The 72,089-nt window shown below is 36.9% G+C and overlaps 1 protein-coding gene across 2 annotated transcripts; it reads left to right on the top strand.

The window, feature by feature from the left end:
- Positions 1–19,162: 19,162 nt before the first annotated feature.
- Positions 19,163–55,281, top strand: NUP35 (nucleoporin 35). 2 transcript variants are annotated; one of them, XM_059927290.1, is made up of 10 exons: positions 19,447–19,787; positions 21,115–21,220; positions 22,667–22,837; positions 24,592–24,719; positions 27,267–27,327; positions 48,441–48,582; positions 51,183–51,252; positions 52,339–52,467; positions 53,530–53,694; positions 54,668–55,281. In XM_059927290.1, the coding sequence occupies exons 3-10, from the start codon at positions 22,678–22,680 to the stop codon at positions 54,743–54,745; spliced, it is 933 nt and encodes a 310-aa protein (XP_059783273.1). In that variant the 5' UTR covers positions 19,447–19,787; positions 21,115–21,220; positions 22,667–22,677; the 3' UTR covers positions 54,746–55,281. The 2 variants fall into 2 exon arrangements, with proteins under 2 accessions (XP_059783272.1, XP_059783273.1); XM_059927289.1 differs by lacking the exons at positions 19,447–19,787; positions 21,115–21,220 and adding an exon at positions 19,163–19,253.
- Positions 55,282–72,089: the final 16,808 nt, after the last annotated feature.

Raw genomic sequence — 72,089 nt, forward strand, 5'->3', positions numbered from 1 at the left:
GAAGCAGCATAAATGTAATCAACCTTCTGTGAGCTGTTTGAAGCCTAACAAGGCAGACAGAATCCTCTTAAATATGAGACTGGTGTATAATACTGTCTTTATGGTCAATATTGCTGAGGGTTTGCTGGGTGAACCTTTCCCTTCACATGAAAGCATTTATTTAAATACATTTTCCTTTGTTATTGCTATTTGGTTTTCAGCCATTAAATGTTGTAAATATGAAGCCTTAAATTGAACTTATCCCTTATGGATAGTTTATTATTTTTGTCTGTAGTTTGTGTAGTTTTTTCCTGTAGTGATCTGGTTACGGTGCAAACATGTATCTTCTGTATCATCTACAGAAGTGCTTTGAGCATCAATTTTGTTTTCTCTTAAATGATAATAGTTTGCTGTATGCAAAATAAATCAGTAAAGGTAATTCAGTCTTTTAAATTAGGGGTACTATGTAAGGCAATGATGGGTCATACATGGAGCATGTTTATTGGGCTTCTCATGGATATGTCACTGTGTCATGCCTAGTTATTTATAAAAAGGAACTTTATCATTATGATTCTCTGTCTCACATATTATAAACAGATCTCAAATATACATCTGTTTCAAGGGAGTGGAAAAAGTATTTCAAGGATTTTTGGCCTCTATTTTAAAACAGATTTTCCTATTTTAGGAAGTCCCCCTCAAAGGTAATTTCTCCAAAGATTCTGGGATGTAACAAGTATAAATCAGAGTATTGTCTTAAAACCTTACCCAGTGAATTAACTCAATGAATTAGCACCTTTATAAGCAAAACCACAATACATTAAAAAAACAAACAAACAAATGTAGCACAGTGAATTAACTGATTTTGCCAGGTGACTTTAACTAGTTGCTTTTTCTGCCCAAAGCATCCTGAACATATTTAGTCACCCTGTAGTTATTTAAGAATTTAAACCAGAAGATTTAGAAGTTTTATATTCTTGTGATACATACAATGGCATTTTATGATTAACACACTTATGGTTCATTTCCTTTGATATACTTTAAAAAAAAGCTTATAGTTAAGCTTTTCTACTTCAAGTGAAACTTTGACTTACCGTTTTGTATCCATATTTATAACGTGCCCCTTATTGTTTCTAGGTGTTGATATACTTTAATAAAAATAATAAATTTACTATTTCTCCCATTAATATCTTTAATTCTTTGAGGTTATTTGTTTTAAAAGACTTAACAATTATTTGCTGTCAAATCCTGGATTAAACAAATCTGTTGGCAAAACACAAAATTATACATTTTGGAACATAAATTAGTTTAAGGTCTGTGGAGATTTGATCCTCAGCCACCTCAAGAAGTGAAAAGCTAAAGTCAGATCGTGTAATTGGCATTACTGTGGATAAATTGGCAGTGAAAATTCAATAGAATATTCTAGTAGTTTAAGTCAAGAGATACTGAATTACTCTCAGATTAAACTGAGATTTACTATCTTAGTAAAGCCTTCCCTGACCACCTTATTTCAAATTGCTCCCATCCCTAACACTTATATCTACCTTTCCTGTTTTATTTACTGCATATCCCTAATTATCACCAAAATTATATATTTTATTTATTTTGTTGCTGTTCCCATCGAAACTTGGGCTCCCCATGAGGGCAGAGATTTTTACTATGTTGTTTATCTATACTAGTGTGTACCCCATAAGAGGCATTCAAAAATTGCTTGTTAGAAGGAAGGGAGGGAGGGGGGAAGGAAGGGAAAAACACTGATGCATGTTGTTGTGCCAGCTTAATGGTACCTACTGCAGATCACAGTTCATGCTTCAGCAAATGAACCACGACGTACATCTGTAGCCATGTCTGACAGTGCATGAGGGTGACAGCAGGGAATGTTAGGTCTGAAACAGGATCCACATAGGACCCTACGCAGCAGAAAACATGAGTACCATTTTTAATTTCTGAATAATTTTCTTCCTTCCTTCCTTCCTCCTTCCTTCCTTCCTTCCTTCCTTTCTTCTTTCTTTTTTTTTTTTTTTTTGCAACACCGCACAGCTTGCACAGCTCTTAGTTCCCCGACTAGGGATTGAACCTGTGCCCCTGGCAGTGGAAGCGTGGAGTCCTAACCACTGCACCACTAGGGAAGTCCCTCTGAATAATTTTCTACCAGAATTATTTCAAAATTAAAAAGCTGATCAAACAACCAGCAAGAGTATTCAGCATATGGTATTTTGCTTTCACTCAAGATATGAAAGAATAATGGCTTATGTGCCAATTATCCATTCATTGTCTCAGCTCCAAATCCACTCTTCATTGTGTCTATGAAAAGGAAGATGGGCCATTTAAATATCTTTCCTTCAACAGCCCTGTGATGTTGAGCTTTGTCAGTAGGAGGCGCTGTGTGTTGGAGAGCCCTTTCAGGAGGCAGGAGCATTTCCACCGGCTTGGTGTGCTCTCGAGGCAGGCTCCTGCAGTTCAGACAGCCTCCTACAGTGCTCACAGCTTCTCCCACCACCTAGTCCTGGGAGCCAGGCTTCTTCAGCACTTGGCTCCCATAGCACCCAGTGGGAGCAGCTTTCCTGGATAATGCCCTGGGGTGGTTTTATAGCAGAGTGCCTATGGTGAGACACCTCCCTGTCAACAGTTTTGCCTGGCATCCTAGAGGGTGGATTTCCAGCAAGTTCTTCCATATCTCTGCCATTCAGTGAGCCATAGCTTCACTCTGCAAGATCCAGATCTCATCCCTGGGAGTCTCCTTCCCTGAACACTCATCCCCAGGAGTGGTGTGCTCTTTATATCTGCTATTCCTATGTTGTTTACTTCTTCCTTTCTTACCAATCCCTCAGTACTCCAATCCTATTATGGTTAATAAACTTTTATATCAAGCTTTTCCGGCCCAAGTTATTGTGTGGTTTATCTCTCCTGATGGACCCAGACTGTCTAGCCTATAATTTACAGTCAGATTTTTAAATAATTATCCTTGTGGAGTGTTTCTGATAGCAGGTCAAGCTGTGTTACAACCATGTAGATTATGTAATAAAAGCTGAAATGGCAACTAATGTTGTAGGTATATTTTTTGAGAGTCTTAATTCTATCAATATAAACAGTGTTCAGTGTAAAGTATAAACACAATGACCTGATTTTGTTAGTGCTTCTTGTCTACAGAGTGATGAATTCTTCAAAGTTAAATAAAAAGCACACAAATAGTGCAATTTGCTATTGCTCTTACGTTTTCACCCACTCTTCCCATTTGTATATCATACCAGCAGGAGAGGAAATTGCTTTCATTGCTTGCAGGGAGTTCCCACTCCCCTCTTTCCACAGTTCAGTTATTCTACTAAATTTGTGAATCTACTTAATAATAGTTGTAATTACTGCTAATGCAATTTCATGAATTCTGGGGGGTAAATGAAGACAGCTAATGTCTCACCACTAGAGATTTGTTTATATATACCTTTTATAAAAGCAATGCAAGGTTTTTTAAGTGCTCACAAACAAAAAGTTCCCTATGTTTTCCCCAGGATTGGCATACAGCTTGCTGTGTATAATTGATAGCATTCTCCCTTTCCCCTTTAACAATTCTGGTATAATAATTGCTCATCTTCAGTTTTATGACACATAAGCGTATCTTAAATATGACTGATCTTGCTTTGGGGATATCATTAGCAGTTTTTCTCAGTATTTCTTCAACGCATAAAAAGAACTTTTTTTCACACTCAGGGGCTCCCCTGAAGACTCTACTTTTTATGCAACAACTATTTTTTTTTTAACATCTTTATTGGAGTATAACTACTTTACAATGGTGTGTTAGTTTCTGCTGTATGACAAAGTGAATCAGCTATACATATACATATATCCCCATATCTCCTCCCTCTTGCATCTCCCTCCCACCCTCCCTATCCCACCCCTCTAGGTGGTCACAAATATGCAACAACTATTTATTGATCATCTACTACATGTCAGACACTGTGCTAGGTGCTGGGGATATGATGATAAACAAAACAGTCAAAAATCCCTGCCCCCATGGATCTTGCATTCAAAGTAACACCACCGTGTAATAACCAGACATATCTGCATTGCTCTCTCAGTCTTCTGCTGGTTAGATTTTCCCCTGTTTTAAAATGTCTGAACCATGGAGGTCTTTCTTAGGAGAGGTGGGCAAATGACCAAGGGCAGGGTTTTCTAAGGATCTCCCAACACGACTGCTCCTGGTCCCACTGAAGTAAATAGCAGCTGTAAGAAGTACAAAAACTCCTCCTCACTAGCGTCTACCTACAATGATAACATTAATTAACAATAAATACCAAAGTTTAAAGAAAACAATTTCCTAGAAATCACTAGAAAAAAAGTTGTCTACAGATACCAATTGTGTATTCTTTTTGTTATAAGACAGAGCCCTAAAATCATATTTCAAAAACTTCCTTCCCCAACGTGCAGCCTATTTTTTTTTTTTTAGTTTTCATCAAGCTACACACACACACACACACACACACACACACATTCCTTTAGGCAGTGAATGTGTTTTATAAGTGATTTTCAAAAGACCTTTATTCTTTTTTTTTTCTTTTTGGCCGCGCCACGCGGCATGTGAGATCTTAGTTCCCCAACCAGGGATTGAACCTGTGCCCCCTGCATTGGAAGCACAGAGTCTTAACCACTGGACCACCAGGGAAGTCCCAAAAGACCTTTATACTTTAAAAATATTAATCAAGCTGATATTTAAGGAAATAATTGATACTCTTTTCTGTTCTGTCAAGGTATAGAGTCCTTGGATAACTGTATCTGTATGGGTAAACTGTTAACTGTCCTCACAAGAAAGTTGAAAGAATTAGCAATAGAATGTTTATAAACTTTTTTGTTTCTTTGAAAGTTGTTGCAATTATTATTACAATAGGATTAAGTTGCAAACATTGAAGAAGTTACAGTGATAGCACCTAGCTTAATAGTGGGCACTTGATTTAAATAAAAAATTGATGTACATTTCTAAATGATGAGTAGCTTAGGGATGAAATTTTCTCACTATATAGTCCATATCCTTGGAATAGGTTAAGCACTTATTTGTATTTCAAGAAGATTCTTTTTTTTTTTTCAGTAAGTACTAATATATTCTACAATTCTCATTAATTCCAGACAAAAGAAGCATTCATTGAAAATTTACTTAAGTAAATTTCCTTTTCAGTAGAGTTAAGAAATTGGGAAATCACTAGAATTCAATTCTGTGATCTCTTTCCATTCAGCAAGGATGGACAGCTGTGGACCTTGTTCACAAATAATACAACAAGCTGGCCAAATGCCACAAGTGTATGGCTCCTTGACATTGCAAATTCATGGTCAAGTTGAGTCTCAACTCCACTCAGACCAGTCAACGATTGGTCTTCCCATTGCAATACTTTGGTCAGAGGAACCTGGAGCAATTAAAATCATTCTCTTTTATTATCTGTTAACTTGATATCATGTCCCCTAATCAATGGCTCTACAACTGAATTGTATGAAAATGTGTTTTCTAAAACTGTAAAGTGCTATACTACTAATATTATTATTTTGTTATTCTAAATTGATCAGGAAAAACCTTTTAGTCATTCTGTACATACTTCAGAAACTTCTCTGCTTTTGTAAAATATATGTTGACAGCACAGGATATGTTAGTCCTCCCCTGTAACACAGAATGTACCAGCCTCTCCTGATTCTGTAGCAGAGTGTACTAGGTCTCTCCTAGCCCATAGCACAGGGTGTACCGGTCTTCCCTCAGTCTATAGCATGGAGTATTCTAATCCTCCCCCAGTCTATAGGATAGTCCCTTGAATTATCTTTACTTTAAATAATAAAGTGTTAAATTGTATAATATAATTCATAGTTAATGAACATGCAGATATTCCAAACCACAAAAAAGTTTTTTTTATTAGTGTTAGAATTTTATTGTAATTTATAGAACCTCACACAATGCAACCCAAAGTAGACTTAGAACTAATGCTCTTAACAAATGCTCTTAATAAATATTGGGCTTCTTAGGACTATTGGGTTATGCTTAGTACTACGTACATACTATTTGAATGGATCTCAAGTAGGATAAACTGAAAGAAATACACACCAGGACACATCATAATTAATCTTCTGAAAACTAAAGGCAAAGAAAAATCCTTGAAAGCAGACAGAGAAAACACCTTCGCTATAAAAGGAAAGCAATTTGAATGACAACAGATTTTTCTTCACAAGTCATGGAGGCCAGAAGGACATGGTATCATATTTTTCAAAAGCTGAAAGAGAAAAACTGTCAACGTCAAATCCCATACCCACCAAAAACATCCTCTAGGAATTAAGAGAAAATCAAGACATTCTCAGATGAAGGAAAACTAAGAATTTTTGGCCAACTGAACTACCCTAAAAGATTGGCTTAAAATAATTTCTCTGAACAGAAACAAAATGATAAAAGAAGAAACCTCAGGAAAAAAGAATATGATAAAAATATGAGTGAATACAATAAACTTTCCTTCTCCTCTTGAGTTTCTACATTATATTTCATGGTCTAAGACAAAATTATATCAAAATCTGATATGCTTCTAAATATATGTAGAGAAACAATTTAAAACAATTATATTATAAATGGGTGAGGGTAATATTAGCTACTTTTGCCTGATAAAATGGTGGACTTTACTGATTGATTTTCAAATGTTGAGCCAAGGCATAAATGTTTCTATAGTTCATTTGAAATGGTAAATTATGACAAAATTTAACACCCATTTAGCATACTCCCAGAAAAATAAGAAAAAGAGAAAACATTCTCAACTTGATAAAGAGCAGACATAAAAAAAAACCTATGTCTAACATTATACTTAATGGTGAAGGACTAAATGCTTTCCTGCTAAGATTGGTAACAAGGCAAGGATGTGCATTCTCACTATTTCTTCAACATATTGCTGCAATTTCTAGCCAGAGCAGTAAATCAAAAAAAAAGGAAATTAAAGGTACACAGATCAGAGAGGAAGAAATAAAAGTGTTCCTTTTGCAGACAGCACTATTGTCTACATAGAAAGTTCCTAGGAATCTACAAAAATCTATAATTAATAAGTGAGTTCAGGAAGGTTGCAGGATACCAGATACATATAGTAAAATCAATTATTTTTCTACATACTAGCAATGAACACTTGGTCACCAAAATTAAAAATACAATATTAGTTACAATCACTCCAGGGTGGAGAGAGAGAGAGAGAGAGAGAGAGGGAGAGAGAGAGAGAGGGAGGGAGATAGAGGAGAAATACTTAGTTGTAAATGTAACAAAACATATATAGGACTTATATGCCAAAAACTATAGAATGCTGATGAAAGAAATCAAAGATCTAAATAAATGGAGAAATATACTGTCTTCATGAATTGAAAACTCACCATAGTAAAGATGCCAATTTTCCCCAAGTTAATATACAGTTTAATGCAATTCCTATCAAAATTCCAGGAAGAATTTTTATAGATATAGGTAAGATTATTCTAAAATGTATATGGAAAGGCAAAGAACAAGAATAGCTACAACAATTTTGAAAAAGAAGAATAAAGTATACTTTATATAAAGTACTAGCTATAGTAGTATTTATGGCATAGCTAAGAGACATTATACAGCTACAGTGATCAAGACTGTGTAATGTTGGCAGAGAGATAGACACATTGATCAATGGAACAGAATAGAGAACCCAGTACTATACTCATGCAAACACTAATTTTTAACACAAGTTCAAAAGCAATTCAATGGAGGAAAGATAGCCTTTCAACAAATGCTGCTGGAGCAATTGGACATCTGGATTTCTGTAGGAAAAGAAAAAAAAGAACCTTGATGTAATCTCATACCTTCAACAAAAATTAACTCAAAATGGAGTATACACTTAAATGTAAAAGTATAAAACGTCTAGAAAAACATAGGAGGACATGTTTGGGCTCCAGGGCTAGGCAAAAAGTTCTTAGACTTGACACCAAACTCGTGATCCATAAAAGGAAAAATTGGACTTAATCAAAATTAAAAATTCTGCTCTATGAAAGCCCTTGTTAAGAGGATGAAAAGATAAGCTACAGAGTGGAAGAAAATATCTGCAAACCACATATCCAAAAAAAAAGACTAGTATATAGAACATATTAAAAACCTCTCAAAACTCAATAGTTAAAAATCCATCTAGGGGCTTCCCTGGTGGCGCAGTGGTTGAGAATCTGCCTGCTAATGCAGGGGACACGGGTTCGAGCCCTGGTCTGGGAAGATCCCACATGCCGCGGAGCGACTGGGCCAGTGAGCCACAACTGCTGAGCCTGCGCGTCTGGAGCCTGTGCTCCGCAACAAGAGAGGCCGCGATGGTGAGAGGCCCGCGCACCGCGATGAAGAGTGGCCCCCGCTTGCTGCAACTGGAGAAAGCCCTCGCACAGAAACGAAGACCCAACACAGCCAAAAATAAATAAATAAAAAATAAAGAATTTTTAAAAAATCCATCTAATTAGAAAACGGACAGAAGACATGAAGAGATATTTTATAGAAAAGGATACACATAAGGCAAATAAGCGCAGGATAAGATGTTCAACATCATTAGCCATCAGAGAAGTGCAAGTTAAAATCACAACCAGATATCACTACATACCTATCGGAATGGGTTTTTTTTGCTTGTTTTGTTTTGTTTCATTTTTAGAAAATTGTTTCCATAACTTATTTTGTTGTATTTTTTATTATTTTTTGGCTGTGTTGGGTCTTCATTGCTGCGCACGGCCTTTCTCTAGTTGGGGTGATCGGGGGCTTCTCTTGTTGTGGAGCATGGGCTCTAGGTGCGGGGCTTCCGTAGTTGCAACACGCGGGCTCAGTATTCACAGTGCACGGGCTCTAGGACACTTGGCCTTCAGTAGTTGTGGTGCACGGGCTCTAGAGCACAGGCTCAGTAGTTGTGGCGCACACACTCTGCGGCATCTGGGATCTTCCCAGACCAGGGATCAAACCCGTGTCCCGTTGATAGGCGGATTCTTAACCACTGCACCACTAGGGAAGTCCTTGGAATGGTTAAAATGAAAAATTGTGACCACACCAAATGTTGGTAAGGATGTGGAGAAACTGAATCACTTATATGTTGCTGGTGGGATTTTAAAATGGTACAGCCACCCTGGAAAACAGTTTGGCAGTTTCTTTAAAAAGTAACCATGCAACAACCATATGACCAAGTAACTGAAATCCTGGGCATTTTCCCCAGGAAACAGATGATGTATATTAATACAAAAACCTGTGAATCGATATTAATAGCAGTTTTATTTGTAGTATCCCAAACTGGAAACAACCCAGATGTTTTTCCATGGAGGTATGTTTAACCAAACTGTGGTGCATCCATACCATGGAATATTTATTACTCAGCAATAAAAAGGAATGAACTATTGATACCTGCAAAAGCCTGGATGAATCTCCAGAAAATTATGCTGAGTGAAAAAGCCAATCCCCAAATATTAACACTGTGTTATTCCATTAATACAGCATTCTGATATGTTGTATTACATATGTATCTACAAAATTATAGAAATGGAGAACAGATTAGTGGTTGTCAGGGGTTAAGAAGGTGGTTGCAACAGAGAGGAAGTGGGTGTGGTTATAAAAAGGCAACAGGAGAGATCCTTGTGAAAATAGAAATATCCTGTATCTTGATGTATCAATATTCAGTATCCTGGTTGTGACATTGTACTATATAGTTTGGCAAGATGGTACCATTTGGGGAAAGCCAGGTAAGGGGTATATAGCATCTCTCTGCATTATCTTTTACTTCTTGTGAATCTACAAATATCTCAAGATAACAAAGTTTAATTTAATAAAAACCTTAACAAAAACCTCCAAGTACCTGACTTCATGAAGTTTACAAGCAGGGGGGAATAGATAATAATTTAAAAATTACAGAAGTATATAATTCAAATCGTAACCTTGTCTAGTTATAAGGGAAAACTTTCCTGACTTTTGAGTGACGTTTGAGATCAGTGCTGAAAGATAAGTAGGAGTTAACTAAGCATGGGGGAATGGGTTGTTGAAGATCTTCCAGAACTGAGGGAAGAACACATGTAAAGACCCAGGGGTGGGAAAGAGCATGACACGTTGGAGTAATGGGAAGAAGGCTGAGAGGCTGGAGCAGTGAACAAGAGGATGTGAGGTGGTGTCAGATGAGACTGAGTGGTTAGTCCAGATCAAGCAAAGGCTTGTGGGCAGTTTCAGGATTTTGGTCTTTTAGAACAGTGGAAGAAATGGAAAGATTTTAAGCAGGAGAGCAATTTGCTCAGAATGTTATTTTTAAAGGATAACTCTAGCTATGCTTTGGGGCGTGGATTAGGGAGGGGGAGTAGGACTAACCAGGAAGCTAATTCCGGGTATCAGATGGTAAAGCTGGGATTTGGTTAAAGCAGTAAAGTGGAAAGAAGTGGATGCACTTGAAAGGTATTTAGGAGGTAGAATTCACAGGATTGGATTGCTGTTGAAAGAAGGTTTTAAAGACCATTTCAAGATTTCATTCTTTAAAAGCTAGATAGCTGGTGGTGCCATTCTCTGAGATAAATATTCAGGTTTTACATAAAAGACCACAAGTTTGGCTTTTTATATTTGATTTTGATGTGCCTTTGAGATATCCAAGTGGAGATGTCCCATAGACAATTGGATATATAAATTTGGACGTCAGAGAATGATTTGGGTTGGTGGTACGAATTGAGAGTCATTAGGGCAATGGATGTGAATGCCATCATATAGAGAAAGAGTTTAGAGTAAAACCAGATCATAAGACTGAGCCTTGGGAACAACATTTCTAGGCTAGGTAGGGGAGGATAAGCCAAGAAAAGAGACTTAGCCACATGGTCAGAGAGGTAGGAGGGAAACCGAGAGAATCAAAGAAATTAGGGAGAATTTCAAAGAGTGTTTACTGTGAACTAATGCTGAAAATCTTGGATTTAGCCTTATGGAGGTCTTTGGTGACCTTGGCAAGAGCTGTCTGGTGAATTAATTGGGGAAAAAGACAAGTCAGTTTGTTAAAAGCTATGTAGTAAGCTGAATGACATATAGGAGCATTAGGATAAGTTTCAGTTATTGAATATATATTATATATAATATATATCACTGGGTGAATAAGTCAATGCATTGTAGCTACTATTATTTCCACTATTCGGATTAAAAAACTAAGTCCTAGAGATGTTAATGTCATATAACTATTAAGTATTTAAAGTCAAGATTTGCACCTGTCCTCAGCAAAATGCTACTTCTGTAAATGAAGACATTATCAAGTAAGAAAAGATGAATTTTTTCATTGATTTTTCACTCTCCTTTTTTCACATAAGCTGGGACAGAATGTATGACCTTTGAATACCCTAGAATTTAGGCTTATTGATTTAAAAAAAGAATTTAATTATGGAAAATGTCAAAATACACAAAATTATAAAGAATACCATAATCAATTAGCCATCAACAATTATCAATTCATGGCTTTTCTTGTTTAAAGGATACCCTCAGCTATCATGCTCCTCCCCTGCTCCTGCCCTCCCTTATCCCAGTAGATTATTTCAAGGAAAAGAAGAAATAATCTTCTTTCTTTAGAAAAAGACAAAGCTTTTTCTAAAGTCAATCCTATTTATTTTTCAGTGTTGCCCATTTTTCCTGCTGAAACTTCCATGGGGCTTTCAAATATCCGATTAAGCCTATCTGATAGTTCAAATATAAAAGCAGAAAATAAAATTTTATATAACATATTTATACTTATAAAATATAATATAGAACACCTGAAAGTTATGTTTTTTAGAGCAGTTTTACATTCATAGCAAAATTGAACAATAGGTACAGAGATTTCCCATAAACCTCTGCCCCCACACGTGGTTAGCCTCCTCCTTTATCAACAAACAATGGTGCACTTGTTACAAGTGGTGAAACTGAAATATCATTATCACCCCAAATCCGTAGTTTACATTAGTTTGTATTCACTCTTGGTGTTCTACATTCTATGGGTTGGAACAAATTTATAATGACATGTATCCACCGTTATAGTATCATACAGAATAGTCTCACTTCCCTAAAAATCCTCCATATTCTGCCTATTCATCCTTCCATCCCAAAGTTATGCAAGTTGTGATGTTACCTTTTTACTTCCAACTGGTGATAAAAACCATTTAATTGATTAAAAGACAACAAGTGAGTCAGCTAAACTGAGTATCTTATGATGTTTCATACACCCTTTCTGCCAGCTGTTTATTGTAATGAAATGATCAGAAAAAACTCATAAGTTTCCAAATGTATTATTTATTTTAATTTATAAAGACACAGCTTTGGTCATCACTACTTATAGCGGTGAGATAATGCTAATAACAAACAATGGATTTGTATTTTTCTGGGTACAATCCCTACATCTTAAACACCACGAAGCTCTTTTGGAGATCACTTGTCCGTGGGCCCTAGGAAATCATGGTTCCTCTGTGTGCTTTGTGTGACATCACAGTCTATGTGATGGACAGCCCATGCTACACCAGCTGCCAAAGGCTGAAACGATCAGAACATGAGTGAGAAGATGTGGCTCTCCTCGCTCTCTTTACAAAGGTGACAAACTCTATTCTTTCTCTAAATTCTTACCAAAGGTGGATACCGTTTTTCTTCACTTCAATTAAAAAAATTCTTTGCTTTTATTTTTAAAATAGTCTAGGAGTGGGATTTAAGAATTTAGGTTTATATACAAATACTGCATATTAATAGACATTTATAAATAGGTTGATGAGTATTCAGTATGTATGATAGATATACAGCGGTTTGACTGAAAACATATCAAATATATTGAAAATAAATAAATTTTGAGATTTCACATATTTCTCACTTTTAAAAAATTTGTTTTGTGTTTAGAAGAAAGTTGAAATATATATAGCCCAGAGCTAATTTTCAGGTTGGACTCTCTATAGCCCTAGGTACTTTACCCAAGTGTTTCAGGGGTTACTTGGAGGCGACAGTCGACAGTTTGGAGGTAAGAACACTGAATTAGTGGGGCTTGCATTTTTCCTGTTTTTCCCCCCCCCAACCAGAGTGGTTCTATTGTATGTATTAAGTATCTGCGCAATACCTTGTTAAGTGAAAGCGTTCTCCATCTAAGCTTGAAAATCACTGGTCTACAAAAATAGCACTTTGATGGAATCATATGTCACTGGAAGGCAGCATTCAGAGAACCACAAATCAAGAATAGAAATAGGGAACAGGTGTGACACTTTATGTGACATTTTATTTACTATGTTCAGAAAAGAAAGTAGGAAAACAAGTATTGCAGTTAAGACAATAATATTCATGTACAGAAGACTATGATGAACGTGCAATATTTCTAAAGAGTGTAGTTTAACAAGAAACACAAAAAAGTAAAATGGTGCCATACAATGTTACTCAGTCAAGATAATCCAAGTTATAAAAATCTCATTTTACCAGAAAAAGGATAAACAGAACTACAAATAGGTCTTCATTTTATAATATATATAATAAGCCCTTCTAATAGAATTAATGTGCAAAATTGTTACTTTAAACATCTGAAAACATGCAACATTGCATCAAATATGTTATATCAGATAATTACATTTTATTCAATGTTTATTATTATTTATTTAGACCTTATCATTAGTTTGTTCATTTATTTACTTTTTCAACATAGATTTATTGTAAAGTGATAGAAATACAGAATAGAAAAAGTTATGATCCTGTCCTCAAGAAAATTCATCTAACGGGGCTGAAAAGAAAACTTACAAAACAAATATCTTGGAGCAAATGAGTTGCAGAAATGTGTTGTATATTTTGAAATGAAATGATGATTGAAGGCTGGCAGGGCTGGGGCAAGTTTCATGGTGGAAGAGAGCTGCTACTTGTGAGAAGGACAGGGATTTGCAAATTGTGGTGGAAAGCAAAGGGATGCTAGGCAGGGAGACTGCTGTGAGCAAGGAATACAATGTGAAGATCTTTCACAAGAGGCTGAAGGCTTGCAAGGGGGAATGATGGGAGAATTGATTGGAGCAGAAGGTTAGGGTGAGAGGGTGAAGAGACTATTTTCGAAGCCATGGTTCTCAACCTCCCTTGGTGAAGGCAGGGTGACAATGTATATTCCTTTTAGGGTGCCTATTGAAATCACTAAAAAAGATGCTCCTACCCTCCTGTCTCAGTTTGTTTGGGCTGTTATAACAGAATACCATAGACTGGGGGACTTATAAACAACAGAAATTTATTTCTTCACAGTTCTGGGAGCTGGGAAGTTCAAGATCGAGGCACCAGCAGATTTGGTGTCTGGTGAGAGCCTGCTTCCCGGCTTACAGACAGCATCTTCTTGCTATATCCTCACATGACCAAAGGGGATGGGGAGCTCTCTGGGAACTCCTTTTTTTAAAAAATGTATTTATTTATTTATTTTTGGCTGCATTGGGTCTTCGTTGCTGCACGCAGGCTTTCTCTAGTTGTGGTGAGCGGGGGCTACTCTTCGTTGTGGTGCACGGGCTTCTCATTGCGGTGGCTTCTCTTGTGGAGTATGGGCTCTAGGCGCGTGGGCTTCAGTAGTTGTGGCATGCGGGCTCAGTAGTGTTGCTCACGGGGTCTAGAGCACAAGCTCAGTAGCTGTGGCGAACGGGGTTAGTTGCTCCGCGGCATGTGGGATCTTCCCGGACCAGGGCTTGAACCCGTGTTCCCTCCATTGACAGGAGGATCCTTAACCACTGTGCCACCAGGGAAGCCCATGGGAACTCTTTTATAAGGGCACTAATATCATTCATGAGGACTCCACCCTCATGACCTAACCACTTCCCAAAGTCCCCACTCCCAAATAACATCATACTGGGGGGTTAGGATTTCCAACCTATGAACTTTGGGGGACACAAATATTCAGTCTATAGCACTTTCCACCCCAAGAGATTCTTTATTTTTAAAAAAAAATTTTTTTGGCTGCAGCCGGTCTTAGTTGTGGCACATGGGATCTTCGTTGAGGCATGGAGGATCTTTCATTGCAGCACGTGGGCTCTTGGTTGCAGCGCCCGGGCTTCTCTCTGGTTGTGGTGTGTGGGTTTTTCTTTCTCTATTTGTGGCGTGCGGGCTCCAGGGCGCCTGGGCTCTGTAGTTTGTGGCACTCAGGCTCTCTCATTGAGGCACGCGAGCTCAGTAGTTGTGGCGTGCCAGCTCAGTTGCCCCGCGCGTGGCATGTGGGATCTTAGTTCCCTGACCAGGGATCGAACCTGCATCCCCTGCGTTGGAAGGCAGATTCTTTATCACTGGACCACCGGGTAAGTCCTCCCATCCCCACCCCCAAGAGATTCTGATTTTCCTCTTCCATTGCTGCCTGGGTGAGAATGTATATAGTGTAATGGAGGACACTATTGGTTGGCATGTGCTGCACACGTGAAGTTTGTGGCATTGAAGAAAATGAGGCTGCTGTAGGGAATAGGAAGACAGTGAGGGTTTTGGACAGCTGACTAATGTGTACAAGGAAGGGAGCATTGGCTAGTGGTGTGTTAGATTTGGTGGGAGAGACTGAAGGCAGGGAGATGTTAAGAGTTGACTGCAATTGTCTAGGCATTGAGGAGAGAGAAAGAATAGGACTTGGTATTTGAATGTTTGATGGAAGGGAAGGTGGAAGCCAGGAAAAGCAAAGTGGACCAGGCACTGTACTAAGCATAACTACCTTTCAAAGTAGGTATTGTTTCTATTTTACACAAAATAAAATCTATAGAGATGTAATACAAATTGAAGTAATACAGGATTTAAGTGGGAAAGTCAGGCTTTGAATTCAGGTCCGTCTTACTTTAGATTCTGCTCTAACATACTGTGCTTTTAATTTTGGATTTCTGAGACTAATGGAAAAAGGGACAACTGGAATGGGGCTGATTTGAAGGATAAGATGAGTTTGTTTTTGAGGTTTGATGTGCTGGTAGATTGTTCATCAAGCATCTGGAAAAGTATCATTTGGTTTAGAGACAGCTGGGGCATACAATATTGGGGATTTTTTTCATAGATGTGACAATTGATGAGGACTCCAAGAGAGCCTATAAAGAATTGAAGAAGAGAGAGAGGACAAAGGCTTGACTACTAATAATTAATGTGTCCAGGTTAGAATGAAGTAGGATCAGGTATAGAAAAGCCAGAAAAAGAATAGAAAGTTATGAGGTGAAACAGGAAGTGTAGTACCACCAAAAACAAGGAAAACACTGTATAGAGGAAAAGACTGTCAAAGCTGTTGAATACTGCAGATGTCAAGGAGACAGGCTTAATCTAGCCATTAGGAGAAAAATAGTTGGGGTCAGTAGTTTCAGAAGAGGATTCACACAGGAGCCAGTGTGTAATGAATTCAACAATAAGATGGTGAAGTTAGGGAAATAGATCATCTACTAAAGTCTGTAGTCTCTTATTTTGAGATCTTGAGAAAAAAAGAGAAAATGTGAGAGGAATTAGTGTATGGTCGCTAGAAAAAAGAGCAGTGTCTAGGGAAGGTTTTTTGATAGGGAAAACTGGGCATCTTTATAACTTGGTAAAGAAAGAGACAATTGAAAGAGTAGAAGTTTGAAAGGCAAGTGAAGAGAGGAAAATGACTTTCTTAAAGGAAAAAAATGTTTTAATTTGAAGAATACTAAAAATAGTAACTCCTATAATCAACCACTAAAAATTATATAAGGTAAATTGAAGGCCCTTCTTAAGTCCTCTAATTTAAAAACCCCTCTCCAATTTTACCTTCCCTGTTAATAGTTTGGCAGAAATGTATTCTAGGTTTTTCCTTTAGCATCTCTCTTTCTCTTTGCATCTGTTCCCAAAAGTATACTTTTTGTTAAATTAAAATAGAATGATGCTGTATAATGTTTTCAAATTGCTTCTTTCATATCAATCATGGAAATTTTTCTAGGTCAACACACACAGTCACATATCAAATCCATCTTATTCTTTTTAACAGGTGCATAATATTCTTTTGTTTGGCTAGACCATAATTTATATCAAAATCCCTTCATTGATGAACATTTTTTGGTACATTATTTCTAGAAAGCAGGTTGCTGGGTGTGGTGGGCTGAATGGAGCCTCCAAAGATATCCACACTATAATCTCAGGAATCTATGAATGTTACTTTGCAGATGTGATTATTAACTTAATCACTGCAAATGGATATTGCAGTGGGGAGATTATCCTGGATTATTTGCATAGGCCCTAAATGTAATTACAAATGTCCTTATAAGAGGGAGGCAGAGGGAGATTTTACTATAGAAGAAAAAGGCCATGTAATGAGAGAAGCAGAGAGAAGCAGTGTCAGAGAGATAGAAGATACTATGCCACTGGCTTTGAAGCAGGAGGAAAAGAACAAAAGCCAAGTAATATAGTTAGCTTTCGGAAGTTAGAAAAGGCAAGGAAACAGATTCTCCCCGGAGCCTCCCGAAGAAACCAGCCTTGCTGAAACCTTGATTTTAGTCCTATAATACTCATTTCAGATTTCTGGCCACCAGAGCTATAAAAGATAAATTTGTGTTGGTTTAAGCCACCAATTTTGTAGTAATTCAGTATGACTTCATGTGAACTTGATTACATCTGCAAAGACCCTATTTCCAAATAAGGTCATATTCATATGTATTGGAGGTTAGGACTTTAACATATATTTGGGGGGACACAGTTCAACCCATACACCTGTTAAAAAAAAGTCACTTCATCTGTAAGTGGTTTTACATTTTGATTTCTGGGAACTTGTCATTTAAAGCTGGAATTATTATTGCCTCACAGAAATTACAAAATTCTTGGCTGGATTTGGGATTTCAGGAAATCCCACAGGGAATAGGGAGGATGGGTGGGTATTTTGAGGATAATGAGTTTGGTATGGATCAGAGAGCGTCTCAGAATATATACATGTAGCACATCACTTTTATAAAATTAGTGAGCAAAACAAAACAACATATTTTTTCCTTTCATTTATTCTTGTTTGTTTTTAAATTTTTATTCTATATTGGAGTATAGTTGATTAACAATGTTGTGTTAGTTTCAGGTGTACAGCAAAGTGATTCAGTTATACATATACATGTATAAATTCTTTTTCAAATTCTTTTCCCATTTAGGTTATTACAGAGTACTGAGCAGAGTTCCCTGTGCTATACAGTAGGTCCTTGTTGGTTATCTATTTTGTTTTATTTTATTTTATTTTTGGCCTCCCCACACAGCTTGTGGGATCTTAATTGCCCGACCAGGGATTGAACCTGTGCCCTCCCCAGTGAAAGCGCAGAGTCCTAACCACTGGACGGCTCGGGAATTCCCTATCTATTTTAAATATAGCAGTGTGTACATGTCAATCCCAAATTCCCAGTCTATCCCTGCCCCCCACCCTTAACCCCCCGGTAACCATAAATTTGTTCTCTAAGCCTGTTTCTGTTTTTTAAATAAGTTCATTTTTATCATTTTTTTTTTGATTCCGCATATAAGTGATATCATATGATACTTGTCTTTCTCTGTCTGATTTACTTCGCTTAGTATGATAATCTTCAGGTCCATCCATGTTGCTGCAAATGGTGAAATAACATATTTTCACACACTCATATATAGAATATGTGTGTGATATTTGAATACGCTCTAAAGCAGCAAAATAGGGGGAGGAGGACAGCAGGGATGGCAGAGGGAGGAACACAGAGGATTCTGCAGTGTGGTGAGTTCACGGGTGTTTATTAGCCTTCATTATTTAATACCTTTTGCATGTATTAATATATAATAAAACAGCAAGTATGAGTTACGCTTTAATGTAAAATTGTGCCTATATAACACAAAATTTTAAAAAATGGCATAGAGATGGTAGAAAATATGTTTTGAGAATTGAGTTTCATGCAACTAAGGCCGGAAATCTACATTGGAAAGCGGCCCCCTCTGTTTCTCCAGGCCAACTTTTCCAGGTGGTACTTGGAAAAGCTGACGGATGAGTTACCCAGAGCACTGGGTAAACTCACGCTAATTATGAAATCGTGAGTAAAGTAACTTGTGCTTCTATAAAACTCAAGCACCAACAAATCTGGAGGCTCACGAGGTGAGCAGAAGAATTCGCAGAACCGCAGTTTCCACATTGTTTCATCACCCTACCAGTAAAAACCCTCTCGGAGACGTTGCGTCTCCGAAAAGACTGTTTTCCCATTCCAAAATGGCGGCTCCGGAGCCACAACTTAGGTATAGCGCATGTCCGGAAGTTACGCAATCCCATAAGGTAGCGCGCCCCTACCCGTGGGGAGAATTTCCGCCATTTTTGAAAATCGGGGAGGTGCGGGGCTAAGTGTCGCTGCTGCTGGGATGGCAGCCTTTGCCGTGGAATCCCAGGTGCCCACGTTAGGTGAGTAAAAAACTGCTTTTCCTCCCTAGCACTGCGATGCACACCGTAATCTTGGAAGCGGGCAAGCCTGAAAGGCAGTAGTCATAGGGCTCTCGTCTGCTAATTTCAGCCGCAGAGGGGCAGGCTCTGGCTCGTACCCAACTTCTTAGTCCGCCCCCTACTCAAGGAGTCTCCACCCAGCCGCTACCAAGGCGGCTCCGGGAAAATGCGGGCCCCGAGGAGGGCGAAGAAACGGCAGTCTTGTGGTGACTAAGCTGTTTTGTGCCCCCATACGCCGGAGCCAGACTTATCCATACCTGGGATTCCGCCAGCGCGGGAGACGCGATGCTAGGTTCAGGGATCCGGGGAAGCGTTGGTGGGAAGGAACTCACCTGTGAACACCTGGGTGGGCAGTGCCCTGGGGTGTGGTTACCTTTCACCTCTGTTTGGTCACCTAGGCTTTTAGTTCCTGTTTGATTCCTTCCTTCTCTCGGGCTTTGCAGAAGAAATCTGTTTTTGAAGGAAGCTTGAATCGTGCGACATTTAATTAACCAGGTGATGGCAGCCATTGAGATATTAGCCTTAATAGGAAGCCAGGAGTTCGCTCGATTTCCCCCGCCTTTATCTTGGGAAAATGACTAAGTATTGTAGGAGATCTTTTCCTCTAATCGGTCACGTCATGATTTTTTAAAAAAAATTCATTACCATTATTTAATGGGGAGGGGCATTGCTGAGATGTGTTGTCTTCAGAAAATCTTGCCAAGTTAGCAGGATGTCGATTTTGTGTGTGTGTGTCTGCTGAGTTTTGGGATTTGTGAGAACCGTCGAATATCTTAGAACAGAAAATAAATCGTCTACTGTCATAGAGATGTATTTGAAAGTTCGGTTACAACTTTGAGTTTGAAAGGAGAGCAAACAGGATATGTATCTGTAGAATGAGTTTTATTAGAGTTGAAGGATATATAATGCTTGCCATGTTTTGTGCAAAATAAGTTTCTTTTGAGACTAGAGTAACTTGTTTTAGCATTAGTTATAAAAAACTAAATGCGTAATATCAACAGAGATACTCAGCTACATTTAAAGTTGGTCTAGGTATTATGTCTTGTATTATTTTAGAGGTCAAAAACTTTTCATTCCAGTTCCAAAGTTTTCTACTCAACAAAAACATTTTGGAGTGTATGTTTTTTGGGGTTACAAATATGAATAAACCTCTGGTCAGAAATCTGACATTAGTTGTATTAATTGTTCAAGTCCACATATTGCAGATATTCCAGATGAGGAATAAACATTTTCCCAGCACCTAATGGTATAGTAAAACTAATGGTTACTTCAACAAACAATGCTAGCCGAGTAAGACACCGTACTTAACATGTTAGGAGTACAAGACTGAAATGGAATTTAAGACTTGCCAGATCCATTGGTATAGCTCTCTAAGTGAAAGGGTTGGGTGGTAAGTGACAGTTCAGTTAAGAGCCCTTTGTGCCCTTCTCACTCTGCTGCTTTCTACTGTATCACAATATACATTTGGATGTGTCAGAAATTTTCTTGACTTCATTATTACTATACTTGCCATATATGTATTTTTTCTTTTGGGGCTGGGAGAGTGAAGGTAGTTGGTGGTACCTAAAGCTTTGTAATACATTTATTACTATGGGTTTATAAATATATGTTCACAATATGCTTTTATTTAGACTTTTGGTTTGATTTTAGTGTTATGTTCTTTGGAAATATGTAATAGTACTGTGGTAACATCGTAACTAGCACTTTGAATTAATTACAATGTAATATAGCTCTTCACACCTTATTTCAGTATTTGCTTTATTCTTTTCCTGAATTTCTTTTCCTTTTTCCTTTTTTTATGTGTTTGCATTTTAATATCTAGGTCTACTATGATTAGAAATAAGAGGAAGAGTAAATAATTGAAAGCATTTGGATAGCAAGAAACACATTTTTGAGGCTGTTTAGAAGTTAAGGAATAGTTAATAAAGGTAATATAAATAACATACGAAATGTTTGACCTTTCTGAGTGCCATGAATCACATTCAGGCTTGTCAGATAGTTGAAAAATTAAATTTTCGTAAGCAGAAATTGCAAATTCTACATATACACATCAGTCCCTCAGTTTTGGCTGTTGTAAGATACTATTAGAATAATAATAATAACTAATATTTGGTGAATACTTACTGTATATTAGGCACTTGAGGTAAGTGCTTTACTTGCTGTTAAGTCTAATCAAAGCTCTGTGGGTGGGTGCTACAATTATGTCCATTTTGCTGAGACTGGAACTGAGGTCTCTTCACTCCAGAGCCCATGTTTTCCTTACTGGGCTATTTTGTCCTGAAATTAGAGGAAGTTACAGCTTCCTTATTTTCATAGTTGGAATAATAATAATACCTACCCTATAAATTGTGAAAAATAATTTTGAATTGATGATCCTGAAGTATCAGTTCTTAAATTGGTTTTTTGTTAGGGAGACTTTTATTGGTTATTCCTCACTTTAAAATGAATGGTTTTAAAAAATGACCCAAAAGATAACCTTTCCAAATCTTTTCAATATAATTCTTAGTTGGTATGCTAATCATCACATTATTTCATATGTGCTTTAATGTGTGCATGATTACCCTTTTATTACAAAAATGACTGACAGTTGTATATGGGGAAAGAAAAGTGGGACATACAGCACGCTAAACCTATTGTGTTTGATTTGCTTAGACTTTGTGTAACTAGTGCACCTTGTTCTTGTTTTCGGTTGTTACATAGTAGAAGCTGATCCAGAAATGGAAAGAAATTATTCTGTATGTATTAGGGATTTTTTTTTAAGATAATAAGCTAAAATGTAAAAATTTTTAAATAAATGTTGATTCTTAAATCTATGAAGTAATGTAAACAAAAACAGCTGTCAAATATTATTTGGTTAATACAAAATATTTCACATTTTTCTAGAAATAATTTTTATTGTTTTTTTTTTTTAAAGAAATTCACGTTCTTTTATTTATTTATTTATTTATTTATGACTGTGTTGGGTCTTCGTTTCTGTGCGAGGGCTTTCTCTAGTTGCGGCAAGTGGGGACCACTCTTCATCGCGGTGCGCGGGCCTCTCACCATCGCGGCCTCTCTTGTTGCGGAGCACAGGCTCCAGACGCGCAGGCTCAGTAATTGTGGCTCACAGGCCCAGTTGCTCCGTGGCATGTGGGATCTTCCCAGACCAGGGCTCGAACCCGTGTCCCCTGCATCGGCAGGCAGATTCCCAACCACCGCGCCACCAGAGAAGCCCTATTGTTTTTTAAAATAATAAAATTAACAATGGTTCTGTAATACTTAACAGTTTTGATTAAATTCTCAAAATTGTTTATGCTGGATTCTTGCATCTTTTTGTTAGATATTGTTACATTAAAGTCCTTTCTTTGTATTATTTTATTTTCTGATTCATTTAGGATCTGAACCAATGATGCTGGGTTCACCCACGTCTCCAAAGCCAGGGGTTAATGCCCAGTTCCTACCTGGATTTTTAATGGGGGATTTGCCAGCTCCAGTGACTCCACAACCTCGATCAATTAGTGGCCCTTCAGTAGGAGTAATGGAAATGAGATCACCTTTACTTGCAGGTAGGTAAATTGCTTAAAATAGTTTTATAGTACTATCAATACATGTACTAGAATTTTAAAAAGGGTAGTGGTGCAGCATTCACCCTCAAACCACATTTATTTTAAAAAATTAAGCAGTATCTCTATTTTTATTTTAAGATTATTGGAATAGAGGTGTAAGCAATATAAGTTACTATAATTCCAAGAACCACTCACTAAAAATATGTATACTACATTTTATTCAATCTAAGAGGCCATTGATTGTAAAACTCACCATCATTTTAAGTACCACTAAGAAAGAAAAACACTAAATATGATAGAACACCATTTGCCAATTTTTGTAAATTATCCGTTTCAGAGATGTTAAAGTGTGTGTGGGTGGGGGGAGGGGAAATATGGTCGTTTAACTTCAGCTGAATTCAATTTAAGTAATTCATCTTAAATATAATAATAGCAAATAGTCAAAAGAAGTGTAATTTGAAAATCTGTAGATATGAATTCTACTTCTAGTCATAGTGAATTAAGAGTCTCACTTATGGTGTGTTTAGTGAAAGGACTTACTCCACAAACTATGATTTGCAGTTGCCAGCCCAAAATGTTATGTAAATGAAACGTATCTTTTACAGGACTCTTTTAGCAAACAAATATTGTAAAAGATAACTTGAAAGTTTTGACTGTGAATAGTGAGAGCTACAAAAATGGTTGAATTCCAAATGTGAGCTAATATCCTTTTAATAGATGTTTAAATGAAAATTCTTCTTACTTTAATTGTCCTTAAGGTATTATTTCGGTTAAAGTGGTTTATTATCTTTTTTTTTTTTTTTTAGGGTTGATCAGGGAGAATTATAAGTTATATTCTGGACAGATTTTTGTTTTTTACATATTTCAAGTGTATTATTTTATTACTGTAGCTACCACATATTGAGTGTTTATGAGCCAGGCAGTATGCTAAGCATTTTATATGTTATTTTCATTCTTTTATCAGTCCTAAAGGGTAGTTAGTAGTATCCTCCATAAGAGGAAACTGAGGCTAAATGCAGTATAGAACTTGCTGAAGCTCAACTGGTTAGTGACAGCAGGAGGTTAAAGCCCAGGTCAGTCTTGTTCTATAGCCTGTGCTCTAATCTAAATACCTTATGCCGTACTGTCTAGGCTCAGACATTAGTCTTACGGAGGGCCTGGACTGCTTCGCTACTTGGCATTGTTGATTCTCTGACTTAACGAAGATCCCTTTGTATCCCCCAAAGTTGGTCCTTTTCCTGTATGTTTATTATGTACTTAAATATATTTCTACTGTGAGAAACACGAATAGGAATTTGACAGTCAAATTCCACATTAGGAGATTATATTCAAGTGTATACAAACTGCAGCTGTTTAATACCTACTTTCAAGTGAGAAATAGGATCAAATTTTGTACGGAAATGTTAAGCATCTTGTAGAGAAAACAAAAGTTGCGTGTGTTTACTAAAAACTAAAATTTCTCTTTACTTATTCTGGAACCTTTTATTCAAAGTGCAGTCTATGGATCACCAACATTGGCATCACTGGGAGCTTGTTAGAAATTCATAGTCTCAGGCTCCATCTCACATGATCTGAGACATAACCTGAATTTTAACAAGATGCCTAGGTGATTCTTATGTGTATTAAGGTTTGAGAAGCGCTGGGAGACAGGAGTTGAAGTCATTATTTTAAAAATATTAATTTAAAAGGTCTTACCAGAAAGATGGAGGATTTCTTTATTTTCTCATCTGTCTATATTTTTTGTACATTGTTAGGTGGGTCACCACCACAGCCAGTTGTACCAGCTCATAAAGATAAAAGTGGAGCTCCACCAGTTAGAAGTATATATGATGACATTTCCAGCCCAGGACTTGGATCAACACCTTTAACTTCAAGAAGACAGGTCATATACATATCCTCATTCATGACTATACATATCCTCGTTCATGACCATACATATCCTTATTTCATGTTTTTATGCGGTTATACAGGGAGGGTCAGTAATTTGAAGTGTTTGCCTGAGGTCTGTTTTAGTGTAACTTTATTGCACAGAATAAGCATTAGGGACAGTTATCATAGAGTCTAATTAAATTGTGTTTATCATGAAATGTACTTAAAAATGTAATAGAACTTAGATAATTGTCTCGTATAGGTAATTCTGTGGCTTTTAAAGGTGTGCCTCTTCACCTGTCCATGCCCCCAACCTCATTAATAAACATGTAGAAATGATTATCATTTAAATTGTTCATTGTTTAAAAAGTTCAATATTTATACATAATTTTGTGAAAGAACAAATGAAGATTCAGGGTTTATCCAGATCTAAGGCACCTTGTAATGATTTGAGGTCTTTATTTTAGGGATAGTTTTATTAATATAAGACCAATATCCTTTTAGAGCTGTGTTCACTGTTTACTTATTTTACTAAAAACGCTTCCTCCTGCATGTTTATGAGCTGATGGTTTAGTGTGTTCCTGGTGTAGGTGTTCTGATGGTGATGTTAAGTTTTGGTTGGTGTAGATGTAGGTGTTCTGATGGTGTTATTTTCAGTCAGATTATACAAGTTAGGGATTCTCTGTTATAATGGTACTGATAGCACAAAAAAGTATGTAATACTTACGAAGTACCTACAGTGTACATGACCTAATCTTATAACTTCTCATGTATTGTCTCATTTAATCCTCACAATGAATCTGTGAGGTAGCCCTTAGGAGCTTTATTTTATCATTGAGGAAACTAGGACACCGAAAGCCTAAGTAATTTGACAAGGGTAAGTCAGCTAGTCTAGTAGAGCCAGATTTTAAACCTAGCAATCTTGAACCTAGAGCCAGTGTTTACAAGAGCAGTGTTCTGCTAATACATACTACTGTGATTACTCTTGATTGTCAGTTGAAAGGTAGTGTGGATTTTTCTTTTAAGTAGGAAGTTTAGTAGCTTTTATAGTCAAAAGTTTTCTCTCCTATTACTATTATGCCTAGAAGGATATATAAACAAAGTGTATCAGCTAAACTGGTAAGTTCTTTATATAACAACATTTCTGCTGTTTGATTTGGAGAAATATTTTATGGCCTTTCCCTAAATCAAATATAGCATGTTTGTTGGCAAGTTTAAGAAAAGTAGAAAAATCTTTCAGTAAACTTTGATTATAGGCTTGATATGCATGGCATACTAGGCCTGTTTGTCAAGCAAGGCAAAATTAATTCATTGTGTTAAACAGATTACTTTCTTTTTCCAACACTTCTACACGTGCCCTCCTGTCGAGTGTAGTAGCTACTAGCCAAGTGTGGCTGTTGACACTTGAAATGTGGCTAGTCCTATACTGAATTGAGATATACATGCGTACTAGAAAATTAACAACTACTTGTGTGGTTTGTGTTATATGTGGACAGTGGTGTTATAAACTTAACTATGTCCAGAATATTCTGGTCTGGAGTATTTTTCTAGAGGTTGATAGATAAATCTGATGTTTAGTTTGATATGAGGATCTCTGGCTTATAAGTTTATGCCAGTTTTCATTACTTCTCTCATAATACATGAAAAGAAAGGTAGTTTATAGTTATTGCTATGTTCAAAATGTTTAAAAATCTTGTGGGTCATAATTTGTAGAGAAAATTTTTGATTTGGAAGTTGGTAAGAATATTATTAAAGTCCAAATTAGTTTTGTCGCCTGACACTTCAGTCAACCTCTCTCTAATCAGGAAAGAAGTTATCATTAAGAATTGAACAATGCATTTTGTATCCCTCCTAACAATCTCTCAGCATTTGGTCTGGCTGCTGGATAATAGCCAGATTTTAGATTTTCTTAGTTTAGTCAGAATCTGTTAAAAAAATTTCTCTCTATATGTTTACTTCTAGAGAAAGAGTCTGTTTCTCATTCTGGAGTAGATATTTTTGTTTTTGTTTATAGAAGGACTTTTAACTACTTTAATCTCTAATTTTCTCACATTTAAAGGAATTAGTCTTTGTTACTTTCTACTAGTAAAGGCAGAGATATGCTGTCTTTTACTGTGTAGACTGATTTGAATCTATAGTATTTCATGGTTTGTAAATGTCAATTTAGAAATACAGTTTTGCCATCTTTCTGTTTTTCAATGTGAACTTGATGATTTGAGGAATCACCATTCTCTCTGTTATTTCAAATATTGTATCTTAGGAACTAAAAACAAATAGCAGTGTTACTGTTTACTAAAAATAATGTCTTTTTACCTAATGCAACTTTTCTTATATTAAACATATAATATGCTAACAAGTCTGGCATTTTAGATTAATACTGTTCAGCTTAAAAAAAACACAAAACTTAGAGAGTACTCTTCAATTGTGAGCTAATAGGCATTTCCAGTACCTGGTAGACATTCAGTTGTCTGTTGAATGTAGTTTTTCAACACTTATTGTGTTTGTGTTTTGGTTAGAACTTTGCATTTTTACTTTAACACTTTCTTCTGTTTTCATGTAGGCAAACATTTCAGTAATGCAGAGTCCTCTTGTCGGAGTTATGACAACTACTCCTGGAACAGGTAAGCAATGCCTTTTAACACCAATGACTATTCTTTACTCTTTGAATGAAGATAATATAAGACCTTTGTTGGTCATTGCCAAAATTTTGCCTTTTATATTTCAAACTTGGAGACTTTCTCAAATGTCAGTAACTTCCTTCAGCAAGGAAATATTTATTTGTATAGTATTCTTTTCTGAACTTATAGATAAGATGTGATATTTTACTGAAAAATAAAAATTACAAAAATTTAAAATTACAGTTAAAAACTGTAATTTAAAAAAAAGTGGTTGCAATTGAGAAGAAGAAGAATACAGAGACTGAATAATAAAGATGTTTTGAGAGATATTAGTGCATAGCTATAAATCTAAATGTCATTGACTACAAACAGCCACTGATTATATCTCATTTTTCTTTAAGATTAATGGTTTTTTTTATCATGGTTAGCATCATCATAAGCACAGCTCTTCTAACATATTTGTATATTTATAATCTATCAAATGTTCACTCAGTAAATACTTGAGCATGTAACCAAGTATCAGGCCTTGGGAAACTGAACAAAATAGATAATCTTTGCCTTTATGGAGCTTACATTTATTTATAGAATTCACATTTATAAATAAAATAGTTTGTTAGAAGGTAATATATTTTATGGATGAAAATTAAGCAGCAAAGGGAAGTAGGGAGTGAGGGCTTATATTAACTAAGGTAGTGTGTTAGTTTTCTTTTGCTGCATAACGTATTACCACAAACTTAAAAATGGTTTAAACAGTTCAGTGTACTGTTTTACAGTTCTGGAGGTGGGAAATCTGAAATGGGTCTCAATGGGCTAAAATCAGGGCATTGGTAGGCTGTATTAATTTATGGAGGCTCTAGGGGAGAATCTGTTTTCTGCCTTTTCCATCTTCTAGAGACTGCCCACATTTGTTTGTGGTCCCCTTCCTCCATCTTTAAAGCCAGCAACATTGTATCTCTGACCATTCTTCTGCAGTCAAGTCTCCCTCTCTCTCTTTTAAGGACTCTTGTGAATACTTGGAGCCCTTCTGGATAATCCAGGATAATCTCCCTATTTTAAGGTCAGCTGATTAGCAATCTTAACATCTGCAACGTTAATTCTCCTTTGCCATGTAATATAACACTCCCAGGTTCCAGGGATAAGGACATGGACATCTGGGGGTGAGGGGAAGCATTATTCTGCTTACTACAAATAGTTATAGGAAAAGTAACATTTGCTCAAAAACATTTAGGGCAAGTTTTCTAAACAGAGGAAATAGCAAGTACAAAGGCACGGAGGTGGGATTGTGTCTGGGGTGTTCAAACAAGTATAAAGAAGGTACTGTGAAATGGAGTGAGTGAGGGGGCGAATAATAGATGAGGTCAGAGAGATAATGTGGGCTGATGCAACAAGGCCTTGTAGGTCATCGTAACAGTCGGTCTTTACCCAGAAAAGGTGGAAAAAAATAGGATGAGACTGGTCCTGTGATGTGAATAGACTTTGAAATAAGGAACAGGGTGGAAGCAAGGAGACCATACAGTTGGCTACTGCATTAGTCCAGGTGAGAGATGGTGGTGGCTTAGACATAAAGGAAGGCAGGAAAGGAGGAACAACAGCAAAAACAGACGGAACAAAAGAAACAGTAGCAAGACAGTAGGGTTAAATGAACCAAATGGACAACTATATAAAACGAAATGTGCTAAACACTCCTGTTTAAAGGCAAGCTGGTAACAAAAGTAATATCCGATGACAAGTTAGATCTTTTTATCTTCCAAATCTTGATTTCTTCAAGCAGTCTGAGTCATCATGGCAGTGTTCTTAAAGTCTAGATTTCTACTACTGGTTTGTTCAAGGCTGTTTCTATTATGTTCCTCAAGTTTCTTCCAGCCTCCACCCACTGCCCTATTCGAAAGTCATTTCCACACTTTTAGGTATTTGTTACAGCAGCATCCCTTTTGGTACCAAAATCTGTATTAGTTTTAAATTGTTGCCATAACAAATTACCACAAACTTAGTGGCTTAAAGCAACACACATTTACTACATCATAGTTTCTAAAGGTCAGATGTCTGGGCACAGCTTGGTTCTTTGCTTTAGAGGTCAGGTGTTAGCAGGGCTCTGTTCTTTTCTGGAAGCTCTGTGAATGAATCTGCATCCAGGTCGTTGGCCAAATTCAGTTCCATGTCATTGTAGGAATGAGGTCTCTGTTTCTTTGCTGGCTGTCACCTGTAGGTTGTTTTCAGCTTCTAGAGGCTGCCCTCATTCCTTGGCTTATGGTTCCCCGTCTGTCTTCAAAGAGAGCAATGGCAGATCAAATCCTTTTCTATGATTTGAATCTCTCTGATCTCTCTCTTCTATTGTATCTCTGATTTGACTTTTCTGCCATCTGCTGCTGTTAAGAGCTCATTTGATTACTTTGGGCTCACTGGAATAATCCAGGGTAATTCTTTTAAGATCAGCTGATAAATAACCTAATTCTGTCTGTAAAGTCCCTTCACAGCAATACCTGGCTTAGAGTTTGATTGAATTACCAATCAGTCAAACCAGGGGACAGAAGATTTGGGGTGATGTCTTTAGATTTCTGTCTGCCACACATATATATAATGGTGAAAAATCTAGGATGTCACCTCTGTCTCAGTTACATACTTGAGGCGAAATATTCTAGGGGAATTAGTTCAGGTTTTAACAATCCTAATTTGATCAAATAGGCAGATGACAGTGCTTTGTTATGTGATAATGCTTTGCTACATGGCTATTTGTTATAATATTGACTATGCGGTTGAGTCAGTAAGTGATCCCAGAGACATTGAAGATGCAAAAGCACATAATGTTAAGTAATGTATTTTATGCTTTAAAGGATCTCTTAGTTGCCTGAAAAGCATGCATTGTAATATTCTGATTGCTGTCAAGTGGAAGAGTACAGGATTAAAGTTAATTAAACCTCCTTTTGTTAATTTATTTTTTCTAATACTGTAACTTCTTATGAGGTTCTTGTAATTTTAGAAATCATATGTGAAAATATAAGAACTATGATAGCAAAAGATAACTGTCATAAATTGGCCACTGGGAGCCACTGCTGCTTCTTATTTGAGTTTAAGGAATTCATGTAAAGTCTTAATGGGGCATAAGTGAAAAAGAATACTTTCTTTTTTTTAAGAATACTTTTGAAAAGATGTGATAGACAAGAGGACTGTCATGCATGGTCAATACTAAAGAAGACACGGAAGAAAGGAGTTGAGAAAATTGAGGTGGAAAATGAAGACTTTTCACTCACAGCTATTTTTTAAACTCTTATATTTAGTGTTAAATAAATGAAAATTTCTTGTATGATTTGTAAATTTTAACTTTCTGAGATTGGCACCTTTTATGAAGAGACGTCACAGGATTTAATGGCATGAATTGCTATTTTATGCTTAGGTCCTTGTATCCAAAGGTGACTTTGGTTAGTTTTTAATTCTGAAACTGAGGTTAAAAATCTCTTTTAGAATCTTATTTCTGGTGTAGAAAAACCTTGGTCATATAACAAAGTGGGAAATCTAGATTAAAGAATTTCAAAAACTTTTTTCAACCATTATGGCTTCTGATAAACAATACTGATTGTTTGCCCTCTCTGATAAACAATACTCAATGTTTGCCCTCTCTTTCCCCATCCTCACCCCTCAATTTTCTTCTGTTACTATTTAAATATTCCTCTACTTTTCATCCTATTTTTATTTTAAAAAATTTATGTTTATTTTTTCTTTAGGATTTTTTTTTTTTAAACATCTTTACTGGAGTATAATTGCTTTACAATGTTGTGTTAGTTTCTGCTGTATAACAAAGTGAATCAGCTATACGTATACATATATCCCCATATCCCTCCCTCTTGCATCTCCCTCCCATCCTCCCTATCCCACCCCTCTAGGTGGTCACAAAGCACCGAGCTGATCTCCCCGTGAGATGCAGCTGCTTCCCACTAGCTATCTGTTTGCCACTCTCTCACTTCATCCCAGCTTACCCTCCCCCACCCCCGTGTCCTCAAATCCATTCTCTGTGTCTGCATCTCTATTCCACTCCTGCCCCTAGGTTCATCAGAAACATTTTTTTTTCTTTTTAGATTCCATATATATGTGTTGGCATATGGTATTTGTTTTTCTCTTTCTGACTTACTTCACTCTGTATGACAGACTCTAGGTCCATCCACCTCATTACAAATAACTCAATTTTGTTTCTTTTTATGGCTGAGTAATAGTCCATCATATATGTGTGCCATATCTTCTTTATCCACTCATCTGTTGATGGACACTTAGGTTGCTTCCATGTCCTGGCTATTGTAAATAGTGCTTCAGTGAACATTTTGGTACATGTCTCTTTTTGAATTATGGTTTTCTCAGGGTATATGCCCAGTAGTGGGATTGCTGGGTCACATGGTAGTTCTAATTTTAGTTTTTTTTTTTTTTTTTAAACATCTTTATTGGAGTATAATTGCTTTACAATGGTGTGTTAGTTTCTGCTTTATAACAAAGTGAATCAGTTGTACATATACATATGTTCCCATATCTCTTCCCTCTTGCATCTCCCTCCCTCCCACCCTCCCTATCCCACCCCTCTAGGTGGTCACAAAGCACCGAGCTGATCTCCCTGTGCTATGCGGCTGCTTCCCACTAGCTATCTATTTTACATTTGGTAGTGTATATATGTCCATGACACTCTCTCACCCTGTCACATCTTACCCCTCCCCCTCCCCATATCCTCAAGTCCATTCTCTAGTAGGTCTGTGTCTTTATTCCCGTCTTGCCACTAGGTTCTTCATGACCTTTTTTCCCCCTTAGATTCCATATATATGTGTTAGCATACTGTATTTGTTTTTCTCTTTCTGACTTACTTCACTCTGTATGACAGACTCTAACTCCATCCACCTCACTACAAATACCTCCATTTCATTTCTTTTTATGGCTGAGTAATATTCCATTGTATATATGTGCCACGTCTTCTTTATCCATTCATCCGATGATGGACGCTTAGGTTGCTTCCATGTCCTAGCTATTGTAAATAGAGCTGCAATGAACATTTTGGTACATGACTCTTTTTGAATTATGGTTTTCTCAGGGTATATGCCCAGTAGTGGGATTGCTGGGTCGTATGGTAGTTCTATTTGTAGTTTTTAAAGGAACCTCCATACTGTTCTCCATAGTGGCAGTATCAATTTACATTCCCACCCACAGTGCAAGAGGGTTCCCTTTTCTCCACACCCTCTCCAGCATTTATTGTTTGCAGATTTTTTGATGATGGCCGTTCTGACAGGTGTGAGGTGATACCTCATTTTAGTTTTGATCTGCATTTCTCTAATGATTAGTGATGTTGAGCATCCTTTCATGTGTTTGTTGGCAGTCTGTATGTTTAATTTGGAGAAAAGTCTATTTAGATCTTCTGCCCATCTTTGGACTGGGTTGTTTGTTTTTTTGATATTGAGCTGCGTGAGCTGCTTGTATATTTTGGAGATTAATCCTTTGTCAGTTGCTTCATTTGCAGATATTTTCTCCCATTCTGAGGGTTGTCTTTTCGTCTTGTTTATGGTTTACTTTGCTCTGTAAAAGCTTTTAAGTTTCATTAAGTCCCATTTGTTTATTTTTGTTTTTATTTCCATTTCTCTAGGAGGTGGGTCAAAAAGGATCTTGCTGTGATTTATGTCAAAGAGTGTTCTTCCTATGTTTTCCTCTAAGGGTTTTATGTGTCTGACCTTACATTTAGGTCTTTAATCCATTTTGAGGTTTTTTTTGTGTATGGTGTTAGGAAGTGTTCTAATTTCATTCTTTTACATGTAGCTGTCCAGTTTTCCCAGCACCACTTATTGAAGAGGCTGTCTTTTCTCCATTGTATATTCTTGCCTCCTTTATCAAAGATAAGGTGACCATGTGTGTGTGGGTTTATCTCTGGGCTTTCTAGCCTGTTCCACTGATCTATATTTGTTTTTGTGCCAGTACCATATTGTCTTGATTATTGTAGCTTTGTAGTATAGTCTCAATAACAGAGCCTGATTCCTCCAGCTCCGTTTTTTCTTTCTCAAGATTGCTTTGGCTGTTGAGGGTCTTTTGTGTTTCCATACACATTGTGAAATTTTTTGTTCTAGTTCTGTGAAAAATGCCATTGGTAGTTTGATGGGGATTGCATTGAATATGTAGATTGCTTTGGGTAGTATAGTCATTTTCAAAATGTTGATTCTTCCAACCCAAGAACATGATATATCTCTCCATCTATTTGTATCATCTTTCATTTCTTTCATCAGTGTCTTATAGTTTTCTGCATACAGGTGTTTTGTCTCCTTAAGTAGGTTTATTCCTAGGTATTTTATTCTTTTTGTTACAGTGGTAAATGGGAGTGTTTCCTTAATTTCTCTTTCAGATTTTTCATCATTAGTGTATAGGAATGCAAGAGATTTCTGTGCATTGATTTTGTATCCTGCAACTTTATCAAATTCATTGATTAACTCTAGTAGTTTTCTAGTACCATCTTTAGGATTCTCTATGTATAGTATCATGTCACCTGCAAACAGTGACAGCTTTACTTCTTTTCTGATTTGGTCTCCTTTTATTTCTTTTTCTTCTCTGATTGCTGTGGCTAAAACTTCCAAAACTATGTTGAATAATAGTGGTGAGAGTGGGCATCCTTGTCTTGTTCCTGATTTTAGAGGAAATGGTTTCAGTTTTTCACCATTGAGAACCATGCTGTCTGTGGGTTTGTCATATATGGCCTTTATTATGTTGAGGTAATACCCTATGTGCCTAGTTTCTGAAGAGTTTTTATCATAAATGGGTGTTGAATTTTGTCAAAAGCTTTTTCTGCATCTATTGAGATTATCATATGGTTTTCATCTTTCAGTTTGTTAATATGGTGTATCACATTGATTTACGTATATTGAAGAATGCTTACATTCCTAGCATAAACTCCACTTGATCATGGTGTATGATCTTTTTAATGTGCTGTTGGATTCTGTTTGCTACTGTTTTGTTGAGGATTTTTGCATCTGTGTTCATCAGTGATATTGGTCTGTAGTGGTTTTGGTATCAGGGTGATGGTGGCCTCATAGAATGAGTTTGGGAGTGTTCCTCCTTCTGCTATGTTTTTTGAGAGTTTCAGAAGGATAAGTGTTAGCTCTTCTCTAAATGTATGATAGAATTTGCCTGTGAAGCCATCTGGTCCTGGCCTTTTGTTTGTGGGAAGATTTTTAATCAGTTTCCATTTCAGTGCTTGTGATTGGTCTGTTTACATTTTCTGTTTCTTCCAGGTTCAGCCTCGGAAGGTTGTGCTTTTCTAAGAATTTGTCCATTTCTTCCAGGTTGTCCATTTTATTGGCATAGAGTTGCTTGTAGTAATCTCTCATGATCCTTTGTATTTCTGCAGTGTCAGTTGTTACTTCTACTTTTTCATTTCTAATTCTGTTGAATCTATTTGAGTCTTCTCTTTTTTTTTTTTTCTTGATGAGTCTGGCTAGTGGTTTATCAATTTTGTGTATCTTCTCAAAGAACCAGCTTTTAGTTTTATTGATCTTTGCTATTGTTTCCTTCATTTCTTTTTCATTTATTTCTGATCTGATCTTTATGATTTCTTTCCTCCTGCTGACTTTGGGGTTTTTTTGTTCTTCTTTCTCTAATTGCTTTAAGTGTAAGGTTAGGTTATTTATTTGAGATGTTTCTTGTTTCTTGAGGTAGGATTGTATTGCTATAAACTTCCCTCTTAGAACTGCTTTTGCTGTATCCCATAGGTTTTGGGTCGTAGTGTTTTCATTGTCATCTGTTTTTAGGTATTTTTTGATTTCCTCTTTGATTTCTTCAGTGATCTCTTGGTTATTTAGTAGTGTATTGTTTAGTCTCCATGTGTTTGTATTTCTAATAGTTTTCTTCCTGTAATTGATATCTAGTCTCATAGCATTGTGGTCAGAAAAGATACTTGATACGATTTCAATTTTCTTGAATTTACCTAGGCTTGATTTGTGACCCAAGGTATGATCTATCCTGGAGAATGTTCCATGAGCACTTGAGAAGAAAGTGTGTTCTATTGTTTTTGGATGGAATGTCCTATAAATATCAATTAAGTCCATCTTGTTTAATGTGTCATTTAAAGCTTGTGTTTCCTTATTTATTTTCATTTTGTATTATCTGTCTATTGGTGAAAGTGGGGTGTTAAAGTTCCCTACTATGATTGTGTTACTGTCGATTTCCTCTTTATGGCTGTTAGCGTTTGCCTTATGTATTGTGGTGCTCCTATGTTGGGTGCATAAATATTTACAATTATAATATCTTCTTCTTGGATTGATCCTTTGGTCATTATGTAGTGCCATTCTTTGTCTCTTGTAATAGTCTTTATTTTAAAGTCTATTTTGTCTGATAAGAGAATTGCTACTCCAGCTTTCTTTTGATTTCCATTTGCATGGAATATCATTTTCCATTCCCTCACTTTCAGTCTGTATATGTCCCTAGGTCTGAAGTGGGTCTCTTGTAGACAGCATATATATGGGTCTTGTTTTTGTATCCATTCAGCCAGTCTGTGTCTTTTGGTTGGAGCACTTAATCCATTTACATTTAAGGTAATTATTGATATGTATGTTCCTATTACCATTTTCTTAATTGTTTTGGGTTTGTTATTGTAGGTCTTTTCCTTCTCTTGTGTTTCCTGCCTAGAGAAGTTTCTTTAGCATTTTTTGTAAAGCTGGTTTGGTGATGCTGGATTCTCTTAGCTTTTGCTTGTCTGTAAAGATTTTAATGTCTCCATCGAATCTGAATGAGATCCTTGCTGGGTAGAGTAATCTTGGTTGTAGGTTTTTCCCTTTTATCACTTTAAATATGTCCTGCCACTCCGTTCTGGCTTGCAGAGTTTCTGCTGAAAGATCAGCTGTTAACCTTATGGGGATTCCCTTGTATGTTATTTTTTGCTTTTCCCTTGCTGCTTTTAGTATCTTTTCTTTGTATTTAATTTTTGATAGTTTGATTAATATGTGTCTTGGCATGTTTTTCCTTGGATTTATCCTGTATGGAACTCTCTGCACTTCCTGGAGTTGATTGACTATTTCCTTTCCCATGTTAGGGAAGTTTTCAATTATAATCTCTTCAAATATTTTTTCAGTCCCTTTCTTTTTCTCTTCTTCTTCTGGGACCCCTATAATTCGAATGTTGGTGCATTTAATGTCCCAGAGATCTCTGAGACTGTCCTCAATTCTCTTCATTCTTTTTTCTTTATTCTGCTCTGCAGTAGTTATTGCCACTATTTTATCTTCCAGGTCACTTATGCGTTCTTCTGCCTCAGTTATTCTGCTATTGATTCCTTCTAAAGAATTTTAAGTTTCATTTATTGTGTTGTTCATCATTGTTTGTTTGCTCTTTAGTTCTCCTAGGTCATTGTTAAACGTTTCTTGTAATTTCTCTGTTCTGTTTCCAAGATTTTGGATCATCTTTTCTATCATTACTCTGAATTCTTTTCCAGGTAGACTGCCTATTTCCTGTTTATATGTTAGGTCTGGTGGGTTTTTACCTTGCTCCTTAATCTGCTGCATATTTCTCTGTCTTCCCATTTTGCTTAACTTTCTGTGCTTGGGGTCTCCTTTTTGCAGGCTGTAGGTTCATAGTTCCCGTTTCTGGTGTCTGCCCCCAGTGGGTAAGGTTGGGTCAGTGGGTTGTGTAGGCTTCCTGGTGGAGGGGACTGGTGCCTGTGTTCTGGTGGGTGGGGATGGATCTTGTCTTTCTGGTGGGCAGGACTGCATCAGGTGGTGTGTTTTGGGATGTCTGTGACCTTATTATGATTTTAGGCAGCCTCTCTGCTAATGGGTGGGGGGTTGTGTTCCTGTCTTGCTAGTTATTTGTCATGGGGTGTCCAGCACTGGAGCTTGCTGGCTGTTGGGTGGAGCTGGGTCTTAGTGTTGAGATGGAGAGCTCTGGGAGAGCTCTTGCCAATTGATATTACATGGGGCCGGGAGGTCTCTGGTGGTGCAGTATCCTGAACTTGGCTCTCCCACCGCAGAGGCTCAGGTCTGACACCAGGCCGGAGCACCAAGACCCTGTCAGCCACATGGCTCAGAAGAAAAGGGAGAATAAGAGAAAGAAAATAAATGAATAAATAAATATGTAAATAAAATAACGTAATTAAAGTAAACAATTTTTTTTAAAGTATTAAAATAAAAAAGTAATTAAAAAAAAGAAGAGAGCAACCAAAGCAATAAAGAAATCCACTAATGATAACAAGAAGTAAAAACTATACTAAGATAAACATAAAAATCAGAAACAAGTCAGTCGCAGACAGCAAACCCCAAGGGTACAGCTGCTCCCGAAGTCCACTGCCTCAATTTTGGGTTGATTCGTTGCACCTTCAGGTATTCCCCAGATACAGGGTACCTCAAGTTGATTGTGGGGATTTAATCTGCTGCTCCTGAGGCTGCTGGGAGAAATTTCCCTTTCTCTTCTTTGTTTGCACAGCTCCTGGGCTTTAGCTTTGGTTTTGGCCCCACCGCTGCGTGTAGGTTGCCCTCAGGCTTCTGTTCCTCCTCAGACAGGACAGGGTTAAAGCAGGGGCTGATTAGGGGGCTGTTGCTCATTCAGGCTGGGGTCGGGGGGTGTAGGCGTAAGGTAGTTAGTAACAGAGGCCGTAACATTACCACAGCCTGAGGCGCGCCATGTGTTCTCCCAGGGAAGTTGTCCCTGGCTCACGGGACCCTGGCAGTGGCGGGCTGCACAGGCTTCCGAGGGGGTGTGGGTAGTGACCTGTGCTTGCACACAGGCTTCTTGGTGGCTGCAGCAGCAGCATTAGCATTTCATGCCCGTCTCTGGTGTCTGCTCTGATAACTGTGGCTCATGCAGTCTCTGGAGCTCATTTAGGCGGTGCTCTGAATCCCCTCTCCTTGCAGGCTCCATAACAATGGTCGTTTGCCTCTTAGGCAGCTCCAGACTTTTCCCAGACTCCCTCCCGGCTAGCTGTGGCTCACTGGCCCCCTTCAGGCTGTGTTCACGCAGCCAACCGCAGTCCTCTCCCTGGGATCTGACCTCCCAAGCCCGAGCCTCAGCTCCCAGCCCCCACCCACCCTGGCTGGTGAGCAGACAAGCCTCTCGGGCTGGTCCGCACCGATCTTCTGTGTGGGAACCTCTCCACTTTGCCCTCTGCACCCCTGTTGCTGCGCTCTCCTCCGTGGCTCTGAAACTCCCCTCCACTGCAGTCTCCGCCAGTGAAGGGGCTTCCTAGTGTGTGGAAACCTTTCCTCCTTCACAGCTCCCTCCCCGAGGTGCAGGTCCCATCCCTATTCTTTTGTCTCTGTTTTTTCTTTTTTCTTTTGCCCTACCCAGGTACGTGGGGAGTTTCTTGCCTTTTGGGAGGTCTGAGGTCTTCTGCCAGCGTTCAGTAGGTGTTCTGTAGGAGTTGTTCCACATGTAGATATATTTTTGATATATTTGTGGGGAGGAAGGTGATCTCCACATCTTACTCCTCTGCCATCTTGAAGGTCCACCTTTCATCTTATTTTTAATTAAAATTTTTTTTTTCTTGAGAAGTTCTTTCATTTATCTATCAGCTCTCTTCTCAGGTGGCATACCACTTATATGTACTGAACTAGAATCCTTATTTGTGTTAGCATATTATTAATGGGGTAAGTGTGATATTTAGATTATAGCAGTTTTTGGCTGCTTTTGTTGATGCCAGGAACTCAGAATTCTGATAGTGTTCCCAGAAGGCAGATAAAGAACTAATTTATCTGTGAGGAACCTTTCCCTGACACTTCTTTTTCTCATCTGGGTTAGCTGTTCCTTGTATGTGCTCCTATAAAGCTCTCTCTGCTAGGTTCTTATCTTTCTCCATTACTGGGTTATGATCTAAAGGGCAGAGATTCCTTCTGTATATCTTAATTGTTTACCTGTGACAGAGCTGGGTATAAAGGGACCTCAGTAAATGTTGGTTGACTGAACAGATTGATGGATGTAAGTTGTGAGTTGAATGGTGGCCCCCAAAATGATATGTTCACATTCTAACTCCTGGAACCTTGAATATTGCTTATGTGGCCAAAACATGATTAAGTTAAGGATCTTGAGAAGGGTAGCTCTCAAGGACAGTTTAGTGAGTTAAGGAGAGAGGAAAAGAGGGGAAGATAATCCTGGTAATTACCTGGATGGGCCCTAAATCCAATCACAAGTGTTCTTAGAGGCACAGGGAAATTTGACACAAACAGGAAAGACACAGAAGAGAAGGTGATATGAAGTGAGGCAAACTTTGGTGTAGTAGCCATAAGCCAATGAACACTAAAACTTACCAGTGTCACCAGAAGCTACAGGGGCCAGCAATGAATTATTTCTTAGTGCCTTCAACAGGCGTTTGACTCTGCTGAAAACTTATTCTTGGACTTCTGGCCTCCAGAACTGTGGGAGAATAAATTTCTGTTGTTTTAAGCCACCCAGTTTGTGGTAGTTTGTCACAACAGACAGAGGAAACTCATGTATGTATATTGTGTTTTGAGGCAATGACATCCCAAAACCAAATGACGATTGGAATATTTGTGTCCAACTTGGCATGGCGTAGTTTTTCTTTGATAATACTGAGTCACCACTAGCCTTAATCTAGATTATATTGGTTTCTTATTGCTGCTGAAACAAATTATCACAGATTATAGTGGCTTAAAACAACTCAAATTTATTATCTTAAAATTCTGGAAGCTAGAAGTCTGGAATGGGTCTCAGTGGGCTAAAATCAAGGTATTAGTAGGCTTCATTCTTTTCTGGAGGCTCTATGGGAGAATCTTGGGTTTTTTTCCTCTTTTCCAGCTTCTAGAAGCTGCCCATATTTCTTGGCTCCTGGCTCCCTACCATCTTCAATGCCTGCGATGGCTAATTGAGTCTTTATTTCACATCATTCTTTTCCCTCCCCATTTATGGATCCTTGTGATTGTGTTGGGTTCACTCTGTGAATCCAGCATAATCTTCTTGTTTAAGATGAGATGATTAGCAATCTTAATTCCATAGCATCCTTAATTCTTCTTTACCATGTAATGTAACGTATTCACAGCTTCTGGGTATTAGGACATGGACATCTTTGGGGGACCATTTTCTGCCTACCACATAAAGTTTTTAAAATTAGTCACCAAAATTTATTTAGTTTCATGCCAGACTAGCCATAGTGCCATTTATTGGTCTCTGATTTTGGTGGGATAATATTTTATATTTTAGTCAAAAGAATAAATGCAGATTGTTTTAAAAAATCAAATAGTACTTAAATACTTATAATGAAATGCAGCAGTCTTTAGCTTTATTCCTCACAACTAGCCAGTCCAGATCTTAGAGCTATTCCTTTTGGAATTTACCTCCACTTAACTAAATGAGATGCTGTATTAGCTTTCTGTTGTCACTGTGACATATTACCATGAATTTAGTGGCTTAAAACAACTCGGATTTATTCTCTTATAGTTCTAGAAGTCAGAGGTCCAAAATCAATTTCACTGGGCTAAAGTCAGGTGTTGATAAGACTGGTTCCTTCTGGAGGCCCTAGAGAGAATCCATTTCCCTGCTGTTTTTTGTTTTGTTTTTTCCAGTTCCTAGTGGCTACCTATATTCTTTGGTTTGTGGCCCCTTCTTTCATCTTCAAAGTATATTGAATCACTCCAGTCTCTTTCCATCATCACATCACCTCTCTTGTAAGGACAGTAGTGGATATCTTGGGGGTCCACCTGAATAATCCTGGTTAATCTTCCCATCTCAGGATCCTTAATCATAAATGCAAAATCTCTTTTGCTATATAAGGTAATATTTATAGGTTCCAGGGATTAGGATGTAGTCATCTTGGAGGGCCATTACTTAGTCAGCTGTATATGATTATATTGCTAATTCTTTTTTTTTTTTTTTTTTTGGTGTTTTTTAAAAAAATTTATTTATTTTTGGCTGCGTTGGGTCTTCGTTGCTTCATGTGGGCTTTCTCTAGTTGTGGTGATCGGGGGCTACTCTTCATTGTGGTGCGAAGTCTTCTCATTGCGGTGGCTTCTCTTGTTGCAGAGCACGGGCTCTAGGCACGTGGGCTCAGTAGTTGTGGCTCACAGGCTCTAGAGCGCAGGCTCAGTAGTTGTGGCACACGGGCTTACTGGCTCTGCAGCATGTGGGATCTTCCCGGACCAGGGCTTGAATCCATGTCCCTTGCATTGGCAGGAGGATTCTTAACCACTGAGCCACCAGGGAAGTCCTATTGCTAATTCTTTATTTTCATTTTTAATATTGCTATATTTATCTTAATGTAGGGGAGATAAGATATAATTATCTTCAATTACCTTATCTGAATATAATTAAAATATATCAAACTTTATTCCTTTGTCAGTGTATTATTATGATTATGTAAGCACTGTTTAGTTTTGCACCAAGTAGTATTATTATAATTTATTCTTCCTGTAAAATTTTAATTTTTTGTTAGTTAATAATTGTTTCTTTTTTCCATTTGTCTAATTTTTCTGTGTGCCATTTGCTCATATTTTAAGCAAATATTCTGCTGCTATGATACATATCTATCTTTTTAAAAATGCTCAAACATAGTTTCAAACACATCTTTGTTTTGTTTTAAACTGAGAACTTCTCATTCTCAGCTTCTTTTTTGGCTGTTTCCTATATCAGCATGATGTACAGCTATCATCTTAGGACTTGCCTTAGCAAGTTTCTAGAGTTGAGATGTTTTTCCTAGTTAACATGTTTTCTTCTTAGTTTATTTCCTGATTTTGGTGAAGAACATATATGAGTAGCTTTCTGAGAAAGCTTGCATGGGAAATTAAATTTAAGACCTTAAGTTTGAAATGCTTTTTATCTCCCTTAAAATGGATTGCTAGTTTAACCAAGTGTAGAGTTCTAGGTTGGAATTTTGGAGGCATTATTTCTTTGCCTTCTAGCTTCTAGTGTTCTGCAGAAGTCATCTGTAGTGATGATTCCTGAGTTGTTGTATGGGGATTGGTTTCAAAAAATTTAAGATCTCTGTAGGGTTAGTGTTTTCAGTTTCACAAATGTGCCTTGGTCTGGGACTTCCATATATTTTTCTGGGGAATTGGTGGATCCTTTAAATCAAGACACTTACCCTGAGTTCTGGGAACCTTCCCTGTATTTGATAATAGCTTTCTCTCTGTTTTGTCTGTTCCCTCTTTCTGGAATTTCTTCTGTTTGTGAGCACTGCAAAGATTTCTAAATTTCTACTTTTTCTCTGTGAGAGTGCCTTTTATATCTGTATTCTACTTTCTGAAAGATGTCCACAATCTCAATTTCAAACACAGCTAATAATTTATTTAATTTTAATTTCCAGTAACCTTTTTTGTTGTTGCTCTCTTAATGTACTTAAAATGTAGCATCCTTTTCTTGTTTCATGGGTAAAATAACTTATCAGTGAGGTTCATGTGGTCTTTTATTCCTGCTCATATTGTCTGTTTCCTTCTAGTTCTTTTTTATTTCTCTCTCTCTTTTTTTTTTTTCACCTCTTCTGCCTTTCTTGGTGAAATGGGGCACTAAAAAGCTACTTGGAATCCGTGTGTGTATGTGTATTAACAGTGGTAGGAAGGGGGAAATTGGTGGAGAGAGGCTGTTTTGTCTCTTTTTGGGCTTCACTGTAGGAGGATTGGACAGTTAGGTAGATTTTTTGTTTGGAAAAATCTCTGATTTTAGCATATATAGGTCTTTCTCTTAAGTTTCCCAAAGAAGAATTCTGTAATATTCAGTCTTAATGTCTAAGCTGGTGTTCTGAATATAGAAAGGGAGAAGTCTTCTTTTTTTTTTTTTAATTTTTAAAATTAAAAAAATTTTTTTAATCTTTATTGGAGTATAGTTGCTTTACAATGTTGTGTTAGTTTCTGCTGTGCAGCAAAGTGAATCAGTTATACGTATACATATATCCACTCTTTTTTAGATTTCTTTCCCATTTAGGTCACCACAGAGCACTGAGTAGAGTTCCCTGTGCTATACAGTAGGTTCTCATTAGTTATCTATTTTATACGTAGTAGTGTGTATATGTCAATCCCAATCTTCCAATTCATACCACTCCCCCCATTCTCCCCTTGGTAACCATAAGTTTGTTCTCTACATCTGTGACTCTATTTCTGCTTTGCAAATAAGTTCATCTGTACCATTTTTCTAGATTGTAAGTGTAAGTGATATTATACAATATTTGTTTTTCTCTTTCTGACTTACTTCACTTTGTATGACAATCTCTGGGTCCATCCACGTCTCTGTAAATGGCACTATTTCATTCCTTTTTATGGCTACGTAATATTCCATTGTATATATGTACCACATCTTTTTTATCCATTCCTCTGTCAGTGGGCATTTAGGTTGCTTCCATGTCTTGGCTATTGTAAATAGTGCTGCAAGGAACATTGGGGTGCATGCATCCTTTTGAATTCTGGGTTTCTCTGGATATATGCCTAAGGGTGGAATTGCTGGGTCATATGGTAACTCTATTTTTAGTTTTTTAAGGAACCTTCATACTTTTCTCCATAGTGGCTGTACCAGTTTACATTCCCACCAACAGTGTAGGAGGGTTCCCTTTTTTCCACACCCTAGGAGAAGTCTTCTTTTCACTATGCAGATTTTCACTTATTCTCTTACATAGTTTTTCTCCACTGTGACTGGGACCCACTGAGCCCTGAGCCATTGAGATTCCTTTTCCTCAGGGACTAAAGCCTTGGTCTCTTGGGGGTGGAGCGGCTGGGTAAGATGAGGAAGGGCTTGCCATTTCATCCCATATTATACACTCTTAAACTAGTTTTCCTTGATTTCAACCAGGAGCCTCTTTCACACCTTTCACAGTTTCTGTGGTCTCCAAAACCTGGGACTTTCTAGATTGACTGTCATTAGGTGTCTGACAGGGATTAGAGATGAATACAAGTGTTCAGTTTGCCATATTGTTTTGGTTATTGTTGTATTCATTGTTCAATATTATTCTGGGTACAAAGAGTTTGTCAAACTGAAGAGTCTAAGGAAATAGTCCCTACAAGATTGCTCTCTCTTCAGGTGCCAGCTGCAAGTTTGGGGGTCCCCAGGACCACCCTCACTTCAGACCTGCTGGCTGCAAATTCAAGCTTTCCCAAGCCCACTCTAAGGTTAGATAATTCACTGGAAAGACTCAGGACCCACTGAAAGTGCTATACTTATGGTTACAGTTTTATTATAGAGAAAGCAGACAAATTAGAACCACCTAAAGAAAGAGATACGTAGGCTGAAAACAAGAACTTCCGTGACGTGTTACCCTCCTGGCATTGATATATGGCACTACGCACAGCGTATTGACAAGTAGGGAGCTTACTGGAGCCTCCATGTCCTGAGTTTTCATTGGCGTTTCATGACATACAAATGACTGATTGAATCACTGATCAAGTGGCTAAACTCAGTCTCCATCCCTCCTGCTCAGAGGTGACCTTTTTTATAACATGGATGGTCTTCATGGTTGGTCCTTATGGCGTGACCTACCCTCACCAGGAGTCATTTTGTTATCATAAACTATCAGGTGCTCTTGAGGTTGAGGGGGTCTGCCACGAGTAATGAAAACACTCCTGTTGCTGGGGAAATTCCTAGGGTTTAGAGGTTGTCTCCCAGGAACCTGACAAAGGCCAGACATCTCTCTGGGCTGAGGCCAAGTTCTTTATTATACATTGTGCTACATTGTTTCATGGTAAGAAGGTAACAACACTGCCAGGAACCTCTTTTTCTCCCAAGTTTCATATGCCAAGTATCTGTTTAAAATTCCTACTCTTTTTATCTCTTTTATTTTCATTTAGGTTAGTTTTCTATTTTGAAATAATTGAATCTGGTCTTTAATTGAAGACATTTTCATAAAGGGTAATAAGTTCTTTTGCCCTCCGCTTCAGTCTGATCTTAAGAAGACTGAGTAGTGATTTATAAAGGGAGACACATTACAGTTCAATTTGATGTGGTTTGCTAGGCACACTTTATTTTCATCTTATAAAGCATTGCATGTGAGTACCAGAAGTCTGATTGAAAGGAAGTAAAATCAGTGGAGCAATGAAACATTAACAAGGTGGGGGGCAATTATGCTAAAGGTATGTAAATAGTTTTAGATTATGTATAAGTAATTATGTTTTTCAGAGTAGTTGACAGGGCAAAAATTAGATTGCTTATTCGTTTGAGACTTAATTTTGATTTGTTTTATTTTTAAAAGTCATAATGGTAGTCTCATTTTAGACTTCCATTTAATTTCTTGCTTGAAGGTTATTACATGATGTAGCAGAACTAAACTACCTTCTTAATGGTAATGCAGGACATAAAAATTTTGAATTGGCTTTAGGTTTTATACTAGAATGCCTTTTACTATCTTTTTGTGTTAAAGGCATGTCTTTGTAGTAAGAACTAAACTTATTTAAGCTTATCTTTTGCGTGCTTCTCCTTATTTCCTAAAGGGGTAGTTGATAAGTTGGTTGATTAGCAGACACTTGTCAAAGTGGGGTGTTTCATTTTAAATCAGCGTCATTTTAGAAATGTTTTGTACCTATTAAATGCATCCGTGGTGATGAGGAAAAGAATTGCTAGGAAAAAGAAAAATTGCTAGATGTATTATAGCATGTATGCAGTTTGACATTCTTTTCAGTTATTTACTTCGTATTGTCTCTTTTAAGCATGAGCTCAATTTTAAAATTAGATAAATCTATAAGACTGGGCCATGTAATGTACTAGGATTCCATGTCCTTCTTGTATAGCTTTTTGTTTTCTCTAGAGTTAATAACTGTTACATACTTTATTTTGCTTGATTACTATTGTAAAAATATTTGAATATTTGTTTCTCATTGCTAAATTCTTTTTTGCCTGGTTACTCGACAACTGAACATAAGCAGTCAGTTTTGAGCATCTTTGTTTTCTAGTAGGGTCTAGGATAGTGTTTTGAATTAAATAGATTCTTTAATAAGCCTAGTAGATCTGAGGTGATCTGAAATGTATTTTTTTTTTTTTCCTTAAGGAAAGGCTGCATTAATGGGTTAAATTAGATTAATTCTGGTCTCTAAATTTGACTCCAGATGAAGTAAAGGGATTCAAGTTGTATGGCATAAAGAATTAAGAATTTTGAAATCCTTAGATGACCATATTTTTCCTCTTTAGTTAGACTCACATTGTTGCATTGTAGTTTTTACTTGATTGATGCCTTTGGCTTTTAATTCTGTTGAGGGTGTAGTTTTGGTTTGGTACTGTTCGGAGGCAAGAGAATGGACATCATTCCTGGAAGTCTTTTATTTTAGGTTTGACTGAATATATTTGTGCTGTTGATGCAAAAGAATAATTGTACCAAGTGCATCATTTATAGTATTGAAGTTATATATTAAAACAGTTAACTTTTGTGAGTTCTTGTCTACCTAAAGTTTCATTTGATTCTTGGAGTAACATGTAAGTCTTCTGTTACAGGTTAATTTATGGATATAATAAAGGGAAACTAACATTTATTAGAGTTAATGAGATATAATTGACATTGTGACATTGTGTAAGTTTAAAGTATACAGTGTGTTGATTTGATACACACTGTGGTCATTTTGATATTACAAAATGACCATAGTGTCTTAGCTGACATTTTTCATCATGTCACTTAATTACCATTTCTTTTCTTGTGGTGTGAACCTTTAGATCTACTCTCTTAGCAGCTTTTAAGTATATAATACAGTATTATTAGAGGTAATCACCATGCTGTACTTTAGATCCCCAGAACTTACTCATCTTATGACTGGACATTTGTACCCTTTGACCAATAACTCCCCATATCCCCCAGCCTCCAGCCCCTGGTAGCCACAAGTCTACTCCTTCTGTGAGTTCTGCCTTTTTTACATTCCACATATAAGTGAGGTGATAGAGTATTTGTCTTTTTCTGTCTGACTTCTTTCACTTATCATCATGAACATCATGCCCTCAACATCCATCCATACTGTAGGAAATGGCAGGACTTCCTTCTTTTTCATGGCTGAATAACATTCCATTGTATATACGTGCCACATCTTCTTTATCCATTCATCTATTAATGGACCTTTAGGTTGTATCCATATCTTGGCTCTTGTGAATAGTGCTTCATTGAATATGGGAGTGCAGATATCTGAGATCCTGTTTTCATTTTCTTTGGATATTTGTATGTCTTTGGAAAAAAGTGTATTTAGTTCCTCTGCCCAATTTTTTATTGGATTGATTTTGTTTTTGTTTTTTTGTTTGTTTTTTGCTATTGTATGAGTTTCTTATATATTTTGGATATTAACCCTTATGTATATACATGTTCCTTTTCACCCTTCTCTGCTTTGTTATTATTTTTTTCCTGTAAGATTTTCTGTTTTCTAACATACTAGGTATTGACTTGTCTTTCTTCCACTAGAATTTAAGCTCTATTAGAGATTTTTTCCCCCTTTGGTCTAACTTGTTCATTACTGTATCTTTAATACCTAGAATAATGCTTGGTGTACATTTAAGTGCTGAAAAAATATTTCTTGTATATGAATCATTATTACTACTCCAAAGATGAAAAGAAATAGTCTCTGCTTCTCAGAAATGTGTGGTCTCAGTAGGACAGAGCCTCTGAGATAAAATGAACACGTAAAGTGTTTAGCTTGACATGGTGGACGTGAAGTACTCATTAATTGGTAATTATTGTTGAAGAATAAGAAAAGAAAGAACAGAATCAGACATTTCAGATAGAAATGACGTGAATAAAAGAAAACTGCGTTCACATCTTAGGGACTAGGGTAGATACTGTTTAGGGGTATATTGAAAAAATAAGGTTGGAACTGTATTGTGGAGACCAACCAAGACATTTGGATTTTGTTTTGTGTGTAATGAGGAGTTACTGAATCTTTTTAAGGCAGAGGTGTCATAATGAAAATGGTAGGTTTGGAATATGAGTCCAACAGAAGTCCTTGAGGTTGACTGGAGATCCTTCTGTTGTAGGCTTAACTGGAAATTAATAAAACATTTAGCAAATTTATAATAAATAATAAAACATTTGCAAAATCATAAATTATGCTCAAATTTTAATGACTTCCTCTCAAATTGTGTGGTAGTGTATAATTATCATTTGATTGTAGTGTGTATTTTGAATTATTTATGGAATTGCCAACTTTTAATATACTTTTCCATTTAAAACTAAAGCTTTGATATTTTAAATCAAGATGTTTATATTGGTAACTAACTTACTAAATATACTAATATAGGGCAAAGTATGTTTAGTCCAGCAAACATTGGTCAACCACGAAAGACAACATTATCTCCTGCCCAGTTGGATCCTTTTTATACTCAAGGAGATTCTTTGACATCTGAAGATCACCTCGATGACACTTGGGTGACTGTGTTCGGGTAAGGTTTCTAGATTATTTACTTAAAAAAAAAAAGCCCTAACATTTTCTAATGAGTATTATCAAACATATAAAAAAACTAAAACAATTGCACAGCAAACACCCATATATACCCATCACCTAGATTCTGCAGTTGTTAACAGTTAGCTATATTTGTTTTATCTACCATTAATTCATCTTTTTTGTTGTTGGTATATTTCAGAGTAAGTTGCAGACATCAGTACATAACTACCTTGACATTTCAGCATGTGTATTATTAAGTAATGTTTGATTTTTAATAGTTTTTCCATCATTTATCTGTATGCCTCTTCTCAGATTATCTTCTCTTCAGCATATTTGCTGGATATTGGAAGAGGGTTGTCCCTTTAGACTTAGGAAGCTCCTTTCTCTCTTTGTTGTGACTGTCTATGCTTATATTGGGCTTAACCAGTTTTGAACTAACAGATTGAATTTCATTTGTATATATATGCATACTGTGTCACAGGGTTGATACTTTCTAGCTACAGAATATTGAATATTAATAGAAATTGTGCATGACAGTCCTAGATGCATTTGGATAGATTTTTAGATCTAATAAAGTACTTTAAAGCGTCTTAGAGATCATATTGCATCATTTATATATGAGAAACCTGAGGTATAGACAGATTAAGTGATTTACTCAGAGGCTTACATCTAGTTATTAGTAAAGCTTCATCAAAAACCCAGGTCTTTTATTTTCAGGCTGTGATTGTTTATACTGTACTACATAAGGTTGGTTTCTGAAAGTGTGGTGTCATACTGTTACTGGACCTTACTGTATTTAGTTTTGGGGTTTAAAAAAATATAAAAACATATGAGTTCCTTGAAGGAAGAACAATGCACAGTAAATATTAGTGGACTTTATATATTCAATTTATTTAAAATTCAGAAGCATGTGTAAGAATATGGTGAAAAGTTTTCTTTCCCACTTTTTCCCCCAGATAGTTTTTCTCCCTTGTAAGGCAGTAATTGCCACCTGTTTTTTGTGTAACCTTTCAGAGAGATTCTTTGTTACTGATTCTGTTTAGGTAATAAGCAGGGTCATTGCTTTCCCTTGTTCTCCAGAAAGCCCATGCTCAGCCATATGTCCAGAGAAGTTGGGCTGACTGCTGCTGCTTCTTTTTTTTTCTTCCCTTTTATGTGTTTAAATTTTTGTATTCTCTTGTGAAGTAAGTGGCTGTATGTTTTTGAATGTGTCTGTCCACTCTCAAGTGTTTTTCAGGTTCAGTAGTAATGGTGTCACTTTTAAGATTCCTCAGTAATTGGATAAATTACTTGAAGTACTTCTGTTAGCCCTTCATTTTTAAGATGTACACTTTCCCAGCTATTTATTTTCTGTTGGTTTTATGTTTCAGTAACCCTGCATATAAGTTTAATTGCAAGAACAGAAACATTTTCTTCTAAGGGATAATATATTTTATTTTGATTATCTATAGGGAAGTACATCTAAAATACATTATATATCTTCCTTTGATAATTTAACTTTTTCCTGCTGACTCAGGGTCATCATGAAATATCATTTATTGTTGTAGGGTGATTCTTTGACAGGATATTGGACTGCTTCTACTCAGAGTGGTCCTAGACTCTTGGAATTATGTTTTATTTCTCAAGTGCCTGCATCACTTGCAACCATTATTTCTCCCTTTCGTTTTAATTTTTTTTTAGTTCTGCTTTGTAGGCACCCTGAGTCATTTGTTGTTTTTCTTTGGGATTAGAAATCTTATATCCAAATTTACGTAACATAAAATAAATTTCCAATCCTGAATGCAGTGAGTATTTTAGTCACATAGATTTTAACGTGTGGAGTTTCTCATTTATTTTTGTGACTTACATTTTTTCCTTTAGGGTTCTAATCCAAGCTCCAGATAACTGAAGTTACTGGTTAAGGAAACTCCAGATTTTCAAGCTGAAAATAGCTTTATTATTTGGACTATAAAAGTTATATCTCATTGTAATATTCAAAGCATATAGAACTTTATAAAGAAGAAAGTAAAAATCACTTAAAATTTTCCCATACAGAGATATGTCTATTAAAATTTTGGTAACCATCCTTTTAATTGATTGTTTACCATTGATACTGGTTCTGACTTTATTTTTGTTTCAGGAATACATTTCTTAATTTTCAGGTCATGCTCAATATATATTGATATGATTCTATATAATTTAAAGTTCTTTCCCCTTTAATAACCATAGCAGTATATTGCAACATTTCCCTTTCTCTCTCTCATGCATGTGTGCACACGCACGCACACACCCACACCCACCCATGTAAAATAAGTTATTTACAGAACTGTAACTTCATAGTACTTTTCTAAGGATTATGATAATGACAGTGAGAGTAGAAGGTGGAATTTGGGGATGGAGAAAAGTGGCTGAGTCAAAACTAATTTTAACATAATTTGCTTTTGGGTGATGGGCAAATGAATAGATTTAGCTAATACAGGGGAAAACAGGATGATCAGGGTCTCTTATTAACGTACTAGACAGTTACAGGGAGTTTATCGTGAAACACTTGTAAGGTAATTTGCATTTGTGTTATCGAAGTTGACTTTTCGGACAATTTTTTGTCCCCCCCAACCCCAGGTTTCCTCAAGCATCTGCTTCCTATATATTATTACAATTTGCACAGTATGGAAATATCTTAAAACATGTGGTAAGTCTTAATTCTTTTCATTTCAAGATTTAGGCTGAGGAAAGATAACCTGTGAATTGAGGGAAAACTTTGCTGCTGAATGTTGTCTGGTTTTCTTCCAAACTTAAAAATTTTTCTTTTTTTTTTTAAGGTTTTCATAGGATGTATCTATCTTTTGGAGTTTGGAAGGCTGGTAGTTGCGTAGTATTTGATAAAAAGGGATAAAGAGAGAAGCAAGAGAGTGAGAGTTTTCAGGCTTCCCCCTTTTAAAAATATTTCACAGTCTCTTAAAAAAGATCATGCCAAGTTTTCCAATTTGAGCTTGTTTTATTGGGGATAAAGCAAAAGGGAGATGTTTCCAACTTAGAGTTCTTAGAGCTTTTTTAGCTTGCAAGTTATAAATAACAAATCTTTTTTCTATTAGTAGAAATTGACTTAACTCCTACACAAAATCAGATTGATGAATACAGTTTTTTTTTTAACAATCACTTTGTTATTTATTTATTTATTTATTTATTTATTTTTGGCTGTGTTGGGTCTTCGTTTCTGTGCGAGGGCTTTCTCTAGTTGCAGCAAGCGGGGGTCACTCTTCATCACGGTGCGTGGGCCTCTCACTATCGCGGCCTCTCTTGTTGCGGAGCACAGGCTCCAGACGCGCAGGCTCAGTAATTGTGGCTCACGGGCCCAGTTGCTCCGCGGCATGTGGGATCTTCCCAGACCAGGGCTCGAACCCGTGTCCCCTGCATTAGCAGGCAGATTCTCAACCACTGCACCACCAGGGAAGCCCGATGAATACAGTTTTTAAAAAATTTCATAGCAAGTCTTGATAAGACCTTTTTATAAGAAACATTATCTTATGAGAATTACTTTGCTTTCAGAGAATATTTGTCACATATTTTTTATATAAGAGATTTGAGAACTATTGAAATGTATTGAAATTGTTTAATAGGATTTTTGTTGAATCCTAGTATACAGCTTTTTACAGGGCATCAAATAAAAAGTGGAAGCAGATTTATTTCATATGTTTCTGTTTTCTAATAGAACTCATTAAGTTTAAATTTTATATACTTTGTATTTTAATTTAAGAGAAAACTTCATTTTTTGCAGATGTCTAACACAGGAAATTGGATGCATATTCGTTATCAATCTAAACTGCAGGCCCGGAAAGCTTTAAGCAAAGATGGGAGAATTTTTGGAGAGTCCATCATGATTGGTGTAAAACCATGTATAGATAAAGTAAGTTATTGCTGATGTAAGGAAAATAGTTTAATTTATATGCAGTGCACAAGTCTGAGTACTAACATTGGTGGTTATGTCACTTTGCTTCACTTTGCCTCTTATTTTTTAAAATGTGATGGATGATGTTACAGCACTCTTTTATGGTAAGTCAAAGATATTTAGTCACAGGACTTTAGAGGTAATACATCCCAACCCCTTCACTCTGCAGATAAAGAGGCCAAGAGGAATTAGGTAACTTTCCCAGAGTTGTTAAGGTGAAGCCTGCATTCTAGGTCTTTTAACTTTTAACCCATTCCCTTTTTTGTGCAAAGCAACATCAAATTCTTTACCTCAAAGGCATGGTGCTATTTCAGAATGAAATATTTTATATGAATGGTAACTGAGGGTTAACTTCTAAAAGCTGAAGCTTTTTATTAGTCATTTCTACCTTAAAATATTTAAATATTATTATATATTTGTATACTGATAAAATAATACTGGGCACAATTTAAACTTCGTGGCTTGTAAAATCATGATCATTCTTTAAGTAAATCTATGTGAACTTCTGCTACCTACCAGGCACTGTGCTTGGGACTTATGTATACACACTAGTGCACGAAGCAGACATGGCTCCTGTTATCATAATCTAGGATTACTGAGTAGTTGTGTAATTATTACGTTGTGCTGTAGCAGATGTTTGCAGAGGCTAGAGGAAAATTTGGGTTTACTGGATACTAAAAAGCACTGGACTTTGATGCCCCACACCCCTCAGTTTCCCTAAGAATTCTTTTTTTTTTCTTACTGATTTTCCGTAGTGTTTGTTAGGAGATTCTTACTCTTGATAGTCTGTAGTTTTCTTGAGGATATTTGAGGTCATTCAAGTGAGATTTCTGGTTGAGCATTAGATCTCATATGCTAGCTAAGAAGCACATATTGTTTTATCAAGCCTAAAGTTATTTGAAAGTTTAATTAAATAAAGTACGCTACTTTTAATGAAGTTTTCTTTGTAAGTAGGATGTAATAGTGGATGATATGTATTATGTTAATAAACAGAGAAGTTCTTTGTCTTTATTTCTCTAGAGCGTTATGGAAAACAGTGACAGGTGTGCTTTATCATCTCCATCTGTTGCCTTTACACCACCAATCAAAACCTTAGGTACACCAACCCAACCTGGAAGTACTCCTAGGATTTCTACCATGAGACCTCTTGCTACAGCATACAAAGCTTCTACTAGTGACTATCAGGTATTTTAAAGATTGGGTAAAAGAATAATATACTTTAAAGGCTGCAATGCTTAGCATGTTTAACTTTTTCATTGGATTGATTTGTATGCCATTAAATATTTCCTACTGAAGTTGATTGGCTTGATGAAACCTATAAACTTTGCATTTTTAAATTTCCTATTTTAAAAATTAGAATTTTAGCCAGTTGGAAATTTATCTTAAATTTTTAAAATAATTCTTTGCCATTTTAAAAAACATTTTGAGAGTTAATTAGTTTAGTTTTTTCTAAGGTATGTTGCATACATAAAAAGTTTCTCTTATGGATGTCTCTGGCATGAGGGAATGTTAAATCCCTATTAAACTGATAACTAAATTTGATGGTGTCGCAAATGAAGAACCTCTGGTTGGAAGTAGCTTTGGTTATCAAAAGAAAACATTGACCAGTCCCCATTTCAAAACTTCTCATTTCAAAAAAGCTTAAAGGAAAAGTTCATTATATTCATTGAAGAATGCTAGAAGTATTGACTGTCATTCCGTATGTTATTGTCGCCTGCTTAATTAGCCAGGAGTTCTGAACTTGCCTAGCTGCAGACACAGGTCCTGAGATTAGCAGATGAAACACTTTAGTAAGGCAGTTTGACTTCCCTTGAAATTTGGGGATCATTCTAGAAACTGGTTTAATTTTTCCCTTTAGTTTTTTTTTTTATTAAAACCAGTATTTTAAAGTCCTTATCTCTTTTAGCTTTTGTGTTGTTTGTTCAGTTTACTAATTTAAGGAGCAGATGTAATTTGCCTTGCCAAAGGAATACAATTTTGTTATTCTTAAAAGCATAAGGATGTTCTAACTAAGCCTATATTTTAATTTTTAAATATACAATTTATTGCTGCAAATCCACTTTAGTGTTTGGCATTTTTAAATTAGCCGTTAACTGAAGAATTGACTGTGATACTAAAGAAACCATAACCTTACAATTGTGTGTGTTTTTTTTAATAGGTTATTTCTGACAGACAAACGCCAAAAAAAGATGAAAGTCTTGTATCCAAAGCAATGGAATACATGTTTGGCTGGTAATACAGTAAGAGCTAAGAACTCAGCTACAAAGGAGAAGGTTGCCACAATAAAACAGACTTAGCAGGGTACTGCTGGGTTTCCTTCGGTTAGTTATATAACCACTCTTGACAGTATCGTATAGCTGTCTCATACTTCCTTTGGAAGCCTTTTTCTTAAAGGATACAGCATATTTGTAACTCGCACTTTAAACGATGCTTGAGATACGTTTTAAAGAAACAAAACATCCCTGTATATAAGATTTTGTGCTTTCTGTGACAGTGCATGCTTAAGTGCAAAAAACTCATTGATTATTGTAAATTATGTAATTGAGTTTGTAGTGAGGCTTTGTAGTCTTCATGAGTTGGTGAGGTGAATATCATGAAGGGTAACTGTACAGCTGATTCTAACAAGACACAAAGATTATAATTAACAATTTGAATTCTGGTCTTTTAATTTAGATGGTATTTAACATTTTAATTATCCTTGTTTATATTTGTCCTGTCATGGATTGTCATCTTTCAGTCTTGTAAAACCAACACAGTCTTTTAAAAAACCTACTGAAGTTTCTTGATAATAAACTTGTCAATTATATGTATTGAGCAGTTTTTGAAAGGGTGGTTTATTAATTAGTACAAGAAGTTTGAAGTCTTCGCAGAAATAGAGAAAATATGTCATGAACCTCCATCCACCTGTAATCCAGCTTTAATAACCATATAACAATCATTATTTTCTTAATTTCTATTATCCGGTCCTTTTAAAAATTTCCCAATTGTTTCCAAAATTTGTTGAATTTTATGTTTGGTTTGTTTGAGTCTCTGTCGAGACTAGGTCTACACAGTGTATTTGGTTTTGTCTTTGGAGTGTCTTGAAGTTTAAATTAGAGTTCCCCTGCTCTTCCCCACTGTTCAGTACACCATGATTTGTTGAAGGAACCATGTGAGTTGCCTCAAGAGTGTCCCACAGACTGAATTTGATCTAAACAAGAATAGCTTTCTTGTTTAACTAGTTCTGTCATTTGTCCCATATCCTAGAAGTTATATCTAGACAAGGTTAATTAGATTCTGCAATCTCATTTTTTTGAGCAAGAATACTTGATAGTAGTATGGTGTACTTTATGTTCAACCATGAGGCATTTAGTTCTGGTTGTCCCACTTGTTCATTGGGCATGCGGGCAAAAGCCAAACACCATCATTGGAAAGTTCCCCGTAAACTTTTTACATAATGTATTTAAAAGCATGCATTAATGATGCTTGCCTGAATCAGTTATTTCATTAAGATTTGCAAATTGAGGATTTTCCAAACCTATCATTCCTGTTGCATTTATTAGTTGGAATTCTTTCATATAGAAGAACCTTGTTCCATCCATGCATTAGGGCTATTTGGTTATCATGGAATACATTCATACCAGGATAGCAGGATAAATATTTAATTCGTTTCCTTTATCAGTTTTCAGAGTTATTTTTGGTGCCCTGGCAACCTCCACTGCTGTCCTGAGTTAAAATTTTTTTTCCTTTGGTATCACTATGCACTTACGGCTTTTTTTTTTTTTTTTAATTCACTGTTTCAGTGACTTGCAGTCATCACTCTTTTATTCAAATTATCCTCCTTGGCCAGTGAGAACCTCATCAAGCTGGCACTTGTATGAAGAGGAGGTTTTAATTGACATGATATTTCACCATAATACATGTACCTAGGTAATCTGCATCTTTCTTTATCTTTAATACATATTTATAAAGAATAACTAAAATAACACATTGTATAGAAGGTTTTGATATCCTTTTTAAATCACAGCAAACTACCATTGAAGACTTGTTTAGTTCTCTGAGATGAAGTGAAACTGAGGAATGTACTGGCATGGATGAAAATCCATTTATCATTACATTTATAGAGTATTTTTCATCTGAAACTTTTAAAGTTTTTTCCACCTTAAAATAGGAGTATATTTTATATCCTGTTTCCTTACATACAGAACTCAATTATTCAAGGTAGATCTGGATACTTTTCCTATTAAACTGTTGGATTTGTATTTGAGTTATACACATTTTTGTAAAAGGGCTGTGGGTTTTATTTTTGAGAGGGTATTTTATTTCCGTAAACCTCTGTGGAGCATGAAGTTTGCTTTCTGGCTAAAAATATTTGTTCGCTATGTTTGGGTTCCTTATTTTTACCCAGTATTGTATCTTACCTGTCTTTTTATCCATCACATCCTTTATTTAAAAAGAACCAGGAAATACATAAATATATCAAACTAACACTTTGTATACCTCAGACTTATACAATGTTATATGTCAGTTGTATCTCAACTTAAAAAATACAATAAAACCAACAAAAATACAAAACAAAAGTAAAAGCCAGGAAAATCTGAGGAAACAAACTGCCACATTTTCCAGTACTATACAAAAACAGTAGAATCTGTGAAGCTGGAAAAGTTACCTTGAAACAAGCCTCATTTTAAAGTTCAGGAAAGCTGATTTCACACAAAAATAAGTAAGTAACGTAAAACTGTAGTCACGGGACTTCTCTGTGGTGGCGCAGTGGTTAGGAAGCCGCCTGCCAGTGCAGGGGACATGGGTTTGATCCCTGGTCTGGGAGGATCCCACATGCCGTGGAGCAACTAAGCCCGTGCACCACAACTACTGAGCCTGTGCTCTAGAGCCTGTGAGCCACAACTACTGAAGCCCACGTGCCTAGAGCCCATGCTCTGCTACAAGAGAAGCCACTGCAATGAGAAGCCCATGCACCGCAACCAAGAGTAGCCCCCGCTCGCCGCAACTAGAGAAAGCCCGTGTGCAGCAACAAACACCCAATGCAGCCAAAACTAACTAAATAAAAAAACCAAAAAAAAGTATAGTCATGCAAAGTTGTTTTAAAAAAATAAAGAGGATAACGAACAAAATTTCCCATAGACATTGAAAGCACACCAGAAAGGCATGCACATAAAATAGATCAAAATTATGACCTGTTATTTAAAAATAGGTTCTAAGATGTTTTGGAAATGCTGCAAAATATGAAAGGATACTAAAAATCAGAATTTGAAGAACTTGGGAAAACACTAGAAATAAAGGGAAAAAATTTAGAAATGAAGACTAAACGAGAATACACACAAAAGTAGATGAACAACAGATAATGCCTTATGGAAATACAATGTAAAAAAGGATGATGGCTTTAGAAATCAGAAAAGGTATAGAAAGGATTTATAGAAAAGTGACATTTTAGAGATTAAAAATATATATATACTGAACAAAACTATATGAAGAATGCTGAAAAAGAATATTTGGAGCTACATATTGAAAGAACATCTTGTCTACCTAAGAATATTTTCCCAGATATAAACTGGGTTTGGCTATCTAGATGAAAACAGTGACTTAGAAAAAGCAAGACTTAAATACAATACTGTGCCAGGAGAAAATGATAACATTTAAGATATTTGTTGGAAAAAAATGTGAGCAGATTTTATATCTAAGAAAACTGATCTTTTAAAAAATTGAGGTAGCAGTGGTTTATAATCTATGTTTTATGTGTACAACATTGTAACTTGACTTCAGTATACACTACAGCATGCTCACCACCAAAAGTCTAGTTTCCATGCAATTGACCTTTCCCCTTCCCCCACCCCCCTTTCCCCTGTGGTAACCACCAGTCTTTTCTCTGCATCTACATGTATGTTTTTGATGAAACTGATTTTTAAGTATAAAAGTCATTGCTCAGACAATATCAATATGCAAGAATTCAGGAAATGTTTCCTTTGAGCGCTTCCTGAGAAGTGGACTAGAGAATGTGCTCAGACAAGCTAAATAACTAGGAAGATGTTGACATATCGTCTGTGGTGAGCATTAATTTTGACATCACATCACTAGACCAAAGTGCTGACCAGGTTTATTGCTTGACGCTCAGCCCATTGGGTGGATTTTCCCCTCATCACTGTTATTCAAGTCCACTCTGAATCTAATATGGCAGCAGTCAGGGTTTGGCTTACAGCAACATATCAAGCCGATCTGTCTAAATCAAGCCTGGATTTTTTTCTCCTGTCAGCTGATGGTAGTGAACTCAAGTCATAGATTGTGAGTTGAGGGAGAGGTGTTCAATGTCTTGGAGGTAAGTGACATGGGCTCCTGGGTCACCTTGTCATGAAACTGGGAGCATGTGGGCCTCATTGTGCCCCAACCTGAATGTGCCATGGGTTACTGTTACGCTGGCTCAGTCTCAGGGCTTCGTGGATCTGACAGTACCGAGTTTATGAGGGACAGCTCTGGTCATGTATTTCATATGCTATGATGTAATTGATGATTAGGTGTTAAGTCACTTGTTCAGTGCCCTCTCTCACTCTGGGCTCCACTAAAATCTTCTAAGTAACCTGAGAAATGGGTTGAAGCACTTTCTTATTGATACTGGGTTGTCTCCAAAATCCAGAAGCCTACCAAAAAGAGATTTACCAAGTGCTGTGTCTCTTTTTTAACGGTAGGAGGAGCAAGGTGCAATAATTTATCCTTTAGGAAGAGGTGCCTTAGTGTGCCCCAGACCACTGGACTCGTAACTTCACCAATGTGGTAAACCTGAATTTTTGTGGTTTACCTTCTACCCTCTGGCATACGTGTACCTTACCAGAATGTCCAGGGTATTTGCCACTTATTTCTTGCAGGTTCAGTGAACGTGGTGCCATCAATGTAGTGGATCAGCACAATGTTCAAATGATCAAGAGTTCTCTGACTATATATTGTGACTGGCCTACTGTGAGACAGACATGGGCTAAGGTTCTGTCACCTGGCTTCCTTATGACCCCACTTTAACAGGAACCATGAGAACATTTTGACTCATCAGGTCAACTAAGACCCTGAATTTAACAGCCCTTGGAAATATCACTGTATTCCTCTTCTTCAGTGCACTCCGAAAAATGAGGAAGACTTGCTGTGGCACTGAAAATTACTTCCTCAGTTGGAGGTGAGAGAAACTAAAAAACTTTCTGTATCTTTTTGAGTTGTCCTTCTTTTCACTCTCCTTTTCCTTTAAGTCTTTATTTCTTGTATTTATTCAGTCTTGTGTGCCTTCTGGTTTAGTCTTCATTTTGAAATGATTTTTCCTTTGGTTTTTGATTCTTTTCTGAATTCTGTACATCATTTTTAGGTGTCTAATTCTGATTTATGTTGTTATTTCATGCTTGTATCATTTTATTGATGTCTTTTAGCTCAGTTTGAAACAGAAGTTTATAGGTTTGATCTTTTTAGGCTTATGTCTTTCTGGCGTGCTTTCACTGTCTATAGGGATGTCATTCTTCTCTTTTTTTCTCATAATAACGTTGTATGGGATTTGACCTCACTACTTTGGTCTTGCTCATTTTTATATGAAATTAGTTTTCCTGAAATTTAAGAAAGGGTAATGTTCTAGGAAGCCTTGCTAACTTCACAGTGGTTCCTTTTGTGTGTATGTGTGCAGAGTTGTTGGATGTTTTTGTAGATGAAGAACTATGGTTTTGTTACCAACTATATTTTTTGGCAATTAGAGTGAAGAAATGTAGAAACGTTTTTAGGGGATGAAGTTCTGCAAAGAAACCGTTGTTGGCTAAAAAGATAGTAATTTCTAGCTTGAAAGTTTGTGGTTAAATTCCCTCATTCCCTTCTGAAATGTTGTTTTGCCTTTTCTCCAAAATGTCTTAATCAGGTTTTATAAAGTGTTGTAAATCTAAAGAGCACTTTTCCTTTCCATCCTTCCTCTTGCTGCCTGATCCTAACTCTTTTAAAGTTCTTATCATTCATTTGTCAAATGTTTATTTTGTCTTATTCATTATGCTAGTTGCTAGAGATTGAGCAGAAATAAGGCATGGGACTTTGATCTTTTTTCTGGGACTCAAGATGATTAATTTACTTAGTGTTCCCCTCATTCCCCTGACATTTTTTACTCTTGTTTACCCAGTTATCTTAGTCTCACTGCCTTTCTTGATTATCCAGCCCCCATGTTTTCCCACACTATGAAGAAAGAATAATAGAAAAATAGAAAGATACTAGGAAAAAAAACTAAAAAACTTCCATTGCGTTTTGATATTTAAAAGTTTAACTTTGATACACAGATTTATTCATCTTCTAACATGCAAGTAAAGGAAAGTTTATGGCCATAAACAAATCTTGAGCTAGATGACATTGTGTTCTGATTGTATTTTTCTCAGCTTTGTGTTTTCCAGCTCATCTGTATCTCACATTTCCAGTGTAACTTTAATGGCAAATGCTCTGTATATTTCTTCCCTTCTATTCATAATACTGGATACTCTCATGTTATGATAGTAGGGAGAAAGGTGAGTCTCTGTTTCTCTAACTTCCTGTGAATTGGTTGGCAATAGCTCTGTGATTTAGGGCATGAAGACACTCCTGTGAATTACAAAGTTAGCCTTAAATATGAGTACTCTTAAACCTCAAGTACTTTCCAATACATTTTTTTAGCCCTATAATAAGTAGGAATAGACTAAAAGTAAAATACACTAGTATATGTTGTGCAGACATTGTAGGTTCAGACAGGCTTGAAAAGGGCTGAGAATTCTATTTGATGTAGAAAGCTGATTGAAGTTAAAGTTCTTAATGAGCTTGTAAGACTGTTGGATGTTAATGAAGCAGAAGTATAGGTATTGCGACTCAGATCCAGTTTTGGAAATTCACCTCACATTAGTAAATAAGTTGAATCAAAATTATTTTAACTTAAAACATTTTGACTGGGTCATTAAAAGGAAATGACTCAAGGTGAAAATAATCCCTCTGACATAATTTTAAATAGCTTTCCAAAGTGGATATCTATCTGATACTCATTTTCTTGACTCAGTGTCCTTACATTAATTTCAGTAAGCATTCTGATATCCTATGCAGTTCAGATTACTGTACTACTAACTGGTTGATTAAAAGATAGTGGTTAGGGGCTTCCCTGATGGTTCAATGGTTAAGAATCCGCCTGCCAATGCAGGGGACGCGGGTTCGAGCCCTGGTCCGGGAAGATCCCACATGCCACGGAGCAACTAAGCCCGTGCGTCACAACTACTGAGCCTGCGCTCTAGAGCCCACGAGCCACAACTACTGAAGCCTGCGCAGCTAGAGCCTCTGCTGTGCAACAGGAGAAGCCACCGCAATGAGAAGCCTGTGCACCGCAATGAAGAGTAGCCCCTGCTCGCTGCAACTAGAGAAAGCCCACACACAGCAATGAAGACCCAATACAGCCAAAAATAAAATTTAAAAAAAAATTTATATATTAAAAAGAAAGGTAGTGGTTAAAGTTACTGGAATCTTGGAATTTTCTTTCTATAAAGATTAAAAGCATAGATTTTGGACTGAGACTGTTTTAAAGTCCTGTCTGTCTGATAACTGTATAACCTTGGACAAGTTACTTAACCTTTTTGTGCCTCAGCCTCATCATCTATAAAATGGTGATAATGATAGTATATTCTTTATAGGATTGTTAGGATTAAATGAATGAATACATATAAATCACTAAAAATAGTGTCTGGCTTGCACTAAGCATCCATTAAACATTATGTAGTTAATATGTTTGCTAATTACCCTTATTAAAAAAATGAGTATGGGATGGATTAAAGATGGGTGCAAATTTTTGACATTCCTCCCCATTGAGACGCAGGATCTATTTCTCCTTGTGTGTGTGTGTGTGTGTGTTTAACCAATATAGTACAGGGGAAGTGATGCTATGCCAGTTCCAGAACTAGCCTGTAAGAGGACCAGCAACTTCCACCTTGGTCTCTTGAAGTCCTGATCTGCCAGGTAAGCAGACCCATCACCCTGTGGGAGAAATATGGAAAGGGCCTGAGACTACATGGAATGGGAAAAGGACTTAGCTAAACTAAACCTTCTAGTTGACCAAGGAAGGCACCAAGTATGTGAGTGAGGCTGTCACAGACCCTTCCACAGAGCCCAGCTGCCAGCTCAATATCACTGGGAGTCCATTCATAACACGTGGAACAGAATTACCCAGCCAAAACTTGTGAGAATTCCTGATTCACAAGATTGTGTGATATAAAAATAAATGATGGTGGTTTCAAGCTACTGAGTTTTAGGGAGGTAGGTTATGGAGCAGTTGGAACAGAAGATAAGAACACAGAACACATGTCTTGCCTAAAATCACATAGATATATACTGACAGCAACTGGACAGAAACCCAGATTCTTTAGAGTGCAGTGTTGTGGAATTATAGTGTATTTTCTTTAAAACTTAGGTTATTTGATTTTTAAATCATTTAATTAAGATGCACTGGAGTTGCGAAGTGTTTTAAGTCAATCTCCTGGGTTCTAATTGCAGCTCTAGAAATATCTACTGTGTAATAGACTATTTGAAAAGAAAATATTAACAACATAAAGCAGATGAGTTATTTTTGGTCATATAAAGTTTCTTAAAAATTTACAATATACAAAGGATCATCTCAACATAAATCACTCACTGCACATGTTTGTTAATTGTGAATATTTAAACATCATTAAAGTTTGATGAATTCCTCATATAAATATTTTTTATTTTGTTTGTGCCAGCACTTAATCTAGGTTTAGGCATAGGGAAATTCTTGGGACAAAAAGGCATCTCTGGCCCAGGACACATATGTATCCTTTAGCTCCAAGTCTCTGCAATCTGTGAGAAACCTTAGGGCAGTGTGTGCTGGAGCAGAGATATTGACACTGGGAAGGGACTTAGAACTTTTTTCTGAGGTGGGTCAGTGAAACAGGTGTCTTTGGAGCCTGTGGGTCGTATCTTAAATTAACAGGTTATTTCTTGATTAAGCAGTAGAGATGTTTTATAAATTTAAGCCATCTGTCTCTTCCTGGCTGTTTCTTGTAAGTTGCTGTTAAGTCTTGCAGAGGTAGTTTTTGAAGCGTAATTTCAAAGTGGAATTTAAGTAGTTAGATTTTTTATTGTTGAAAACATCGTTTGTGTTCCTAATACTTCAGAAACATATTCAACTTAAACTACCTCCATCTTGTGGTGACTGTCAGAAGTGTCCAAAATGAAAAGGTTTTAGAGTAAACTTTAAAAACAGAACCTGGAAAATCTGAGATAAAAAGCCATTGCTGTACTTAAGCTTTTGGAAATAACGACAACTTCTTTTTCACATCTTTGTTTCTTTTGCCTTTTTTTGAGGTTTGGTGTTAGTCTTACTGTACATCTTCGCTTTTATCACAAAGGATCAAAAATATTTTTTAGAGGGAATGGACAGGTATAAAGTCATTTTTTTTCAAAGTTTTCTTTTGAGCCAGAATAAAAGGAATATTGATCTTGATGAATTAAAATATGGAAACACTGAGTAATGTCATTGATTTAAAAAGGAGAAATTAGTAAGGATCAAGGAGATAATTCAGTATTTCAGGCACTCTATGGCAGTTTACATGACCTACAAAAAGAACGTAGAACGTATACGTGTAATCTCATCCATCAGTCAATATTTGGAAAACTTTGTTCAACAACCAATTCAAGTAATATTTATTGAGCTCCTAATGTGTACTACAGACTTGGGATACATCCCAGGAATAAAGACACTCTTGTGGACCTAATATTCCAGCAGAAAGATACAGCAGGAAATAATCATAGTAAATAAGTTGTAGTGTAAGTTAAAGGGTAATAGGTGCTATGGGGAAAAAACAATCAGAAATACTGGAGTATCAAACAAGGCACTGATGGTAGGCCTCATTAAGAAGATGAGATCTGAGCAAAGACTTGATGGGGATGAAATTTTTAGAGTGGAATCTGGGGAAGAGCCTCTGGCAGAGGGAACAACAAGGACAAAGGCAGGAATTTGCCTGGTGTGTTCAGGGAACAGCATGGAGGAAGCCAGGGCTGCGTGAGCAAGGGAAGTGTAGGAGGAAAAGAGATCAGAGGTAGTAGAGGCTCAGATCACACAGGATCTTCTAGACCTTTTAGGACTTTCCCTTTTCCTCTTTGTGGTAGACACAGTAATGGTCCCCAAAGGCGTCAGTGTCCTAATCCCCAGAACTTGTGCCTATGTTACATTACATGGCAAGGGGAACTATGCAGATGTTATAAGGGTATGGACCTTGACAACAGGTAAACATGAAAAGATGCTCAACATCACTAATCACCAGGGAAATGCAAATCAAAACCACAGTGAGATATCACCTCACACCAGTTACAATGGCTATTATCAAAAAGACAATAAATGACAAGTGTTGGCGAGGATGTGGAGAAAACAAAATCCGTGTGCATCATTGGTGGGAATGGAAATGGGTGCAGCCACTATGGAAAACAGTATGGAGGTCCCCCCAAAATTAAAAATAGAACTACCATATGATCCAGCAATTCCACTTACAGGTATTTATCTGAAGAAAACAAAAACACTAACTTGAGATATATGCACTCTTATATTTATTGCAGCATTATTTACAATATCCATGATGTGGAAACAACCTAAGTGTCCATTGACAGATGAGTGGGTAAAAAAAGTGTGGGGGATATATATATATATATAATGGAATATTATTCAGCCATAAAAAGAATGAAATCTTGCCATTTGTGGCAACATGGATGGAACTTGAGGGCATTATGCTAAGTGAAATAAGTCAGACGGGGAAGACAAATACTGTATGATCTCACTTAATGTGGAATGTAAAAACAAACAAGCAAAACAACAAAAAACCAAAACCAAGTTCATAGATTCAGAGAACAGATTGGTGGTTGCCAGAGGTTGGATGTGGGAGGGCAAAATGGGTGAAGAGGGTCAAAAGGTACAAACTTCCAGTTATAAATAAGTCATGGGGATGTAATGTACAACATGGAGACTACAGTTAATAATACTGTATTGCATATTTGAAAGTTGCTGAAAGAGTAGATCTTAAAAGTTATCACAAGAAAAATAATTTTGTTTAACTGTGTGTGGTGATGGATGTTACCTAGGCTTACTAGTGTGAATCTTTCACAATAAATACATTATGTCATACACCTGAAACTAATACAATGTTATATGTCAATCATACCTCAATTAAAAAAAAAAAAGCAACCAACCAACCAAACAAAAGGGTGTGGACCTTGAGATGGGAAGAGTATCACTGATGGTTCAGGTGGGCCCAATCTAATCAATTAACCTTTAAGCTCAGAGGATCCCCTCCTTCTCCCAAGTCTGAGATAGAGCCTCTGGAATCTGAGAGGAGCCCTCAGCTGACAGCCAGAAAGGAATGGAGACGTTAGTCCTACAACTACTGACTTCTGGCAACAACCTGAATGAGCAAGGAAACAGATTCTCTCCTAGAACCTTCCAAAAGGAGCACATCCCTTGATTTTTGGCCTTGGTAAGACTCTGAGAATCATCTGATCTCACTGGACTTCTGACCTATTGGAACTGTAAGGTAATAAATTTCCGCTGTTTTAAGCCACTAAGTTTGTGATAATTTAATTATGTAAATTTCTGTGTTCTCTTGACAGCACAAGTGGTTTTTACAATTAATCTCTCTCTAAGGGTAATCACCTTTCGACTTTGGTAGTTGAAAGTTGAGTAATTTATACCCTTGATTTCAGACACTATTTTGACGGTTTGAAAAGCCTTTTACATTTTCTGAATTTCATCATTAATATATATTTCTTTTCCAGGAAATCCAGATTAACATGATCTGGAACAATTAAATGAATTTAAAGTTACTTCATTCATTTAGGGAAAAATGATACCTATTATCTGTAGCAAAGCCAAACTTGAATTGTCTCTGAAGCCAATCTTAATCCTCTCCTTCCCTTTTTTCCCTGTTTTTTGCATTTTTTTTCTTCCCATAAACTAAGTTTTTGATAAAACCGAAGTTACTAAAGCTTAAGAGAAGAATAAAAAGCTATTAAGGTTGTCCTTAAGCTCCTGTCTCAATGTTTCTTAAAATTTGGATACATTTTCCACAGCATCCCATTTTGGCTGTCTCAGGAAGAAGCAGCATATGAGTTTTGTGAGTCAGTCCTCTGTAAATAACTGTTTGTTTTCTACATTTGTATAGAATAATAGCTCAGTAAAACCTAACTTCATTTGAGGCATCACATTTCAGGTTGGGACCACAGAGCTTCTCCATAAGCTATGGATAAGAAGTTGTAGTTTTTTTTTTGTTTTTTTTTTTTAAGAAGTTGTAGTTCTAAGAGAATATGACAAAGGAAAACCTCTAGGCCAACGTGCAGGAAGGCCCCAAATGGGACTTAGCAGAAACTAATAGAATGTTCTTCAAAAGAGGTTTCCTCAAAATCATCTGTATTCAATATAGTATACATATTGATGGAAGCTAATCCTCTATTGTGCTTTTGTGTTTCAAAATAAATTGACCAACTCTGTGCACTAGAAGGGCACTAGCTTTAAAAAATTATTTTTAAGTGATAGAACTATAATGCATAAGCATTCTTAGGGAGAAACTCCCATCTCTCTGGAGAGGAACGAATTTAATCCTTTTTTTTTTTTGTGGTAAAGTGCTGGGCACAATAGATGTGCTGCTTTCTTTTTTAAAAAAATTTATTTTATTTTTGGCTGCTTTGGGTCTTCGTTGCTGCGCACAGGCTTTCTCTAGCTGTCGTGAGCGGGGGCCACTCTTCGTTGCGGTGTGCGGGCTTCTCATTGCAGTGGAGCATGGGCTGTAGGTGCACGGGCTTCAGTAGTTGTGGCATGTGGGCTCGGTAGTTGTGGCTCGCGGGCTCTAAGAGCGCAGGCTCAGTAGTTGTGGCGCACGAGCTTAGTTGCTCCGCGGCACGTGGGGTCTTCCCAGACCAGTGCTCGAACCCGTGTCCCCTGCATTGGCAGGCAGATTCTTAACCACTGTGCCACCAGGGAAGCCCTCCACAGCTTTCTAAACTAAAAAAGGTGAAGTTGCTTTACTTAGGATTTGCTTATGCATTGTAAATTGCAGCAAACATTAAGGCACTCAGTTCTCTAAGGATCAATAAAGCCTGGTCACACCGAATCTTTAGCATAATACAATTTCTTATAGCAGCAAGTTCCTATTCCTACTGAAACCCTAACTCCAATGTAACATTGTCAGATTTAAGTTAAATCTACAAATTAAGACTTTAGTAGGTTGCCCTTCTAATTCAGTCCTAGGGACACCATGATCAATTACCTATGCCAAAGATATATATTTATGCCAAATTATTCTGATTAATGCTTTGACTTTACAACCCTTTATGGCAACCACATCAACCTGTTTTTGGCAATTCAGTGTTGCGACTTGGTCCCTGTCACTCTGCCACTAACCCTATTGAATTCAAGGAGCGCGGTTCAGTGGCAGCAGTTTCCTCTGTCTTTCCTGGCTTGCAAAGAACAGCCACCACAGAGCTTTGAGGATGCTGGGATTCCCCTCATGAATGTATATTGCACAGTCTTAATTAAAGAAGTGTCCTCTGAACCCTTCCAGGGGATATATATTTAAGGGGTAGACGAGCAAGTCTCATATGATAAATTCACTCTAACATTCCAATCTACCTAAGCCTTTGGAGATCTTCCTCTTCAGTTTCTCCAAAGTGTTGTTTGGGGACCCCTGGGGGTTGCTGAGAGCCTTGCTTAGTGTCCATGAACTCAAAACTTTTTCGTAATAATAAGACATTATTTGCCTTTTCCATTCTTACATAGCTCATCAGGGAAGTATCTGCCTTCTAGTATCGCAGCACATCACAAACTTATTTCTCTGAAATTATTTAATGTTCTTCTCCAGGTTTTAGAGAGATTATATATAAAACCAATCAATTTGAACAATATGTTTCATTTACAGTCTTTAATTTGCTGGTAGGTCTCCTTATTTGATTTTTCTTTTTCCTTTGAGCCTCTGATTTTCTCCATTTTCCCTTTTCTCCTTGAAGAAATGACCCATTCTTAGGGCTACAAATATTTCCTCTTTGTGGTTGATTTTAAAGCACAAGTATTAATAGAAAAATTCCACTGATAAGATAAAACATTAAAAACTACAATAAAATATAAAGTTTTGGGTTGTTATAGACCCAATATTATTAAGTTTCTCCTGCTATATAATTTAAAATTTGTTCATTATAAAAAATTTATATTACTACCTTACCATTCTACCTAATCTCCAATATATTTGTAGTTTAGCTCAAAAGATCCATGTTCCCACATCGCAAAAACACATTTAGCACAAATGAATTGACTCCTTCCTTCATACAACCGCTCTGTATGATTAATGAATTAGTCTACTAAACCATGAATTGAAGAGGAACAATCGATGGAGCAAATATTTTTGATCCATTAGGTACAAAGTTAACTCTCAAGCAAGCCTCTTTAGTGAAGCTGTATTTTCATATAATGTTTTCAGTGTGTTATTTGACAAGAAGAAAAATTCTCAGCAAGGTCATGGTACATGAGTATTAATAAGCATTGAAGGCCTAACAACATTGGCTGTCAAACCTGTGTATATTAATGTGAATTAATGAGGTTTTCTTCTCCTAAGAGGAAAATAGGTTGTCATAGGTTAAACAATGATGAGCAAAACACAGGCAATGTCAGCTTGATAGAAAGCCTTCAATTTAGAAGAGTGACCTTTAAAAGAGAATGCGTAAATAATCTCAACATAATCACTTGGTACAATATTTTGGGTTTACAGTTTAGGTAGCAATAAAGTATATTTATTGATTTGATTTTTAAAAATTTTGCCCTTTGGGAAATCACCTCAGTACAGAATTAAAACAAAAAGACAGTGATGACAAGAAAATATGAACAACTGAAACAATCATAGAATGAAATAATGGTTTGAAAAAGTCACCCTTTTAAAAGACATACTACTGTGGAAAGTCAAGTATTTTCATCTCAGCTCCAAATTACACAGAGCAAGTAGAAAGTAGTTGTTGGTGTGGAGCTATTAAACCAATATATTTTTATCTTTAGTAATCCCTAGTTCCAAGTTGATCCAAGGCTTCTGTTGCTTAGAATCGTGCAAAGAGGATTCAGATTGCATATTTTCTTCTATAATATAGCAAAGATAACCATTCTTCCATCCAGACTGAGCATTAGGCTTAGTATCCCAAAGGAAAGGAGAATGTCATGCTCTGGAAGACTCTGCCAGAGGAAAGTGTAAGACCTGTTTCTTCTGGTTCCAGAACATGTGGGAAATACCTATGTCTGACTTCTCTTCTCCAGTTTGATAAATTTGTAAGAAAGCAAAAAAAAAAAAAAGAAAAGAAAAGAGTAGCTTTTGTACATTCTCCTTTTGGAATGTTGTCATGAGGCTGCCACTCAGGGTGGCTCTGTGTCAGCATGGGAGACAGTAGTGTGGCCATGGTTGAGGAAGGTGGATGGAAAGCTGAGTCTGGGGCAACATTCCTGGTTCCCATGATCCAACTGTATCTGGAAGGGATCTTGCTGGAAACTTGCTCAAAGTGGTTTGCTACACTGGTAGGTGATGCTGAACCCTCAATGGGAGTCACCTCCAGACTCCATGAAGACATCTGCACAGCAGGCAAGGTGTGATTAGGGACTGAATCACTGAGGGTGGGCAGAGGTGTGGGGGTCTCACTAGAGAGTCTCACTAGACCATGTTTGAGTAAGGATAGGGGAACTTGTATTCTTCAGTCATACAATTTGGCACACCCGGATCACATCCGCCATCCCTCAGCACAAGAATGGCAGGCTACATGGAAGGGATAATCCCTTGAATTCTGTAATCTTTCCCATATACTCAGATGTCAGCTTGGGAAGAGGAGGGTGAGAAGACCAGCTCTGATAAGGAACTAAACTGAGAGTTGATTGAATATTTTTACATTATAGAGACTATTTAAACTGGAACTGTTAATTGGAAGTTTTTAGATAAATCTCTGTCATCTCACTTCTCCCCAAATGGGATGGAATATTGAGAAGAGTATTAAATGAGTTACAGAAAATAGAGAAATTAGACTTTTCTTTTCTTTTTTTTTAAAGTATGCAATTTCTTCTTTTTTTTTTTTAATTTATTTATTTTTGGCTACATTGGGTCCTCGTTGCTGTGCGCGGGCTTTCTCTAGTTGTGGTGAGTGGGGGCTACTCTTCGTTGCGGTTTGTGGTCTTCTCGTTGCAGTGGCTTCACTTGTTGTGGAGCATGGGTTCTAGGCACGTGGGCTTCAGTAGTTGTGGCTTGCGGGCTCTAGAGCACAGGCTCAGTAGTTGTGGCTCACGGGCCCAGCTGCTCCGCAGCATGTGGGATCTTCCCAGACCAGGGCTCGAACCCGTGTCCCCTGCATTGGCAGGCGGATTCTTAACCACTGCGCTACCAGGGAAGCCCAGAAATTAGACTTTCTTTGCTCATTTCAGGAGCCGTGTACATTTGAGAATTTGCTAGTGAATTTGCTGTACTTCTCCCCACTCTCAATCCCCTTCACTTTCAGCTGATATTCTGGCTTCCTTTTTCACTAAGAAAATGGAAGAAATCCAAAAGAACATCCACAAGTTTCCATTACTACAAATACTCACCTACAGACTTCGGTGACCATATAATCTATTTTCACTTCATAACTATAGAGGAATTGTTTGCTGTCTCATCCATGGGCACCACCTCTGTTAGGACACTAGATCCTGTCCCTTCTTGCAACAATTCTCACTTCTTTTTGAGTCATCAGTTCTTTCCTTGCTATGGATTTTTCCATCATAAAACAAACATGGTGCTATATCTGTCCTGTCTCAGTCAGTTTTAGCTGCTGTGACAAACTATCATAGACTGGGTGACTTAAAAAACAAAGATTTATTTCTCACAGTTCTGCAGGCTGGGAAGTTCAAGATCAAGGTACTGGCAGGTCTAGTGTCTGGAGAGGGCCCACATCCTGGTTTGTAGATGGCCATCTTCTTGCTGAGAACTAACATGGTGGAGAGAAGAGAGAAAGAGGGAGAGAGAGAGAATGCAAGATCTCAGTGCTTCTTATAAGGGCACTAATCCTATCATGAGGGTTCTATCCTCATGATCTAGTTACCACCCAAAGGACCCACCTCCTAATAGCATTACACTGAGGGTTAGGATTTCAATATTTGCATTTGATGGGCGGGGTGGAGAGGGGGACACAAATATTTAGCCATGCCTATTGGAAAAAAAAAGCAACAGAACAACAAAAACAACAACACTATTGCATCCTTTTAATGCAATTTCATCCCCTCCAGTCCCATATCTTTTCTTTCTTTACAGCAAAACTTCTCAAATACCTCTAATTTCTCTCTTACAGTTATTTTTAAACATGCTGCAATATGTTTTCACTTCAAACATTCCACTGAAACTGCTTTTATGGAGGTAACCAATGATGCCCATGTTACTAAAATGCGATGGTTAACCCTCCGTCTTCATCTGATTTGACCCGTCAGCAGCATTTGGCACAGTTGATCTTTCTCTTTTCTTCTTCCTCTTATGTTAATGGCTGCCCCCCTCTCATTCTCTTTTGTTGGCACCTCCTCATCTTACAACTTATCA

Source organism: Balaenoptera ricei, chromosome 7 (assembly GCF_028023285.1).
Source record: "Balaenoptera ricei isolate mBalRic1 chromosome 7, mBalRic1.hap2, whole genome shotgun sequence".
Lineage (NCBI taxonomy): Eukaryota > Metazoa > Chordata > Mammalia > Artiodactyla > Balaenopteridae > Balaenoptera > Balaenoptera ricei.

What these genes read in the sequence shown, in the direction of transcription:
- NUP35 (XM_059927289.1), top strand. Translation starts at nt 19,214, where the DNA reads ATGGCAGCCTTTGCCGTGGAATCCCAGGTGCCCACGTTAG. An exon ending in GAGATCACCTTTACTTGCAG is followed by an intron (nt 22,838 to 24,591) that starts GTAGGTAAATTG and finishes GTACATTGTTAG; the next exon opens with GTGGGTCACCACCACAGCCA. An exon ending in CTTCTACTAGTGACTATCAG is followed by an intron (nt 53,695 to 54,667) that starts GTATTTTAAAGA and finishes TTTTTTTAATAG; the next exon opens with GTTATTTCTGACAGACAAAC.